The 72,089-nt window shown below is 39.8% G+C and overlaps 5 protein-coding genes across 7 annotated transcripts; 3 read left to right on the top strand and 2 right to left on the bottom strand.

Annotated features, from left to right (window-relative positions):
• Window positions 1–14,008: 14,008 nt before the first annotated feature.
• On the bottom strand, window positions 14,009–16,275 carry LOC125249466. The gene is made up of 3 exons (XM_048161770.1): window positions 15,394–16,275; window positions 15,127–15,203; window positions 14,009–14,699 (listed from the first exon to the last, which is right to left on the bottom strand). The coding sequence occupies exons 1-3, from the start codon at window positions 15,460–15,462 to the stop codon at window positions 14,009–14,011; spliced, it is 837 nt and encodes a 278-aa protein (XP_048017727.1). The 5' UTR covers window positions 15,463–16,275.
• A 23,587-nt stretch (window positions 16,276–39,862) lies between these two features.
• Window positions 39,863–47,714, bottom strand: LOC125248847 (patched domain-containing protein 3-like). 2 transcript variants are annotated; one of them, XM_048160981.1, is made up of 5 exons: window positions 47,636–47,714; window positions 43,430–44,199; window positions 42,208–42,335; window positions 41,982–42,127; window positions 39,863–41,912 (listed from the first exon to the last, which is right to left on the bottom strand). In XM_048160981.1, exons 2-5 carry the CDS (start codon window positions 44,123–44,125, stop codon window positions 40,258–40,260), a joined length of 2,625 nt encoding a protein of 874 aa, XP_048016938.1. In that variant the 5' UTR covers window positions 44,126–44,199; window positions 47,636–47,714; the 3' UTR covers window positions 39,863–40,257. The 2 variants fall into 2 exon arrangements, with proteins under 2 accessions (XP_048016938.1, XP_048016937.1); XM_048160980.1 differs by lacking the exon at window positions 47,636–47,714 and adding an exon at window positions 46,826–47,618.
• A 6,983-nt stretch (window positions 47,715–54,697) lies between these two features.
• LOC125249465 (E3 SUMO-protein ligase ZBED1-like) lies at window positions 54,698–56,729 on the top strand. Its single transcript, XM_048161768.1, has 3 exons — window positions 54,698–55,741; window positions 55,944–56,260; window positions 56,714–56,729. The coding sequence occupies exons 1-3, from the start codon at window positions 54,698–54,700 to the stop codon at window positions 56,727–56,729; spliced, it is 1,377 nt and encodes a 458-aa protein (XP_048017725.1).
• Window positions 56,357–59,237, top strand: LOC125249660. Of its 2 annotated transcripts, XM_048161990.1 has the most exons (4): window positions 56,357–56,937; window positions 57,565–57,645; window positions 57,867–57,947; window positions 58,691–59,237. In XM_048161990.1, exons 1-4 carry the CDS (start codon window positions 56,819–56,821, stop codon window positions 59,025–59,027), a joined length of 618 nt encoding a protein of 205 aa, XP_048017947.1. In that variant the 5' UTR covers window positions 56,357–56,818; the 3' UTR covers window positions 59,028–59,237. The 2 variants fall into 2 exon arrangements, with proteins under 2 accessions (XP_048017947.1, XP_048017948.1); XM_048161991.1 differs by lacking the exon at window positions 57,867–57,947.
• Window positions 59,238–59,821: 584 nt separating this feature from the next.
• LOC125248172 (E3 SUMO-protein ligase ZBED1-like) lies at window positions 59,822–60,819 on the top strand. Its single transcript, XM_048159862.1, has 2 exons — window positions 59,822–59,910; window positions 60,162–60,819. Exons 1-2 carry the CDS (start codon window positions 59,839–59,841, stop codon window positions 60,624–60,626), a joined length of 537 nt encoding a protein of 178 aa, XP_048015819.1. The 5' UTR covers window positions 59,822–59,838; the 3' UTR covers window positions 60,627–60,819.
• The last annotated feature ends 11,270 nt before the right edge of the window (window positions 60,820–72,089 follow it).

The following is a 72,089-nucleotide window of genomic DNA, read 5'->3' as shown; positions in this document are numbered from 1 at the left end:
GCTGTCAACCTTTGCTAGTGTTCTGGAAGAATGAGTTGATTTGAGACCTGAATAAAGTGTTTTGGTAGTTGTAGTGAATTTTGAATGTGAAATGAACTGCTTTGCCAAGCTGAAAGTTGGTTAGGAGAACTGTGTGAAGAGTTTTGCAAAAGTGAACTAAGTAATGAGAAATGTGTTCTAGCGTCTGTAAAAAACTGTAAATATAGGATAAAACCTCTAATTCTGCAACAACAGCAGCTCAAAAGTATTGAAAAAAATACATAAAACAAATACTGAAACAATTGATAAGCATTTTTCATTATCAGATCACTGAAATATTGAGAAATAGCAGATTCCAGTCTCAGTTGGAAGCATAGTCAGGGGTTGAACTTCTTTCCATTACATGGACACACAGTAAAATAGGACTCTTTGAACCAGTTTTGTTCATTGTGGATGAAGAACAACACAGAGGAGCAGAGAGAAAATAATATCTGGGTGAGGGAGAGGAATAGATGAAGGAGGAGAGGAGAAGTTGGATCAGGACAAGGGAGAAGAAGAGGTAGAGGAGAGGAGGAAGAATGTGTGCTGGACTGTGCATCTCTGTTTTTTTCACTTACATATGTAGAACCTATGAAAGCTTATTTCTGCCATGAATAGAAAATAAAAAAGGTAATTATGTCTTTTTATCTCACAATTCTGACTTTTTAAACTCAATTCCTATAGTTTATATATCACAGTTCTGAGGAAAAAAGTCAGAATTGTGAGATGTATATTCACAATTGCAAAATAAAAAATAAAAAATTTGAATTGTGAGATAAAAAGTCACAATTACCTTTTATACTTTTTTTATTCTGTGGTGGAAAAAAGCTTCAACAGTAACCAAAGGCCATGTATGTTGGATTTGTTGTTGATCAATGGCAGCAATTTCATGTTTTCATTTCAGTAAAAGCTTCATGTAAAGCTTTTACTACAACGATTCCTCTACCACTGTTCATATATGCAGAGTGTTCTGTGCATGTGCTCTGCGTAGGGCACTAACTACCAATGGGACACCATCCAACCCTTTATGGGGCACCATCAACACCACACACCCAACCCCAGAAAGAGATTTCAACCAAGGGGGACACTGAAGTTCAGCATAGGGGACTCATCTGACCAGTAGCTGCCCTGAGCAATTGTTACTTTCTTCTTCTTCTCTTTTTCTACCGCACATTCTATAAAATAATGACTCACTTCTTTTGCCAAGAATGCACACATTCAACACTCAACCAAACATGTAGAATGGCTTACATGCATTAATCTATTACTGCAATAAAAGGAATGTGACATTTAAAAACTATGAATTTCATATTTTCTGAAGGCAGAACTGAAACATGACAGTAATGAAGTTTTCATAATGCCATCAACTTAGTATTTTGACAGTCATTGCACTTTGACTATATGTTCATGTTGAATAGAAACTAGTGCTAGTGTTTGACAGAACGACTCGATTTTGAATCAGGTTTGCTGTGTTTTAATAGAGTTAGTATGTGTTGAAAAAGGTTTTTAGTGTTTTGAAATGTGGAGTTTGTGTTTATATAACAAAATATTTTTGGGCAGAAAATTCACTATTTGGCTAATTGTGTGATGTAGGTGCGTTGCTGTGTTAAGAGTTTAGAAAAAGTACTTTAAGTATTGCTAAACGCTTGTTAGCAATTGAAAAAACTGTAAATTAAATACAATATAAGAACATCACTAATGAAGAGACATATTCCATTAACAAATCCAATAGTTTTTATTTAAACTTAACATAAGATTCAGCAAAACTTACCATGTTTTTCATTTAATATATATATATATATATATATATATATATATATATATATATATATATATATATATATATATATATTGGACCATGGTGACCCTCTATACACAAATACAAATTACACATTATATTCCATGTTCTGATGATCTTCTCATTGTGTCTGATGGCACAATATGACCGCAGAGACTCGTGAAGAACAGCATCTGTTGACAGAATATACCAAAGATATAAGACAGCATGTTCAACTCTTTATTCACGTTTACAATAGTCTGTCTAAATCCTACATTGAACCAATACTATTTCTGAACAGTAAATGAGGATTAGCAGCAGGGAACTGTATCAGAATGGCATGTCGATATTGTTTTCGGTACATAGTCAAGCATAAAACACTTTATGAATTAATATCGTACAGAATACGGGCCGATTTGACCAATCATATGAATGTTTTGGTGCTGCATACAAACATGTGCCATAAACCACCACACAAAAACTCAAAAAGGAGATATCAAGCCGAAATATCGCTCTCCGTTTGTTAAAGGAACTAAAATAAAGTTTGTTAAAGGGGCTCTATGTAAGATTTTTACTTTAATAAAGCATAAAAATACCCCAATATGTTTGCAGATATTTAAGAAACATGCTAAGTTCACCTACTTGTTCCTCAGTAAAACACTGCTACAGCCAGACATTCTACTTTGAAAATGCATGTTCCGTGTCGGAATGTCTGTTTTTGTTTTGTTCTCTGTGAAACCTCGTGCTGCAGTTTATCCAATAGTATTTCGACATCACAGGTTGCCAGTTGGTGGAAAACACCGCGTATTGCAGCCATGGAAACCAGCAAACAAACTGGGCAGAGCATCAGGCAATAACGTCAGCTGCGCGTTCTCGCTCTCTTCTCTGTCACGGTGAAGTGACACACACCCGCGCAGGCGCCTCCTCTCTCTCTCTCGTCTCATTCGCTCTGGTTAAGTAGTGTTTGTATTGCGCATAAATTTTAGTAATTCCCGCAGGTTTCGCGGTCACACTGAAAGCGCGCGCACCACTGATCTTATAAGTGAAGCGAACAAGTCATGCTCCGTCTCAGAGACAGAAGCCAAACAGAGTCACAAGTACCAAAATTAGCGCCTTCCTGCGCTTAAACTGTCAAATACATACAAAAGTATGTCAAAACCAGCGGCACAGGCAATCTTGGCGAGTATACAGATAAACAGTCAGTTTTAAATCGTTTAATAGCTAAGTGAACCCATGTCGTGTGTAACAGTATTGGGTCCGTTGAACACCATTTATAAACTCTTAAAGGGACAGCAGTCCAATATTCCTGCTGCTGTCTGTCATGTTAATCAAAGAACAAAAGACAAAGAAAATCACTTTCTGCTCTTGACTGAATACGTTGTATAATTTTAATAGTAAGAATTATTTGCAATAAAAACTATAGAAATTACGGTAACCAATGCAAGATAACACAATGTGTTATTTTACATTTGATTACCTTAATTTCTGTAGTATTTCTTACCTGAATAAAAACCCAGTTAACCCGAAAAACTGAGTTTCATAGCTCTCTTTATTCTACTGCATTTATTTGAGCTGTTTGTATTTCATTACTGACTTTTACTTGTTTTTTTTATGAAAATAAAACTCTGCATTGAAGAAAAGTAGATTTTTGTTTGTATATGTTGTCATTTATAGTGCTTAGAAAGAAAATCGGAATCAGCAAAAAATAGGTATCGGCCGATCACACTAACAAAACAATCGGAAATCGGAATCGGCCAAGAAAATTGCAATTGGTGCATCTGTACTAAAAAGCCTCTGAATCCATCTAAATATCTCTATGAACAACAGCATATCAAAACAGATAAATCAGCTCATCAGCTTACAGTGTTTAACCCTCTGGAGTCTGAGGCTGATTTGGGGCCTGGAGAAGTTTTGACATGCTCTGACATTTGTGCTTTTTTCAGTTGTTCATAAACATATAAATGACAGAAGTGTCATTACACTGTATTCAGCACAAACTAGGCTACAATAATATGTGAGGAACATGTGTGTACATGTTTGTGTTTTTGAAGGAATAACATTTATGCGTGGTTACTGAAAAAACAAAAAACTTAAGTCACTGAAATAAGGCCAAAAAAAGTATAGTAAATCTGTGTTTACAATACTTTAGGGTATTGGAGGTTGTAGACTAGAGTTTTTGCTTCAGAATTATGTAAAAATTATGCTGCCTACTCCTTCATATAAAACAATATATTGATTTAGTTTTTGTAAGACACTTTTTGCCAAGAAACACAGTATGCGAGGAGGCGTGAATCTCCACTGAAAAATGGGCCATTCTCACCTGAGAAGACAAAAGAATTGGATAGTAATGACCTGAAAAGACTTGCATATTAATGAGGCATTTCAGTCAGGTAGGCTGTGAAAAAAACCTTCTGTGATGTCTCAAGCTCATCATGATATATGAAACATACAGAAAAATATTATTACAATATAAAATAATGGTTTTATATTATACTTTAAAATATAATGTATTTCTGTGATACAAAGAGTCTGAATATAGGCTTTTAGTTTAAAAGAAGCACATTTGGAGAAATATTGGATTCTCATATGCTTATGTCAATTTTCTATACAGAGGAGTTATATTTATTTAATATTCATTGTCATTACTATGAGCGCTGGTGTTTTCAATTCATCCTTGAAGTCGGAGGGCGCTCTCTGTGCATTTTTAGTCCACAAATTCATCTAAAAGAAGAAGAGGCTATTCCATGAATGGAGTTTCCAATTCATACTGCAGCCGGAGGGCGCTAAAGAAACAAAAACTCATCTAAAATTCATCTATAGAAGAAAAGAAAACAGGAACTAACTGCATGTCTTCTAGAGCTCCCTAACCATGACTTTTACATCCAGATAAACACTTTTCAAGACAATAAATACACGATTGAGACGATGAATGCATGTATTGCCTCTGAATTTGCGTCTGAATAGCGCTGGCTCCGTGGGCGTGGCCGCATTAGCGGATAATGAGCTGAATCACAGACTTCTGACATGGCTCTCTTTTCATACAGATTACATAAACACAGAAGGTTTGTTTTCGATTTGACTTACATGATTTAAAGCCTGACATCTTAACGTTTTTCTAGACATAAGTTTAACTTTTCTGTGATTAGTATTCACTAAGTTACAGTTCATTTTCTGAGAACTATCAGATTGGACTTCGTTCAGAGGGAGATGAGAAATCACGCATCATGTTAGTTTTCTTTATTTTACAAAAAGCACAACATTGTGTTTTTACTCTGAGTGTATACAAATAAAAGAAGATATTCTATAGTTTCAATTGATATATTACTTATGTCTCTATGACAAAAAATGACGGAGTATTTTAAGTCTGTTTTGCTGCAATGTGAAAAAAAACTGCAAAACGCGCCGGCGCGTTTTCAGACCTCAGAGTGTTAAGTCTCCTCAGCTTTCATTGTCAATTGCGATCCCTATTGTTGCTGGCAACCATATGCTGTACGAGGGGGCGGGCCAAACAATATTTTGAATTTGGACTGCAGTACCTAATTTGAACACTGGGTGTCATTCCTACAGAGAGCCCCTTTAACTGGTAGACTACAACTCACCTCCCAATAGCAGCACTTTTCTCCGGTTCTTTCAGGATCGCGTAGGCCATTAGATTAGCCGGTTGTCGTCGCCATCACGGTCAGGCTGCGATGATGTCACTTGATTGAACTGGTCAGAATCCCCAAGATTGAGCGATGTATTGCGCTTTCAGTGTTTTACAGTATTTCACAATTGCTAAAACACTAAACCCCATTCTCTGAACCCAATGCTCAGTGGCCTAAACCCATTTGTCGAATCAGTCACTTTGTAGGCAAAACCTTACACAAGTTCAGGTAGTTCAGACACTGTTTGCAAATCTCATCCACTCTTTTCGCAAAACTCTAAACACATTCTTACTCACTAAAACACATTTTGCACTGTGTTGCAAAATGGTAAATACATGTGGCAAAAGTTAAACACAACTACAACACAGCTGTCATCCTTTAACACAATGACTCAAAATTATTCACACTTATTTCTAATGATGTGATCAAATCAACTGTATAAAATACAGGTCAGTTCAGAGTGCACAGGTGACACAGGTGCTGAATGATGATACCAACAATAGATGGAGACAATCTGAAAAGTAGAGGAGGAAGAATATGTGTAAGAGGATGATGAGGAGAAAGAGCAAGAGGTGTGGAGACAAGGCTGTCAAGGCTGGATCCGGCACAGGTTTTTCCCTTTGCCTGGCAAGAGACGACATTGCCTGTGATGTGGAAAATGTCCTCAACAATATTCAACAATATTCAATAATATTCACCAATTTTATTGATCTGACAGTACTGACATTATAGGATGAGAACTGAACTAAGCTAGCCTAGATGATGACATCACTGTTTTCTGCAGAACTGCTTTATAGAGGAAAATAATTACAGTCATTTACATAATTTCTATCTTCTCACACTCCTCACAGAGACCACAGAACTGAGAGTGTGTGTTGATGCTTAATTCCTGTCCTGTCTTTAATAAACTGCAGACGCAGTCCCCCAAAGAGTCTGGTGTCGGTGGTTCATTTGTGGTGCTGGGCAAGATCCGCTACACTATTTCTCAATATTTCAGTGATCTGCTAATTAAAAATGCTTATCAATTGTTTCAGTATTTGTTTTATATATTTTTTCAATACTTTTGAGCTGCTGTTGTTGCAGAATTAGAGGTTTTATCCAATATTTAAAGAATTGAACATTGGGTCTTCATTTCTGACTTGCTGTGTTTAAGCATTTGCAAATAAGATGAGAAAGATCCATGATTTTGGTATGAGGTAAGCTTATATGAAAAGAAAATTTAAGCATTTAAGAAATGTTACAGTTTTTCTTGATTGTTTACACACATTTTCTGAAAGCATGCCTCATACTCTCAGAACTCTACACACAAATCAAAAAACACACACACAATGGGCAAAACCCTTCAATTCTCCTGCAAAATGAAACTTTACATTCAAAACAATGTTCTTTCTTCTCAAAATGGTATTTTATTTTCAAATGACACACACAAACCATCATATGAATAGACATTTATAAGAACCAGTTGAACACTGATGTGCTCTATGTAAAACACTTTTCCATTCATCATAATGACTTTGGTCTTTATTTGGTTCAGTGTTACACTTACTGCAGACAGTACATACATAAGTGTGTTGTAAAATATTTGTAGTATGTATATATATATATATATATATATATATATATATATATATATACAGTACAGTCCAAAAGTTTGGAACCACTAAGATTTTTAATGTTTTTAAAAGAAGTTTCGTCTGCTCACCAAGGCTACATTTATTTAATTAAAAATACAGTAAAAACAGTAATATTGTGAAATATTATTACAATTTTAAATGACTGTTTTCTATTTGAATATATTTCACAAAGTAATTTATTCCTGTGATCGAAGCTGAATTTTCAGCATCGTTACTCCAGTCTTCAGTGTCACATGATCCTTCAGAAATCATTCTAATATGCTGATTTGCTGCTCAAGAAACATTTAATGTGTACAATTGTACAAAATATTTGTGTACAATATTTTTTTTCAGGATTATTTGATGAATAGAAAGTTCAAAAGAACAGTGTTTATCTGAAATCTAATCTTTTGTAACATTATAAATGTCTTATCATTAAATATAGGATAAAACCTCTAATTCTGCAACAACAGCAGCTCAAAAGTATTGAAAAAATTATATAAAACAAATACTGAAACAATTGATAAGCATTTTTAATTATCAGATCACTGAAATATTGAGAAATAGCAGATTCCAGTCTCAGTTGGAGGCACAGACAGTGTTGAATTTATTTCCATTACATGGACACACAGTAAAATAGGACTCTTTGAATCGGATTCGTTCAGTGTGGATGAAGAACAACACAGAGGAGCAGAGAGAAAATAATATCTGGGTGAGGGAGTGGAATAGATGAAGGAGGAGAGGAGAAGTTGGATCAGGACAAGGGAGAAGAAGAGGTAGAGGAGAGGAGGAAGAATGTGTGCTGGACTGTGCATCTCTGTTTTTTTCACTTACATATGTAGAACCTATGAAAGCTTATTTCTGCCATGAATAGAAAATAAAAAAGGTAATTATGTCTTTTTATCTCACAATTCCGACTTTTTAAACTCAATTCCTATAGTTTACATATAACAATTCTGAGGGGAAAAAGTCAGAATTGTGAGATGTATATTCACAATTGCAAAATAAAAAAAATAAAAAAATAAAGAATTGTGAGATAAAAAGTCACAATTACCTTTTATACTTTTTTTATTCTGTGGTGGAAAAAAAGCTTCAACAGTAACCAAAGGCCATGTATGTTGGATTTGTTGTTGATCAATGGCAGCAATTTCATGTTTTCATTTCAGTAAATGCTTCATGTAAAGCTTTTACTACAACGATTCCTCTACCACTGTTCATATATGCAGAATATGTGGTCTGCGTAGGGCACTAACTACCAAGGGGACACCATCCCACCCTCTATGGGGCACCATCAACACCCCACACCCAACCCCAGAAAGAGATTTCAACCAAGGGGTCACTGAAGTCCTGCAGAGGGGACTCATCTGACCAGTGTCTGCCCTGAGCAATTGTTACTTTCTTCTTCTTCATTCTATAAAGTAATGTCTCACTTCTTTTGCCAAGAATGCACACATTCAACACTCAACCAAACATGTAGAATGGCTTACATGCATTAATCTATTACTGCAGTAAAAGGAAACTGAATTTTAAAAACTATGGATTTCATATTTTCTGCAGGCAGAACTGAAACATGACAGTAATGCAGTTTTCGTAATGCCATCATCTGTTAGTATTTTGACAGTCATTGATTGACTATATGTTCATGTTGAATAGAAAACTAGTGCTAGTGTTTTGACAGAACGACTCGGTTTTAAATCAGGTTTGCTCTGTTTTGATAGCGTTAGTATGTGTTGAAAAAGGTTTTTAGTGTTTTGAAATGTGGAGTTTGTGTTTATATAACAAAATATTTTTGGGCAGAAAATTCACTATTTGGCTAATTGTGTGATGTAGGTGCGTTGCTGTGTTAAGAGTTTAGAAAAAGTACTTTAAGTATTGCTAAACGCTTGTTAGCAATTGAAAAAAACTGTAATAGAAAGAAAAGAAATGAATGTTGGTCTGTGTTAAATAAGATGTGATCTACAGCTGGAATGTGTTGTTTTTTAAATCATAGCTCGTTGCCGCTGTTATCAGTTCTCTCTTGGCGTCTTCACACAGACGATCGAGCGCTTCGTAAGTGTGTCCTTTTTCTTAATATACAATCAGTGATGAACACCTTTGGGTTTTAATGAGATTTAAAATAAAACTGTACGAGGGCTGATTAGAACCCAGAACCTCACAAATGCTTGACAGAACTTCTACCACTAGACCACTGAAGCACATGTGCAGGTCATGCGAATTTATGTATTCACTGCTGTGAAGAATCTGTATTGCACTAATTATGTTGTATGATTAATACTTACATTTATATTTACATTCATTTTAATATAGTCACTTCGTCGCCAGGGTCGCCCCCATCCCCAGGCACTGTCTGTAGTTACGCCACTGGCGTCCACACAAGCAGCATGCGTATGATAGGCTGTGTGCAGTCTGCTGCCTAATCGACATAAATTACTACCGTTCTTGACAATGAGCCTTTGTAAAAGTGGAGATTTAGCACTTATTCGCATGAAGAATAAATATAGACACAGATTTGTGAATTGAGATCAATTTAAGACTCTCTTAAAACTTTCTTCGACACAAAAACATACCCTGTGTGAGTTCTTGTATTTAAGGTTGACAACGAGAAATAATGCAACTAAATATCCACATGATTACAAACGTGACATTATTATACAACAGGTCAAAAAACAAAACATACATTTTAAACACAGTACTGTCAGTATTTACTCTATTTTGCAATGAAACAATAGTTCCAACAAAAGCCACAGCAGCAGGATTTGGTAATACTTCAGTCATTACTAGTGGGTTACCATAACGTTTACTCTAGAATTAATTATACATTATGCATCATTCACATTAATTATGAACCTGTATATTGTAGTTCTTAGTAGTTCTTTGGGATGAATGAAAAAACAGTAGTTACTGATTAACTAATAGTGAACTACCACCTGAGCACTATTACTTAATAGTAGTTACTAGAGTGTTAAAATGCATTACTCATTTGTTCCTGTGTAGTTATTCATTAATGAAGGATCAGTACTCTAAAGTGTTACCGGTAATCTTATTACAGTGCGTCGGTTATGCGTGATGCACTATAAATTATTGCAGGGCAAATTAAAATATTAATTTAATTCTAAAAGTAGCCTAATCATCATCATCATCATCATCATCATCATCATCATTCAGAAGAGGCTTGAGATCGCCGGGCCTGGTATGTGCTATTTGCAGCGCATTTCTCTACTTGCATGTGTTGACAAACTGATGAAGATGTTTTCTTTATTTGCTGGTGTTAATGTTGATGGTACGCTATTATGACAAAAAGCTACGCAATGTATGTTCTTGCTAAATTCCTCCCAGTTGTTAAGATCATAATAGTAAAAAAGTAATTTTCCTGTTTTTACCTCTTATTTCCCAAACTTTACATATTGTTCCCTTATACCTACACGTACGTACTTTATAGGTACACTATAATGCGTTACTTGCACTGAGCCTCGTGACGTACTTCCGACTTGAATTCTTACGGCTCGCTCGTTTCAGGTTTGGCCGCCATTGTTGTGTTTGTTTTAAAATGTTCAAAAAAGTAGGTACTTTTCGATTTCAGAAGCAGCAAAAGAAATACCACGAACATTGCTGTGTTCCGCTGTGTACAGCTTCTTCAAAATTCAACGGAACTTTAAGTTTTCACAGCTTTCCTGCCGATGTCGAGCTTAGAAAGCGATGGCTAGTGAGCATACGCCGAGATGATTTTTCTGCTTCCAGTCGCTCTAAGGTTGTAGCAAACATTTTGCCAAAGATCAGATTATTGAACCGCAGACAGTAGGGACTCGGAAAAAGTTAGTAACCGGTGCAGTGCCAGTGCTCTTTGCTTGGAATGCCTACACAATTCAAGCATCGCGACCAAGTGTGTGGGAGAGAGAGAGAGACCTGTCGAGGTGGTACCTGCTGAACCCATTCCCGCTGATGTAACTATGGATCACGATTACTGTAACGTTCTCGAGGCATCGTCATTAGACATGGCATGTGCTAAAATAGAAGAACTGTCCCAAGAAGTGGAGGAGCTGAATAAACAGCTACATGAGCTACGTGTTCAATGTGATTTCGGATTGGAACGATTTGCCAGCTCAGATGAGGACATTAGATTTTACACAAGGTAAGCCTGAAGTTTGGTTAAACTCCTTATGGTTATAAAATGAGCTCAATATACGTTGTTTGTATATACTCACGCATGCTTAACATGTTAATGTACGTACAATAAATATACGTAAGTGTATACAGTGATGCTTATGATTAAAAACACTGCTTCTGGTGGTTTAACAGGTTCCCCAGCTACCGTCACCTGATGGCCTTTTGGTGGCTGATTGAGCCATCTGTCCACAAAATCATTCGTGTTTCTAGGTCCAAAGCTGCTGCTAGGAAACATGAAGAGATTACACATGCACGACCATCAGTGGTATGTTATTCACTTAAACACAAGCACACACAATAAGAGTGACTGTACATTTACATTTTGTCAAAACGCCTACAATGCAGTATGAATTTTACTGTGCTGCCTGGGTGAATACAAAACTTACCTTTCATGCATGTTTACCTTTCCAGAGACAGCTGCTGCAGCCAATCGATTAGTTTTTTCTTTTCCTCATCTACCTGTCAGTTGGTTTGAAGGAGAGAGACCTAGCACACCGTTTCCATGTGCACCCATCCACAGTGAGCAGAATCATTTCAACATGGACAAACTACCTCTATCCACTGTTGGGATCAGTGTGTGTGTGGCTTTCAGCAGCTGAAGTTAAATCTAACCTCCCTGAAGACTTCATTGATTTCCCAGACACACAGGTTATCATTGACTGCACTGAACTCAGGTGTCAAACACCATCCTCGCCACTACTCCAGAGTGAAATGTACTCAAGCTACAAATCTCACTGCACAATGAAAGGCCTCATTGGCATAGCTCCTCATGGTGCAGTGACATTCGTCTCTCAGCTTTATGTGGGTCAATAAGTGACAAGGAGATCTTTAAACAGTCGGAATAGCCAAAAGACTGACAGAGACATGGCAATTATGGTAGACAAGGGCTTCCTGATTAGTGACTGTGTCAAGTGCAAAGTGTACTGTCCACCATTCCTGTCTAAGGTAAAGCAGATGCCAGCACATCAGGTGAAAGAAACACGAGCCATAGCATGACTGCGAGTTCATGTGGAACGTGTCATCAGGAGGATCAAACAAAACAAGCTGTTTGATGGTGTCATCACACTTTCCCACACTGTTAACTTTAAGCCGAGTTCAGACTGCACGATTTTCAAAGTAGTCGGGTCACTGTTCTTTTCACACTGCATGACTATCTTGGCCAGCATTCAGTCGCTGCTGTGTTCAAACTGCATGATGGATCGGCGATGGAAGGTTTCAAACTGCATGACTTTACAATAGGAAGAATCACAGGCAACTCTGTCTGGCACGCAAACTACGTTTCACAACCAAACACACGGGAGATGTGACAAGGAAACAACACGATATCACGCGTTCAAGACCAGAGTTCTCACGTGAGACTGGCCCTGCGTTTCAATCAGCTCCCTAGCTCCCTAGGTCGTGAATCAGTATATAATGAAAGTGAATGTGGCTGATACCCTGATCAGTGCCCTGACTGCTGAACTAGGGAGCTGATTGAGACACACGGTGGGATTATTATTAAAAATAGTAGTCCGCAAGAAGCTTGAAATACAAATTGCCTGTGCGCTGATTTGCAGCGAAAACAACATAAATAAAAGAAGAATATGGAGAAGGATATGTTTGGGGAGACTGTGGATTGTGTGTTCTGCAACGAGAGTGTGTTCAATGTGCTGCTGTTGCGGATGGTCAAGCAAATGTTTGTGCTTTGTTTTTGTTTTATATAATTGTAATGTTTATCTGAAACGAAGCCATGCTTGCTGATATTTTGGTCTATAACTCCTCCCCGAACTCCCCGCATCTCTGTATCTTGCTCTCTCATTGGCTGTCGGTCATCGCCGATGTAGTTTTCAGTCAGAACACTTTTCACACAGCAGGATATTGAATCGCCGCCAGGTCCAGATATTTAGCATGCCAAATATCTCACGGGCGTCGGCGACTCGTCGGCGATTCTCTCAGATCGCGTCTTTGCTCATTCACACTGCGTGATTGTCACTCGCGTGAACGAGCACCGATTTGCCTGTGATTTCGGGCATTTGTCTGCGATTTCTCAAAACCTGTCGGCGAGCCAAAATCGGGGCTAAAATCGTGCAGTCTGAACTCGGCTTTAGTCAACTTTTTACAGTTGCATGCCTTTTGTCCAATTATCAAAACAAGGCATTAGTTAAGACATGGGTCAAATAAGTCTAAATATTTCTATAGGGTTAGGGTTAGAATCTATAGTTTAAAATCTGTAGTCTACCCTGTTTTCATTTTGTGTACTAGGTGTGTTGTTCCAAATTCTTATTGTTTTCTTTCATTGTTTTTTGTCAATTTTCTGTAAATGCCAACTATTAATGTATATCTAAAAAAAGGAAATAATATGTCATGATACAAGCAAGGTAAATTAAGCTTTGTACATTTATTTTTCAGGAAACATTGTGTCATTGTACATATGAAAAAAGAACACATTAAGATATGTTAATAAATATGTTTTTGGTCAGTGCTGTTTTACTGATTTTTCATTTCACTGACTTTCAAATTTAAATTATAACTATTTCATAGACAAGTATTTGTGCATATATGTGTAAAAGTAAAAATAATCAACCTTCTCTCGAATAACTTTGTGCATGTGGGTGTCACTGTGTATACGCTGGACAAAATAATCCTCCTGGGCCCACACCACAAAGTCACACCACTGCATTCCTGAGACCAGTAGTTGTCCCTGCACCTGCCAATAGTATGCATGGCTCTTTTTTAGAGTGAGCAACCCTTTCGTCCATTTGCAAATATTTGCAGTCAACAATGTTTTTGGACATTAGGGCATTTAATTTCAATCAAGCCCAAATTGAGGATAATTCAGTGGGATCAAACACAACACCATCAGGTGACGCACCAAGCCAGGGAGCATCAGGATGGATGATTAGACCACAGGGTGAGTAGTTAACTTTTGTCAACTTGCTGTATTCCACTGTTACCTCTGACTCCATTTCAGCACCTCTTCTCATTTCTGCTGCCTGCCGGCATCCCCTGATCATGCGCTCTGAGAGGGACTCAGCAGAGCTTAGGCCTCTGACGTGGCACACCTCCCGAAACCTGGAGGCTGTAACTCTTGGTTTGCGAAGCTGATGCCAGTCAGGGCAAGAGCTTTGGTCACGTGTTGCCTCTTCAATTTTCTGAGCCATATCTAATGGTGTGTTTAAACTTTGAAGGTGTAAAAGCTGCTCCTCAGTGCAAACAAACATACATTTAGATGGAGAAAGACTATATCCTTCCAGAGGCAAAGGTGGACTGGGTGGAGCGTCGTGTAATTTGATGTACCGTGATGTTAAGACAGGCTGCTGGAACGACAAGATACTTCCTTCCTGAACCATCCCAAATGCGCTTTCTACAAGTGGCTTTTCAGGTGACATGTTCATAGTGGTAACAAGTGGCTTGTCCTCAAGGGTGAACTCTGCATAGGCCTCCACAACTCTGAACATGCATGGATCTGGTAAAACACCCACCATCCCTCTGTAGAGTCCACTTCTGTAAATAGATGTTAAGCATGAAAATTATTTTTACTAAAGTTTCACTGTTTTGTAATTCCCCAAAAAATAATATTTCTATATTTTGGTAACACTTTTCAATACTAACCATGAGCAATTCATTTGTTACTGTATTTTTGTTAAAGTTAGTTAAAAAAAAATAGAGCTGTTCATGGTTTGTTCATGTTAGTTTACACAGTACATTAACTAATGTTAACATGATTTTAATAATGCATTAGTAAACTAATGTTAACTAATGAACCTTATTGTAAAGTGTTACCTATATTTTTATACTCTGGATTATTTTAAATGCTTATGAACACTTTAAATGCATATTAGTCTTCGCAAAAAAATGTCCAACATATTATTATTATAATTGTTGTTAACATCCTTGTACACATGAAATTAAATTTGATAGCTTAACTTACCTTACTCCACCTTGTGCTGTACGATTTGGTACAGGTTTTGTGATGACCATGGCATTGATGGGTCCTGGTTTCACTCCCTGACAGACAAATTATTATTAGAAGGAATAAAGCTGAAACTCTTACCATACTATATACTTTTACAATTCAGATGTTTGTCAGAGCAGTGCTGTTATCTCTCCCTTAAAGGACATTTGCGGTGTATTTTGCAAGTACACCACTATACTGTTTTATACATAAAAGGCCAAAGAAACTATGATGTTCACTTACCATTGTTCGTGGTTTATGCCAGGACTGCTCAGTTTCAGTACAGCTAAGCACAGGGGGTACAACGGACATATTGAGTTGGGAATAATGAGCTGTCTGGTAAAGTAAGGCAACAGTATGGTTGCACAAAGCAGTGCCTGCCACACATGAGCACTTGCTTTGTGTTAGCACCACAGGGGAAGCATCCCTTAGTCCAACCTAAAAAATACAAATACAATCATTAACCAACACCAATTATACTTCCTGACAATAGAGTCAAAGTTAGTACCATGTTAATGTTAGTAGAACAGTAAACAAGATGGCTTTGCAGATGCAGATCACATTGTAATACTTGGGTTTATGGAATAATGTTTAAACTCAAATTATACGGATAATCTTAAGAATTACAGATTCAGACTGACAATATTCAGATCCATCTGCAAAACCTCCTTGTTATATGTAATAGTTTAACAACAGGAAACATTTGAACACATTTGAATGCATATGAACACATTATGAACAGATCTGAACACCTGAACTTGGTTAACCCTAAGTCTCTAGCATACTATTAAACTGTGTGGGGCCTCGTTCTTCTTCATTGACCTGTAAAACAAGGCTCTAATGCTGACTTCCCCTGACAGCTTGTCTTTATTTGATACTACTGGATAACATTAACAAAAACACATAACGTTAGCTGAAAAATTAACGTATTTCTGTTTGTTAAGTTAGCTAACAGTAATAGCATTGCAAGTTGTGTAATATTAGATATATTCTTACCTTCGTAGCTGTGTATATATGAGGCTGCATACAATTTGAAACCTTTCTCCAGCTTACTTGATGGGGCTGTGGTTGATTTCCTGCAAATACGACGCACATCGTTAACGTTGATCTTCGGGAGATCCTGGAGACAGCGAGTGTAAAATGTAGCCATTGCTAAACCGGAAATGACTGAGCCGTAATAAGAAGAATGCGGAAGAAGTTATGCAAGTAGCACATTACAAAAAGTTACGCTGTAAATTTGTTGTACTTACACAGTACTTTGCGGGCTGTAATTTAAAGCGTTACCGCATCTCACTTCTCTTTAAATTTTCACCTAACACAAGAGCCTAACATTATGATTATTTACACCAACATTAGCTAGCTTGCTCCTGAGGGCAGTGGTGTAGTTGGTGAAGCATGCTGAACCGATAACGATGTACAAACACTGCTGCTGGGAAGGGACTTGGGCTGGGGAGTATCTGTAAAAATCCAAAGGAATCTAATTTTGGGAGCTTTGCAGTCTTCTTCTCCTGTTCTTTTCTCTCCAGCTCTTCTTACAACCACTTTTATGTTTGAATGGCATGGCTACTCGCTTAGGTCTGCTCAGATAATCCATTTATCAGATTTTGCGTTTAACCTAGCCGCCAGAATATTGTCGTCTTGTCACATGATCAAATAGACACTTAAGATTGGGCAATGAATGGACCCTTGTGTTTTATTACCTTGGCAGTAAATGACAAAAAAAGAATTAGCGCTGCTGCGAGGGTGTTTCCAATACAACTGAGGGAATGACGGCAAATTTGACATATTTCAATCTCTCAATATTTTCCTTTCTTTTGGAAAGTCGTGGAAATGACAAAATAAAACAAAACTCTTTATTCTGTGGAATATTTTAATACTTTCCTCAAAGTACAATTGTATAGGCGTAATTTGCGGGTGGGACCTGTCCCCACGACCCCACCACTTTTTGCAACATCTGGCGGCATGCACAGATTTTCTTACAGTTTTTTTCAATTGCTAACATACTTTTGTCCATTCTGTAGTCACATTTTCAAAACTCTAAACACATTTAGCAGAACATCCGTCTGTTGTGACCATACCATTAACACAATTCATGTCGTTTTCACACAAAATGCAGTCAATTAACACGTTTCTTAAATGCTTAAATTTTCTTTTCATATAAGCTTACCTCATACCAAAATCATGGATCTTTCTCATCTGATTTGCAAATGCTTAAACACAGCAAGTCAGAAATTAAGACCTAATGTTCCAATCACTAAATATAGGATAAAACCTCTAATTCTGCAACAACAGCAGCTCAAAAGTATTGAAAAAAATATATAAAACAAATACTGAAACAATTGATAAGCATTTTTAATTAGCAGATCACTGAAATATTGAGAAATAGCAGATTCCAGTCTCAGTTGGAGGCACAGTCAGGTGTTGAACTTCTTTCCATTACATGGACACACAGTAAAATAGACTCTTTGAATCGGATTTATTCAGTGTGGATGAAGAACAACACAGAGGAGCAGAGAGAAAATAATATCTGGGTAAGGGAGAAGAATAGATGAAGGAGAGGAGAAGTTGGATCAGGATAAGGAGAAGAAGAGGAAGAGGAGAGGAGGAAGAATGTGTGCTGGACTGTGCATCTCTATGGTTTCCCCCCTTACACATGTGGAACCTGTGAAAGCTTATTTCTGCCATGCATAGAAAATAAAAAAGGTAATTATGTCTTTTTATCTCACATTTCTGACTTTTTAAACTCAATTCCTATAGTTTATATATCACAGTTCTGAGGGGAAAAAGTCAGAATTGTGAGATGAATATTCACGATTTTTTTATTCTGTGGTGGAAAAAAAGCTTCAACAGTAACCAAAGGCCATGTATGTTGGATTTGTTGTTGATCAATGTTTTCATTTCAATAAAAGCTTCATGTAAATCTTTCACTACAACGATTCCTCTAGCACTGTTCATATATGCAGAATATGTGGTCTGCGTAGGGCACTAGCTACCAAGTGGACACCATCCCACCCTCTATGAGGGCACCATCAACACCACACACCCACCCCAGAGAGAGATTTCAACAGAGGGATCAGCTGAAGTCCTGCACAGGGGACTCATCTGACCAGTGTCTGCCCTGAGCAATTCTGTTACTTTCTTCTTCTTCATTCTATAAAGTAATGACTCACTTCTGTTGGCAAGAATGCACACATTCAACACTCAACCAAACATGTAGAATGGCTTGCATGCCTTATACTATTACTGCAGTAAAAGGAAACTGAATTTTAAAAACTATGGATTTCATATTTTCTGCAGGCAGAACTGAAACATGACAGTAATGCAGTTTTCATAATGCCATCAACTGTTAGTATTTTGACAGTCATTGATTGACTATATGTTCATGTTGGACAGAAAACTAGTGCTATGTTTTGACAGAACGACTCTGTTTTGAATCAGGTTTGCAGTGTTTTGATAGAGTTAGTATGTGTTGAAAAAGGTTTTTAGCGTTTTGAAATGTGGAGTTTGTGTTTATTTAACAAAATATGGTTTTGGGCAGAAAATTAACTATTTGGCTAATTGTGTGATGTAGGTGTGTTGCTGTGTTAAGAGTTTAGAAAAAGTACTTTAAGTATTGCTAAACGCTTGTTAGCAACTGAAAAAAACTGTAATAGAAAGAAAAGAAATGAATGTTGGAAATGAATGTGTTAAATAAGATGTGATCTATGGCTGGAATGTGTTGTTTTTTAAATCATAGCTCGTTGCTGCTGTTATCAGTTCTCTCTTGGCGTCTTCACACAGACGATCGAGCGCTTCGTCCCGGTAAAAGCACAAAACAAAATGCACACAAATGTGTCCTTTTTCTTAATATACAATCACTGATGAACACCTTTGGTTTTAATGAGATTTAAAATAAAACTGTACAAGGGCTGATTAGAACCCAGAACCTCAGACATGCTTGACAAAACTTCTACCACTAGACCACTGAAGCACATGTGCAGTTCATGCGAATTTATGTATTCACTGCTGTGAAGAATCTGTATTGCACTAATTATATTGTATGATTAATACTTATATTTATATTAATATTCATATTAATATAGTCACTTCGTCGGCAGGGTCGCCCCCATCCCCAGGCACTGTCTGTAGTTACGCCACTGGCGTCCACACAAGCAGCATGCGTATGATAGGCTGTGTGCAGTCTGCTGCCTAATCAACATAAATTACTACCGTTCTTGACAATGAGCCTTTGTAAAAGTGGAGATTTAGCACTTACTCGCATGAAGAATAAATATAGACACAGATTGTCAATTGAGATCAATTTAAGACTCAAACTTTCTTCGTCACAAAAACATACCCTGTGTGAGATTTTGTATTTAAGGTTGACAACGAGAAATAATGCAACTGTTCCCAAATATCCACATGATTACAAACGTGACATTATTATACAACAGGTCAAAAAACAAAACATGCATTTTAAACACAGTACTGTCAGTATTTACTCTATTTTGCAATGAAACAATAGTTCCAACAAAAGCCACAGCAGAACTACAACACACGTCTTTTGTGAACAATTCTGCGGCTTTGAAGCAAATAGAGAAGAGCGCTGCAGATAGCTGCTCATAATGCACATACGATCAGGATGTTAAGATAAACAACACTCACCTTTCTGATGCACACCACTGAAGAGTGAACACTGAACAATAAGCGTCCCAGACAGGTTCGTCATTTGTTGGTGTTCCCTTATAACATTTTCGTTGTAGTCTGTGCCAGTTCCGGAGCCAGGACGAACGATTTGGGGGGTATTATTTTGCATTATTTTGTTTTTTAAAATGAGGAGTTAGCTAATCTGGTAACACTTTAGAATACTGATCCTTCATTAATGAATAACTACACAGGAACAAATGAATAATGCATTATTAACACTCTAGTAACTACTATTAACTAACAAGTAACTCTGATTAATGAATTAGTAAGTAATAGTGCTCAGTTAAAGGTGGTAGTTCACTATTAACTAATCAGTAACTAATGTTTTTTCATTCCTCCCAAAGAACTACTAAGAACTACTATATACAGGTTCATAATTAACATGAATGATGCATAATGTATAATTAATTCTAGAGTAAAGGCCTTGGTAACCCACTAGTAATGACTGAAGTATTACTAAATACTTAAGAAGGAATTACTAATTATTTGGATCAGTATTCTAAAGTGAAAAGCATGATAACTCTCTAGTAACTACTGAAGTCATTGTAAACTTTTGATGTTTTTGTAAAGTATTGGATAGTAATAACTCAAGTGTTACTACATCCTTCTAAAGGAACTACTAATTATTTGGATCAGTATTCTAAAGTGAAGATCATAGTAACCCACTAGTAATTACTCAAGTGTTACCAAATATATCAGAAGGAATTACTGTACAAAAACATACAAAAACATCAAAAGTTTACAATGACTTCAGTAGTTACTAGAGAGTTATCATGTTTTTCACTTTAGAATACTGATCCAAATAATTAGTAACTCTTTCTTAAGTATTTAGTAATACTTCAGTCATTACTAGTGGGTTACCAAGGCCTTTACTCTAGAATTAATTATACATTATGCATCATTCATGTTAATTATGAACCTGTATGTAGTAGTTCTTAGTAGTTCTCTGGGAGGAATGAAAAAACATTAGTTACTGATTAGTTAATAGTGAACTACCACCTACAACTGAGCACTATTACTTACTAATTCATTAATCAGAGTTTATTGTTAGTTAATAGTAGTTACTAGAGTGTTAATAATGCATTACTCATTTGTTCCTGTGTAGTTATTCATTAATGAAGGATCGGTATTCTAAAGTGTTACCGGTAATCTTATTACAGTGCGTCGGTTATGCGTGATGCACTATAAATTATTGCAGGGCAAATTCAAATATTAATTCAATTCTAAAAGTAACCTAATCATCATCATCATCATCATCATCATTCAGAAGAGGCTTGAGATCGCCGGGCCTGGTATGTGCTATTTGCAGCGCATTTCTCTACTTGCATGTGTTGACAAACTGATGAAGATGTTTTCTTTATTTGCTGGTGTTTTTTCTATTTGCATGTGTTTTCTTCATTTGAGCTCTCTCAGCCACCGTAGTTTGTTAATACTGTGCATATTACAGACTTTAAGATGATGACGACAGGAAAATATATGAGTGAATGAGATGAAATATGACAGAAGGTGTTTATGATAGATGTGTCCAGAAACATCCAGGGTGTGAGTGGTTCTGCTTCTCATTATGAACGATCGGATCAGGTCTGTGTGATGATAAGGGAGCTGTCAGCCAATGATTTCCCCAGCACATCAGGAAAAACTATGAAAAACTTTTTACAGGCATTGGAGTAATGCACTGACGTGGAGACTTACATAACCAATTTAAGCCCCATCACTTTTAATTAGTTCTTAAATTGATCTCTTAATTAGAGCTCTTGACAAAAAGCACCGTGGAGAAACTCAACAGCAGTGCAAAATATGAAGGGACAATGCAGAAAAGCTGAGCGCATGTGGCGAAAGACAAAACTTGAAATCCATTATAACATCTATAAAGATATTCTTCATGCTTTCAATGTGGAACTAGGCAAAACTAGACAGACCTTCTTCTCAAATATTATAAACAGAAACTTAAACAACACCCGCACTCTTTTTGCTACTGTAGAGAGACTAAGAAACCCCCCAAGTCAGATTCCCAGTGAAATGCTCTCAGACAGCAAATGCTGTGAGTTTGCTTCCTTCTTCTCTGAGAAAATTAATAATATCAGAAAGGCGATCAGCACATCCTTGAGCTGCACTGGGGTAAAACAGATCAGATCACAACCTCAGAAAGTAGCTATTATGTCTGTTTTCGAAGCAACTGATGGTAAAATTTTGGAAGAAACAGTACAGCACCTTAAAACATCAACCTGCGCCCTTGACACACTTCCCACATCTTTTTTCAAAAGTGTGTTTAACTGTTTAGAAGCAGATCTCCTAGAAGTGGTAAACGCCTCACTTCTCTCTGGGACTTTTCCAAAATCCCTGAAAACTGCAGTTGTTAAGCCCCTCCGGAAAAGGAGCAATCTGGATAACACCATATTGAGCAACTACAGGCCAATCTCAAATCTTCCTTTCATAGGCAAGTTCATTGAAAAAGTTGTTTTCAATCAGCTGAACAAGTTCTTAAGCTTGAATGGATATTTTGACAACTTTCAATCTGGTTTCCGACCGCATCACAGCACAGAGACAGCACTCATAAAGATAATAAATTATATTCGCCTAAACACAGATTCAGGTAAATTATCAGTGCTGGTTCTACTCAACCTCAGTGCTGCATTTGACACTGTCGATCACAACATCCTTCTTGACAGGCTGGAACACTGGGTTGGGCTTTCTGGGATGGTCCTTAAATGGTTCAGGAAGAGGTTACTATGTGAGTATCGGTGACCATAAGTCTGAGTGGACATCCATGACATGCGGAGTCCCTCAAGGTTCAATACAGGTGAAAAAATAGTACATTTCTGTAATGTACTTAAAGTGCTCTATTTTCGTACACTAATTTTGTACTTAATATACTAAAAATTCCTCTTTAATACTACTTAAGATCATCTTAAGAACATCTAAGTGTACTCAACTGTGCTATTTTGAGACACCATGAAATATGAACTTAAATGTGCTTTTAATATACTATCTCTGTATTTAAAAAATATATTTAGATACTACTTGTAGTAGTATCCATCTATCCATCCATCTATCTATCGTCTGTCTATCTATCTAACTAAATCTGTCTGTCTGTCTATCTAAAACTTTTTCAATGTAAGTGTTTTTGTTGTCTAGAAGAAATGCTGAATTCTATAATGAGAGTTGTCTATTGAATATCTGGTACAATATAGTCATATTTGGTGGCATTGATGGATTTTCCAGAAAGGTAATAATAATAATAATAATAATATCTTATAAAACATAAGTCAACACAAAGTCAGCTTGAACAAGCTTTCTTCACTTCTATTATCCTGTTTATTTTTTCTAAAGATCATGTAACTAAGTGCAGCAAACAACAATCTGTCATTGGCCTTGGCTTCTTCCAGCAGTCCACTGAACATTAGCGATTTCCACTGAGGAAGTTTAATAAACAACTAAAACAATATTTGCAGCAGCAGCTGAATATGAAACATACACATTTGGAGTGAATGTTTAAATGCAGAGGAATACATGTGTGCACTATATGAGTGTGTGTGTCTAGTTCTTCAGTTAACCTGCTCATTCTAGCGTTAAACTGAATTAAGCTGAAATTGCACGTTTTCAGAGTTTTAGTTGGGTGTCTAAATAAAATCTCTGCATGATGTAAAAGGGTTAGTTCCCCCACAAATGATCACTTGGTCATCATTTACTCATCCTCGTGTGTTTCTAAACCAATATAACTTCCTTTAAACAATATTTTGGTAACGAAACGGTTTCAGTTCCCATTGACTTCCAATCTATTGACCAGGAGGAACTGTTTTCTTACCGACATCTTCCAAAATATTTTTAGTTTGCCACAGGAGAAAGACTGCCATCATTGACTCACCCTCATGCCAATACAAAGTTTCATTTTGGGTAAACTATCCTGACTATTCTTATTTGAAGAAACAAAACTGAAGGCTTTGACAGGAAAATGTTGTAAATGCTGCATTTATTCAGTTATAATTATTTTTAGCATGATCACGGTTGATTAATTAGAGTAAGAGGTGATCATGGCATAGAGAATCTCGACATACCTGATGTTCACCGTACGGGGCACAGAAAGGTGCTGAGAGTCAATTATTTGACTTTATTAACCACTATCAGTCCAAAAATAAATAAATCTATGTATATCTATATAAACACACAGCATAAATGAGTAGGGGAGAACAGGGCACAACCAAACGCTTTTGACTTTCTCAGTTTGTGTAAATCTGCTTAGGGTTCAGGGAATTTCTTTTGTTCCACATTAATTTCACACATGTCTGGTACAAATATGTGGCTTTGTTTCATTAATACGGTGTATACTTTATTTACTTAGTAAATAAATAAATATTTATTTTGTCTTTATTTACCCTGAAAGAAGGGAAGTGAAATGTGACACGTTGTAACATGAACATATGCCAGCTAAAAATGTTATCTGATTTTTTTTTTTTTTTTTTTTAAATACGACAAACTAAAACATTTTGTCAATAAAAGATGATTTTTTTTTTTTTTCATATAAAGTAGCATTTGTATTTTTTTTTTAGATATTCAAATTATAATAATTGTGTAGTTTGGCAAAGAACACAGCTATACAGCACTGGTCAAAACAATACAGACAGAGAGATGAAGAGACATATTCAGACGTTCAGAAACACAGAGCTGATCAAACACTCTCATCTCTCACTCACAGCTCTCACAGAACAACAGAGAAACAGACGAGCCAGAACAAATGCTCTAAAGTTCATGAAATAATCTTCTCTAAATGTTCAGGTTCTTCCTCTCTGTGTTTCTTCACCTTTTCCCTCCATGGTTTCTCAACAGAAATTCATACACATTAATTATGCCCATTACAACAGCAGCAGCGGGGCACATTGTAACACAGTGTTACAACAAATTACTTTTGCTATTGTTAAATAAATGTTCAGCGATATCTCCCAGAGATTTCTGAATATTTGCAGAAATATTTTCCTCTATATATTGTCGATATGGCAACTAGTAAATGCACGGAGATTCATCATGCTAGCATATGTGGAAGTGTTGAAACCATGTGTATTAACACCAACCCGGCGTTAGGCTGTGCCCCGCACTCCCTACACAAGTCTGAAACTTAGAGTCAGAAATCACTCTTTACTTAGAAACAATGTTAGGCTTCTATAGAAATAAAGAAAGTCTGCCTGATCAATTATCAAAGTGTCACAGACACGTCAGGTTCCAACCTCCAATCACAACGCACGCCATCACCAGAGTACTGATCACCGCCACCTGCACCTCATCACTTCACTCATCAACTGCACTATATAACCCACACGCACACAGCACTCCACGTCCGGTCTCGTTCGCATATACCCCAATGTTATGCTTACCTCAAGGACTCCTCTTCGTATACTCACCTGTCTCCAGCGTGTCTCCTTCCCTCTGTGTGCCTCGTCTGCTGTGTGGGTGTGTTCCAGTCAGCTCCTCAGTTCTCCAGCGATCTCCTCAGTGCTCCATCGATCCCCAAGCTCCGACATACATCTACCTGCAAAGAGAAAGGACAGTAACTATTCCTCATACTACCTGCTCAAACGTCTATTCAACCAGTTCACTCACCTGTGTGTGTTCACCTGCTCTACTGTGGTCAAATAAACATCCATTACCTGTTACATCTGTGTCTGTCTCCTGTATACCGTAACACAAAGAAGCATGTCAAAATTATTCAGGAAAAAAGATTTTCTTATCAAAGTGATCAAATGTTGTGTTGCAAAAAATGAGTACACCCATTTACTAAATAGAGCTAAAAAATGATGTAAGTTTAAGGCAATTTTTGATTAAAAGGTAAGTATGATGAACCAAAACATTTAAAGAGAAGTCATTTCTTGACAGTTAAAAGTGTTATATAGCCCACTGAATCATTCTCAGACAGCAATGGAAACACTTGAGAGAGAACTGTCAGGAGATTTATTTCTTAGCACAGAAGAGGACAAGAGGATTACCAAAGCATTGTTTGAAGTGTGAAAATATACCAAAAGTAACACAGAAATTAAAAGTCAATAGACCTGTGACAATAATCAGGCCTTCATTTTAAGCTTTTATTTAGTGAGGAGGGATTTTTTTTGCTAGACAAAGAGCAGGAGAAATACCAAGCAAGTGTTTCAGAGCCAGAAAAAGCTGTGAAAAGAGTGGCAGAGTAAAACACAGCCTGCAGAAGCGACATGGTTGTTTTCCACACTGGAACTACCTACTGTAGTCAAAGCACAATAAAGTCAGCTAGCCTTTTCCAAGACCCATATTTACTAAAATATAGACCTCTGGGAATCCATACTCTAGTCTCTCTCTCTCTCTCTCTCTCTCTTAGATATATATATATATATATATATATACACTACCGTTCAAAAGTTTGGGATCAGTAAGATTTTTAATGTTTTTAAAAGAAGTTTCGTCTGCTCACCAAGACTGCATTTATTTAATTAAAAATACAGTAAAAACAGTAATAATGTGAAATATTATTACAATTTAAAATAACTTTCTATTTGAAAATATTTTACAAAGTAATTTATTCCTGTGATGGCAAAGCTGAAACATTTCTGATTATTATCAATGTTGAAAACAGCTGTGTATTTTTTTATTTATTTTTTTTCAGGATTCCTTGATTAATAAAAAGTTCAAAATAACAGCATTTATCTGAAATACAAAGCTTCTGTAGCATTATACACTACCGTTCAAAAGTTTGGGGTCAGTAAGAATTTTTTTTTTTTTTTTTTTTTGATACTTTTATTCAACAGGGATGCATTAAATCATTCAAAAGTGACAGTAAAGACTTATATTTATAATGTTACAAAAATAATGTTACTTTTGAACTTTTTATTAATCAAGGAATCCTGAAAAAAAATATGGTACTCAAATATTTTGTACAATTGTAAACAATAAATGTTTCTTGAGCATCAAATCATCATATCAGAATGATTTCTGAAGGATCATGTGACACTGAAGACTGGAGTAATGATGCTGAAAATTCAGCTTTGATCACTGGATATAAATTACATTTTAAAATATTTTCAAATAGAAAACAGTTATTTTTAATTGTAATAATATTTCACAATATTCCTGTTTTTACTGTATTTTTTAATTAAATATATGCAGCCTTGGTGAGCAGATGAAACTTCTTTTAAAAACATTAAAAATCTTACCGATCCCAAACTTTTGAACGGTAGTGTATATATGTGTGTGTTTGTGTGTGTGTGTGTGTGTGTGTGTAACCTACAGGTCTTCTTTTCTTACTGGCTAAATGTTTTGTGCCCAAGATTTAATTTGATTGCTTTAAAATATATGAATACATTTCTCTCTGGTTTTGTTTGGCAGCTGTAGTACCTTTTATGGTTAAGAACATTAGAACATTACAATCTAAAAAATGCTTTTTAAAGCAGAAGTTAAAGTCACAAAATTAAACATTAAAATAAATACTAAATGTAGCCCTCTCACCAATAAATATGGCTTAAATGTGAGAATTATGTCTAGGGAATGACGGGTGAGAGACACATTTCTAAATTCACTTCATTTCTATTAATCACAAAACCCAGATCTCAGATATTCACTTGACAGTGTCAGATTTATGTTTTCTATTTAGAAAGAAAATAAAAATAAAAAACACGACTGTGTTTACCTTTACATCTGAAATTACAAATCCCTCACAGGGAAAAACTTATCGGTTACTAACGTAACCTCGGTTCCCTGAGATACGGAACGAGTACTGCGTATGGGGAAAAGTCTCCCTTTTCCCCCGCTACTGAAGCCTTTTCAATAACGCAGTGCAGCTGCATCGTCATTGGTTCACTCATTGCAAGTCGTTGAACCAATGACGGCGCGGCTTTGCTGCGCAGCCTATGGCGACAAAGCGCGCGAACTTTCCCGCCGAAATGGGCGGGGAAAGGCCCTATATAAGTGAGCATTTCGCCATAGGCAACTCAGGCCATATCGACTGAAGCGACGACACTGAGCCGCAGCCTAGTGGCACGGCAAGTAACGCAGTACTCGTTCCGTATCTCAGGGAACCGAGGTTACGTTAGTAACCGATAAGTTCCCTTTCGATACTTCACTCGTACTGCGTATGGGGAACGAATTCAACCACGCCGTGCCACTGCTGGGGAACGACTGGACTTGACCGGACACCACGAGGGGGCCGAGTGTCAAGTGAGAAGGCCGAAGCCGCCGTAACTCTTGCACTACGAGGGAGAGACTCCCGGGTTTTGCGTAAAACGCAGAACTATGATGGCTGCGTAATTACGCCGAGAGGACCCGAGCCTGTAAGGTCGGAATGTCCAACTGATAAAATCTGGCAAAAGTGGACGGCGAGGACCAGCCGGCCGCCTCACAAATGTCTTTAATGGAAATTCCACTGGACCAGGCCCAAGATGAGGCCATACCCCTAGTGGAGTGGGCTCTTACTCCTATGGGGCAAGGGGTCCCCACCGAGGAATAACAGAGCGTGATAGCGTCGACAATCCAACGCGAAAGACGTTGCTTTGAGACCGGAAACCCTTTGGTGCGGCCGCCAAAGCAAACAAAGAGCTGATCAGACTGCCGGAAGGGTTGTGATCGCTCAATGTAGATGCGCAGTGCCCTGACAGGGCAAAGTAATTCTTGCTCCTGATCGCCCGGCATAGGGGGAAACGCAGAGAGCGAAATGACCTGCGATCTGAAAGGTGTAGAGAGCACCTTGGGAACGTAGCCCACCTTAGGTTTCAGCACGACTTTAGAGTCGTCTGGCCCGAACTCGAGGCATGCAGGGCTAACAGAAAGGGCCTGCAAATCGCCAACACGCTTGATCGACGCCAGTGCAAGAAGCTGGGCGGTTTTAAGCGTCAGGGGCCTAAGGTCTGCTTGGCGCAGTGGCTCAAAGGGCGGGCCCTTTAGAGCTCTGAGGACCAAATGGAGATCCCAGGAAGGAACCATAGGGGTCCGTGGTGGATGCAACCGCCTGTTCCGACCTACAGACTGGCCAGCAATAGGAGCGTGAAACCCTGCGATGGCTGCTACGTATACTTTGAGCGTGGAGGGGGCTCGCCCCGCGTCCAGGCGCTCCTGGAGGAAGGACAGTATATCGGCTACGTCGCATTCCTCAGGGTCTATGCTGCGTGTAGAACACCAGCTAACAAAGACCGCCCATTTCTGAGCATAGAGGCGTCTAGTGGACGGGGCTCTAGCATGTGAAATGGTATTTAGCACATTCTCGGGGAGGCCAGAAGGCTCCCGTCGAGAGACCACAGGTGCAGAGCCCACAGCTCCGGCCGTGGGTGCCAGATTGTTCCGTTCGCCTGAGAGAGGAGGTCCCGTCTCAGAGGAATTGGCCAGGGGGCTTTCGTGGAAAGCCTGAATAGCTCCGAGGTCCAAATTTGGCGCCTCCAGAGCGGGGCCACTAACAGAACTCTGTGTCTGTCTTTCCTGACACGCCTGATCACCTGGGGGATCAGAGCGACCGGGGGAAAAGCGTAGAGAAGGGTGTTGGGCCAAGAGTGGGCCAGCGCATCTTCCTTCTTCGAAAAATAAATTGGGCAATGAGAGCTGTCTTGAGAGGCGAAGAGGTCTACCTCTGCCTTCCCGAATAACCCCCAAATGGTGCGAACTATCTGGGGATGGAGCGTCCACCCGTCTGAGGGGACGTTGCTCCGGGACAGCATGTCTGCTCCCAGGTTGTTCTTTCCGGGAATGTGGGTCGCTCTGAGCGACTGAACCCGTGAAGAAGCCCATTCTAGCAGTCGTTTCGCCAGGGCGCATAGGCGGCTGGATGAAAGACCTCCTTTCACAGACACCACTGTCATGCTGTCCGATTGGACTAAGATGTGGCGATCCGTCAAATGAGCCTGAAAGGCCTGTAGGGCTCAAATCACTGCCAGCATCTCGAGGCAGTTGATGTGCAGATGGCTTTCCTCGTGGGACCACGAGCCGAAGGCCGGACTGCCCTCGCACAGAGCGCCCCAACCCAGGTTGGACGCATCTGTGGAAAGCACCGTCCTCCGTGACATCGCCTGTAGGGGTACTCCAAGACTGAACCAAGAGGGGTTCGTCCAGGGCCTTAGGGCTGCTACGCAGGCCTGATTGACCTTGAGGCGCAAGCGGCCGTGCCGCCATGCGTGAGGAGGGACCCGAAATTTCAGCCAGTACTGAAGAGGCCGCATTCGTAGCAGGCCTAGCTGCAGCACCGGGGAGGCGGACAGAGGTGAGCGGCCACTGCTTCGTCCAGGGGCGGCAGGTGTGCGTAACCCTTTTCCTCCGAACCATCAACTGAGGAGAGGACTGAGCGGTGAGAAGTGTGCAGGCGGGCCGAATAAGGGGCGCGCCATGACTTCGCCAGCTCCTGATGAACCTCAGGAAAGAACGGGGCCGAATGTTGCTGAGGAGCTTGACGGCGGCCTGGGAGGAACCACTCATCCAGGCAGCTTCGTGACGGCTCCTCTGGTGGAGCCCAGTCGAGGTCCAATTCCTCCACGGCGTCCATTCCCTGCGCCGCGATCAATGGGCTCCAGGGGAAGCAGGGGGGCAGGGTCTTCAGACTCGCCCAGCCAGTGCTCCGGTTCAGAGGCTGCTAGAGACACGGAGTCATCGAGCTGCTCTTCGTCGGATCCGCCGAAGGAAACAAGGTCGCTTGCATCAGCCGAGGGACGTTGTTCAGGGCGGGAGAACAGCACGCTGAGCCGGTCTTCCCCGCTGTCTCTTCCTAGCCGGCTCGCGGGAGGAAGGAGAGAGGAGGGCGCGATCGGCAGGGTGACTTCCCATGAAGAAAGAAGCCCGTGAGCGCAGCGATGCCAGGCTCATAGACTCGCAGTGCGAGCATGAGCCTCCAGCAAGTGCGTCATCTGCGTGGGACTTGCCCAGACATCCGGCGCACTCGCCGTGGCCATCTGCATCAAGCAGAGGGGCTCTGCACGTAGTGCAGTGGTGAGGCATTGAAAAATGCCGGGGCGCCGTGAAAACGGCGATTGTGGTGCTCTTAAACGGCGAGGGCCGTAAGCGGTGAAAACCGCTGTGGAAAGTGCTCTTAATGCGGTGTGAGAACCGCGGAAAAATGCTCTATTAGATGCGCCGGATGGCGGCAGGAGACGCGCTGAGTCCGGGCCAGAAGCAGGAAGCGGGAGGCGGTGGCTCGTCGACGGCGCTCAGGCGGCAGTCGGCGAGGGCGAAGGCGCTGGCGAATCCGGCGACTCAGCTGGGTCCGCTGCAGGGCCTCTTCGACGGCGGCAGAGCTTCTTCCAAGGCGGCGAGCTTCTTTCCAGGCGAGCAGGCTTCTGCGAGGATCAGCGAGGAGAAGACGAGTCGTCGCTGAAGGAGAAAGGACTGAGTTGCCTATGGCAAAATGCTCACTTATATAGGGCCTTTCCCTGCCCATTTTGGCGGGAAAGTTCGCGCGCTTTGTCGCCATAGGCTGCGCAGCAAAGCCGCGCCGTCATTGGTTCAACGACTTGCAATGAGTGAACCAATGACGATGCAGCTGCACTGCGTTATTGAAAAGGCTTCAGTAGCGGGCAAAAAGGGAGACTTTTCCCCATACGCAGTACGAGTGAAGTATCGAAAGGGAACTAATTAACAATAAACTATTTTTCTCACAGGAAATCACACAAAACTGTGGCAGATCAATAAATGTATTTATTCTTCTCAGAAGTCTTTTGGCTTTGTGTATTTTTCCTTTGTGTGTTCCTTTAAATGATCAAATAATTACATTCACAAAGTCACAAACAACAACAGTAAATCACAATAATAAACATAACCAAAAATAAATGAAAAAATGAGGTTCCAATTGCAGAACAATAATCTCTAATCCTAAGTATTTTCCCCCGTGCTGCAAGCTGATGCGTGGCACGTTTACACAAAACAACGCACGGCAAACTTCCTCACCCGAGCTGAATGTAGAGTGTTGACTAATGCAGGGTGTTGCTAGGCAGTTGCTAAGGTACTTGGGGTGGTTGCTAAGGTGTTACTATGTGGTTGATATGGTAACCTGTGCGGTTGCTAGGGTGTTGCTAGACAGTTAGTAGGCTTAAACTAATAGACTGCATGTGTGCCCAAATCAAAAGAGCCAAACTCCCATGTCTCTATGATGTTCTGATTCATTTATATCCATCTCAATCTATTTTTCAATGGAAGTCTATGGGGTGGTTGCTAGGGTTATGTAACTGGTTGCTAGGGTGTGACTATGAAGTTTTTTCTCATTAGTTATAGGTTGTTTGCACATGACGTCATTGCTGCAGGTGAAATGCGGCTGGAGGGCAAGCAGTGATTTTTCTGTACAGGAATCCTATCAAACTCAAAATTCCTGTGTTTTGTGTCGTTTATGGCTGATCAAATCGAGAAACCACAATGAGCTTTCATCGTTTATGTCAGTGAATCTCATCCTCTTTTGAGTGATGAACCCCGTCATATTTAGACCCGTCCTCAAGGACCCCAGAATAATATTGGTATCATTAATGTCTTTGTGACGACCAAATGCAATCAAATATAATTTACTAAGTTAGTTGACTCATCCAATTATCGTCAGTTATATTATACATATATTATCTTCTTTTATGGGAACATGTCAAATGTCAAAATATACCAATATTCATATTCAATATTTTATAAGGACTCCCTGGCATTACGTCAAGGACCACTAGAGGTCCACGGACCCCTGGTTGAGAAACGTCTCGGGTTACGAGTGTAACCCTTGTTCCCTGAGTAAGGGAACGAGACGCTACGTCGGATGACGTGATGGGAACCCTCTGTATTTTGTGTTCGTGAAGCACCTCTGTATCCAACCAATGAAAAGACGTGACGTCAGAGGCGGGTGACGTCACGCATCAGGAAGCTATAAAGCACACCTGAACACAAAGCACGCCAGCTTCTATAAAATGTCTGAAGCAAGCGCACCAGGTATGCAGGAGATACGGCCACGTGACGTAGCGTCTCGTTCCCTTACTCAGGGAACAAGGGTTACACTCGTAACCCGAGACGTTCCCTTTCGTGGGAACTATCGACGCTACGTCGGATGACGTGATGGGAACGCAATCCCAACTACGCCGTCTCTCCGAGTGCCTGGCTGCTATCTTGTAGCACCCTGGCCCCCGGAGTGATGTTAAGGTGAAGATTGTAAAATCTGATAAAGGTGTGCTGGGATGACCATCCAGCCGCACCACAAATGTCGTCCATAGAGACACCAGATAGGAGAGCTCTGGACGCGGCCATACCTCTCGTGGAGTGAGCCCGCACCATCAAAGGACACGGGTGCCCCACCGTCTCATACGCAAGTGAGATGGCCTCGACCACCCACTTGCTCATCCGCTGTTTAGATGCTGGGCCCCCCTTCTTAGGGGACCCATAACATACAAACAATTGTTCTGTTTTTCTCCACAGGGCAGCTCTGTGAACATACGCATCTAATGCTCTTACAGGGCAAAGCAGATTCTTCCTTTCCTGATCCAAATTTGCGAAAGGAGGCGGGCAGAAAGCCTCAAGTACAATGGGGCCTGGGACCCTCGTTGGAACCTTTGGAACATAGCCCGGCCTGGTATGCAGAAAGGCTTTCACCATACCAGGCGCAAACTCAAGACAAGATGAAGCGACTGACAGCGCTTGTAAATCACCAATTCTCTTCAAAGAAGAGACGGCCAAGAGAAAGATAGTTTTAAGTGTCAAGAACTTGTCTGACACCTCCTCTATTGGCTCGAAGGGAGCCTCAGCCAGCCCTTGGAGCACAATAGCGAGGTCCCAGGTCGGGGTCTTTGTGCGCACCACAGGTCTCAACCTGAGTGCACCACGGAGGAAGCGTACTACTATGGGGTCTCGACCCAGCGAGGAGCCCCCTACAGGGATATGATGAGCCGAAATAGCGGCCACATATACTTTCAGCGTGGAAGGGGTTAAACCTTCCGAGAACTTTTCCTGAAGGAACTGAAGCACGTCAAAGACAGAAGAATGGACCGGGTCCAAATTATGCTGTTCACACCACACAGAGAACAATTTCCATTTATATAAGTACAACTTCCTCGTGGAGGGAGCTCTGGAGTGAAGGATGGTCTCCACAACCTCGGTTGAGAGACCAGTTCCTATGAGCCTTGCCCCCTCAGGGGCCAGGCCCACAGTTTCCACATTTCTGGGCGGGGATGGAGAATCGTGCCGCCCGCTTGAGACAGGAGATCCTGCCTGAGAGGAAGCTCTAAGGGAGAGCCGTGAAGTAGAGACATTATTGTCCGAAAACCATACTCTGGTCGGCCAGTAAGGGGCACCAATATTAGGTCGACCTTCTCCTGGCGAACCTTCTCCGGAACTCCCGGGAGCATTGAGACTGGGGGGAATGCATACAGACGCAGCCTCGGCCACGTCTGTAGCATGGCATCCAGCCCTAGAGGTGCTGGGTGCTGAAGTGAGTACCACAGAGGGCACTGAGCTGACTCCTCTGTGGCAAATAGATCGACTTGAGCTCGACCAAAAGTTTTCCATATCAACTCCATCACCTCGGTGTGGAGTTTCCATTCCCCCGGTCTCGCGCCCTGCCTCGACAGGGCGTCCGCTCCCACATTCAACCGCCCGGGAATGTAAGCTGCTCTCAGCGAGAGGAGCTTTCCCTGGGACCAGAGGAGGATGCGACTGGCCAGCTTGGATAATAGGCGAGACCGCAAACCCCCCTGATGGTTGATGTACGAGACCACCGCAGTGTTGTCCGTACGGACCAGCACATGATGGTCTCTCAGGGCGGGGAGGAAGTGTTTTAGTGCAAGGAACACCGCCATCATCTCCAGCCGATTTTTGTGCCAGGAGCGCTGATGGTCCTCCCACAGACCCCGAGCTGAGCGGCCACTCATGACCGCTCCCCAGCCCGTGAGGGAAGCATCTGTCGTAAGCATTACACGACGACCAGAAGTCCCCAGCACGGGTCCCTGGGTTAGGAACCAAGGCTTTCTCCACGTGACCAGAGCACGAAGGCATCGCCGCGTGACTTTGATCATGCGAAAAGGATTTCCCCTCGGGGAAAACCCCTTGGTCCTGAGCCACCACTGTAAGGGTCTCATGTGCAGGAGGCCAAAAGTAATAACGTTGGACGCAGCTGCCATCAGACCCAACAGTCTCTGAAACTGTTTTACAGTGAGTGACTGGCCTAACTTCACCCCATTCACGGCCCCGAGAATGGAACTCACACGAGCAGGGGACAACTGCACCTGCATCGTGGTGGAATCCCAGATTACACCTAAGTAGTTTGCAACCTGACTCGGGACCAGCACACTCTTTTTGGCGTTGAGCCTCAGCCCAAGCCTCTTCATGTGCGACAGAACAACATCTCGATGTTGAACTGCCAATCGTTCTGTTTGAGCTAGTATCAACCAATCGTCGATATAGTTCAGCACGCGGATGCCCTGGAGTCTCAGCTGAGCCAGAGCTGCATCCACGCACTTCGTGAACGTGCGGGATAAGAGGGATAGGCCGAACGGAAGAACCCTGTATTGGTAAGCTTCGCCCCCGAAAGCAAACCTGAGGAACTTCCTGTGTGAAGGATGGATGGATACATGAAAGTATGCGTCTTTCAGATCTATCGCTACAAACCAGTCCTCGGACTTGATCTGAGGGATGATCTGTCTGAGTGTAAGCATTTTGAACTTCAATTTCCTTACAGATCGATTTAACACACGTAAATCTATGATCGGACGCATCCCTCCATCCTTCTTTGGAACAATGAAGTAGCGGCTGTAAAAGCCCGACATTTTGCTGGGAGGGGAAACCCTTTCTATAGCCCCTTTTTGCAAAAGCGTCGTTACTTCTTGCTCCATCACCAGAGACTGCTCTGGGGTTACCACCGTAGGAAGCACCCCATTGAACTTGGGCGGTCGTGAACCAAACTGAATTCTGTAGCCCTGTTCTATCATGAGCAGCACCCACTTCGAAACATTCGGGAGATTTTTCCACTCTTCCAAATATTCTACTAAGGGAACCAGTCTCTTGAGACTGGTCTCTGGTGTTTTTTGAGCACTTGGCTCATCCATCTGACGCAGCGCACCGGCAGACAGGCGAATCACGTGCTGGCCGACCCTCCTCGGAGGATCGGTGGAAACCGCTGCGCCCTGACTCACACTTGGTGGCAGGGTTGACAGAACGGTCCCCTGAGGCCACCGAGAAGGACCCGATATCCGAATCCCCCCGGAGGGGGCTGCCCTCGAGAGATCCTGCACTATAAATGTCAGGACCTCTTCTTTGAAGCCTTCCGAGAGATAATGATGGTCCACAGATACGTCCTATCCTCCGGACTTTTAAATTCCTCAGAATTTAATGTATTCAATATTTCATTTAATCCTCAAATTAAATGCAGCCAGTTCTTATATAAATATATATTTTTTGAACAGACTGAATATATTTAGAATACACAAAAAAGAATTATAGCTCGTAATAATTCGCAAGGTATTTTAGGGAAAGAGAGAAAGGGAACTCCCGTCTACTCAGATCCCTTAATATATAATATATATATATACATATATATACACACACATGCATAATTACGGACACGTGATATATGCGCAGCCTCGGCAAACGCAAGACCCGAGCCGTATATTCATTCTTGCAGACATAATCTACGCGCTGCCTCGGCAACGCGAGATCCGAGCCATATATTCTTTAATGAAAACCCAATCCACGCGCTGCCTCGGCAACGCGAGATCCGAGCCATATATTCTTTAATGAAAACCCAATCCACACGCTGCCTCGGCAAGCGCGAGATTTGAGCTTTGCGTTAGACTTTTATTCCCTCGAGAATAAAGCCAACAGAAGTGGAGCTACAAAACTCCCGTGTGAGGTGGCGATCCTCAGATCGATATCACAGTATCCACCTCCTCAGAGCTGGACATGTGAGTATCGGTGCCTCAACCCAGGGGAAGAAACCGCAGAGCGTGCTTCCACCTGGGAGACGGCGCTGAACCTGGCTGGTGAGGGCAGAGAAAAGGTGCGCCCGTCTCTAATCCCTCTGTCAGATCCATTTGTGAACCCCACGAACGGAGCCTCCGCCCTGCCTCAGCAGAAGCGGGACCCGATCCGCGGGGAACACTGGAGCAGTGTCCTGAGAGCGAGTTTTTACAGTGCACACAGACGCTCCCTCGAGAGCTGCCTGGGCTCACTCCCATTTCACTGCTGTTTCTCGCCATAATACGTGTCTTTTTTATATATAAATATATGGATTGGTGTGAGATACTCTTTTCCTCAGACGAAGAGATCTTGACTTGTTTATAATAAGACAAACAACACCAAATAAGACACACAAGATACAGAGAGCGCTTGCTGAAGACAACAGAAGCTGGTGTGCTTTGTGTTCAGGTGTGCTTTATAGCTTCCTAATCCGTGACGTCACCCGCCTCTGACATCACGTCTTTTCATTGGTTGGATACAGAGGTGCTTCACGAACACAAAATACAGAGGGTTCCCATCACGTCATCCGACGTAGCGTCGATAGTTCCCACGAAAGGGAACTCTGGTACGTATCTAGTTTTTTTACTTTCAACGTTGTCTCCTTTTATAGTGTTTTGTGTCTGCTGATGCTGAAATGAATATGGACACTGCTTACCCTTATTGTTTCTGATGTGGTTAAATGTTCTCATTCTTCATGGTCTCGTTTGCAGGGAAGAGAAGCTATTTTATCATGATCATTTGGTGTTTTCACTTCAGTTTTGTAGAATTCCGTTCACAATGTTGATCTGTTACCATGGAAACAGTGTCACGCGCTGCTGCTTCAGCATCATATGGCAGAAAATGTCCAAATAAATTAAAGTTTAACAAGCTCGATCCATGTCTCTGTTGGAAGGGTGTAAATGTAAGTGTAGTTTTAATGTTGTCTTTGTAAATATTCACTTTCCCATATGACCACGGAGGAGAATCGGAGGGCATTCAGTGGACAGACACCCTTTACAGTCTATGACAGACACGACACACTGTGTTTTTATTTATTTCAACAAATGACAACCAAAATCAAACCCGTAGAAGCTCGTGAACAGTTTTGAAGTGGCTGCGTATGAGTTAAGGGTCATGATCACTATAAAGTGCCTTTGAGACGTCACAATTTCCAAAATAAAAAGCTGAGATTTTCCATTTAACTTCATATTTGTGGTGTTAAGGAGACCTTGGGCTGTTGGAAATGCATGTTGGTCAAGCTCCAGCACTTTTTATAAATTAACTGCGATCAGACGACATACGAGCAAACCATAAAATATGTCCACCCTGTCATGGACAAAATCAAAGTAGTTTAAATATATTTTCATTACATTGTGATCATATAATGTAGATTTTCAGTAAGATTCTTGGTCCTTTTCTCAACGATACATTTTAATTAAAGTCTTTTGATATTAATGAACTACTGAAAATATTTGTTTCCCTATAAAATATGCAATAGTTGCAGTTTCTTTTCTAAATAACGTCTACCAACAAAGAGATCTGGTCAAACTTTCCAGCAATATTAACTGGCCCTCTTCACTTTATAAAGAAATCACACAAAAGGTTTGCCAAATGTTGACATGCCAAAACTGCACACATCCAATCAAAGAAAATGGTATAAAATGAGAAAAACACATTTCAAGAGACTTATCAATGTGTGTAAATGTTTCTAATTAACCCATTGGCTAATTATTGGCCATTTCTAATTAAACCTCAGAACTGAATTTTTTTGCATCACATTCATGATGACCGAGCGATTCTGATGAGGACTAAAAGGCACTTTATAGTGATATTGACCCTTCTGCTCATTCTCAAGCCGACTGAGAGTCATACTAGCAAACATAATGTTAATTATTGAACCAAACGAAACTCAACACTTTCAAAAACACTATAGGCAGTGGGTTCAATCAGTGACATTATTAGATTTGCATACGGCGTCTCCCCGTCACCTCCTCAGCCGGCTTCCCTTAGTGTGTTTACACGTAGAAAAGATGAAAATTGTATTACAGAGTCCAGTTTTTCCCTGAACGATGATGTGAGCTTCTGCTGCAATTCTCCATTCAGCATAAATTATCTACAATGGCGACATTTTTCACAACCACGACAGAAAATCAAAATACTGCCCTTAACGTCACTAGAAAGGCAGCGCATCTCTCACTTAGATAAAGAAAGAAAGAAAGAAAGAAAACAAGTGTTGTTAATAGAGTTTTGATGGATGATGATTGTAATGAAGGTAAAGTCGATTACAGTGACATACAGGAGTCTGCACACTGAGAGAAATAAACAGCAGGTGCTGCTATTTCAGGAGTATCCTCAAAGACTTTAACTGATCCCTAACTTCCTTAACTTAAGCAAACACTGGTAATACACATTTAGTTAACAAAATTAAACCATAAACATTTTACTGTTATAAAAGTGTGCACACTCACACTGAGAGAAAAGAACAGCAGATGCTGCTATTTCAGATAGTTCACGTTAGCGAGTAGACTATGGCTAATAATAAATCACGAGCTCACACTTGACTGAAACACAGAACAAAAGGAGCGTTGTAAATGAATGAGTAGGTGTGGCCATGGAAAATGTTGCAGAGATAAAATAGGATAATTGATTTTTGCAATTAATTATATCTTTATTTTTGCACTACTTTATTTTTCTTTTGCAATTCTTTATTTTTTTGCTTTTTTTTTTTTTTTTTGCTCAATATTTTCCTATACTTTATTCTTTTGCAACGATATATGGCTTTAAATGTACTCCATAACCTTGTTGTCAAAGTTAGTATTGTGGCTTTATGTATGGTCAGACACTTGTGTTATATTATGAACATTTCACCAAAATCAAGCTCTAATGGAGTTAGGAGGTGTTTCACCAGTGAATGTTTTAGATTTCTAGAGGTATGAGGCAGTAAGTGCAAGTTATCAACTTACAGGTCACAAAGGTTATTATAGGCACTTTGTTTTTACTGTCGTTTAATATATTTGACCAAAAGCTTGTTATAAAAGACAAAGTGTTACGCACAGGCTGTATTGGCAATGACTGACAGCAAATACCAGACAAAGACACTCTTCTCCTCAAACACACCTTTACACACATTGTGTTTTAAATAAAGAAAACACTGTCCTAATATGAAGCACCAGTTTTTTATTTACTCTTACACTGCAAACAAGCAGAGACAGCAGAGAATATCAGCGGCAGAGGTGTTTATGCATTCATGCAAATACTGTCATAAATTACTCACTCGTTCACTTCAGTGACAGTTACGCTGTTCTTTTAATTCCAAACATAAAATTCCCAATGTTTAGTAATGTGGTTTAATCAATGTACTTGAGCGTAACTGGATTACAAATGTGAAGTTGTGTTAGTATTCATGAGTTAAAACGAATAGATGTGCAAATTCAACAGAACTGCATTGAAAATAATACTGACAAGGATGAAAATAAAAAGATAAACTTGATTAAATACACAAAATACTAGAGCATAACAGTATATTGAGAAATTCAGCTTGAATAATAAATTCTACAGGTGAATTTTTTCAGAAAAGTAACAGTCAGGATCAGCAGACTCGTTCTGACTCACAAGTGAATGTTGAGGAAAAGCAGTCATGTGGTTTTGCATCGGAAGATTTGTCTTGTTTTTTTCTTGACTGCTACTACAAGTGCTGAGGAAGGTCAGGAACACCGGTATGAACACAAGGCCATGGACGGCCCCGAACAGAATGACTAAGAACATGATTTTGAAGAAGGTCCTGAAGAGGTAGCTTTTGGCAGTCGAGAGCACCACCACTCCTGCGATAGTGGACACGGCCCCCTGAATGATGGGATAGCCCAGTTTAGTGAGGGCATCCGTGGCTTTCTCATTCACTGAGGACTGTTCACTCGACACAAAAGCATAGCATATGTGAGCAGAGAAGTCGACAGAAAACCCGATACAAATCACAAGATTAATCATAGAAACGGAGTCTAAACTAACATCCCACAATGCCATGAATCCGGCCACTCCCACAATGACAGATGCGATAGAAATAGTAACCCAGAGAGAGCAGAGAGGGTTTGGGATCAACAGGAGTGAAATGACTAACATCACACATGTAGCGACCACTAAGTTTTGGATTGTATTGCTGATGATGACGGCATATTGGTCGAAATAGATGAAAGCAGCGTGGTACACTATCAGATCAACGGGCGTCTGCAACTTCCCACATTTTTCTGCGGTTTCTCTAAATGCATTCAGCATGTTCTTCTCATCGACCGCTGTGCGGATGTTCACAGTCGGAATGAACATTCGTGATGCATGAATTTGACTGTTAGTGAAATTAACGTCTTGACTAAATCCAGACTGATTAAGAAATGCAGTTAAATAGCTTTTGAATTGCATTTCATCGTCTAAATTGACACCCGCTCTCTGTCCAAACTGCATGTATGAATTCAGCCAAGAAACAGGCGGAATGCCTGAACGAGCCATTGTCAGATTCTGAAAATTCTCCAAACACAAGTCGAGACTTTTGCGAGCAGTTGGGTTCCAGTACTGAAAGTTTTCATCCTTTATAACTAACATGACATTGGGACCATAGGAAGAGAAGAATTCATCTTCTTTGTCATAGTAACTGCCAACATATGAGCCGTCTGCTGCTAAATGTTTCAGATCTAGACCTTCCTGCATTTGGAAGCATCCATAGATACTCACTGCCAAATACCCGGCATAGATCACACACACGAGCGTCTTAACCCACGCTCTTGTCAGAAAAGGGCCGTAATAGTTTTTAAAGAATGAATCCACTGGCATTTCGAATTCCTTCTGTGTGATTTTATCATACGCCCCACCGACACAACAACCTCCACCATCACCAGTGGCTTCTGGGACTTTCATGCAGGTCAGCCAGTGTCTGTTGCCTTTCTCTCTCCGTCCGTTGAGTGCGAGACACGCGCCGAAGAAGGTGATGTTGAAGATGTAGCAGAAGAGAAGAGCTGTGCTGGTGTACATGCAGAAAGACTGGACTGAGCGGAAGGGCGTCATGAGACCGATGTAGAAAGCCATCACATCTGTCAGCGTGGTGATAGTGATGGACACGCCGGCCTCTTTATACGTTTCTGCTAAACGAACCTCAACAGCTTTATTAACTTCAGTCTTCTGCCAGCAGGAGATCATAATGAACATGTCATCTACACCAACACCTGGAGGAAAACAGAGACAGTGAGCATCAGCTGTGAGACACCTCCTACTGATGAAATGAATGAACTTACCAAGGATCAGAAAGGGGGCTGAGCCCACGGTCATGGCAAACGGCATCCCGCAGAACAGCAGCAGTCCAAAGCTGGCCAACACGGCCAAACCAGCGGAGACGACGCCGAACGTGGCCACCCACACCTTCGTCCTGACACTGTCTAACCTGTGGAAGGAGATGAGGGATAAATGACATAGCTAGTGCTAGAGACATGTGATGATGTGATTATTTTTAATTCTTTATACCTTGAACAAGACATAATTGAAATGGTAATGGCCAGGGAATACGTAACAGAGAAGAGGGGGATGATGGAGTCTGAATTGGTCTCGAGCTCATTCTGTCTTGATACTGATGTAAAGTAAGACACATGGACCTGTAGAAATGAAGAAGAAAAAAATACAATAATAAAACACTGTTCAGTATAATTACTGTATACATAAATGTGTTTCATTGAGTGGATTCACAATGCAGAACTAATTATTATAAATTATGACAGGACATTACAAGGCAGAAAAATCCAACAAATATAGTTCATTATCTTGGTATATTTCAATTGCTGTACAAATTACTTTTGGTGCCTGACTTATTGGAGATGATTAGATTAATGTCATATGAGGTACATTTGCACATACATTGGTCATTAACAGGGCTTGACATTCAACTTTTAGTGGTTTTCCAAAGTTACAAGCCACTCAGCAATTTCACTGGCCACAACTTTGACATCGATACCATGGGGAAAATCTGCCATATAGATATTTTTAATATTATCTCATAATTTGGCAGCAGGTATATTAGGCTGCTGTCACTTTAAGACCTGATGCACGGATCCATTATACTGATACACATGCATTTTCTTTCCCAACTGTTTACATTCACTTAAAGCATAGCTGACTGTGTTTACGTGAATACTCACCAAGATCAGCATTTTGACATTATTTTGTGTGTATTTGACTGTTTAAGCAGCAAAAAGAGCTCAATTGAGTGCTACGAGGCGGTTTATGCACACGAACTTATGGTGTGAGAACAAAATCTGCGGGAATGAGTAAAATTATGCGAAATAGGCGCAATTCAACACTGAAATTCAAGCCCTGTAACACCAACAATATTTATCCAGAGCAAATGAAATGAGTGAGTGAGAGGAGGGTTTGTGTGTCGTCTCGCTGTCGGAGAGATGAGAGAGAGCGAGAGCAGCTGGTATCGTGTGTCTGTTCTGTGGGAAATGAGGATTGGAAGCATTTCAGATATTTTAGTATAGACATGTATTGAAAAATCTTTGACAACACTATGTTGGATTAGTTTTTTATTTCAAATGCCTTTTTAAAAGACTACAATATAATTCAACCTGCCGAAGTGGCTAGAAGGAGTTACACGAAGCCCTGCTGAAATCCACACACACTGTCAGTGTCAAACCCTGGTCATTAGGCATCTGTATGTTTAGATATAACTCACAAAATGTATTTTACTTACCGTTTTCTGCTCTGTAGCATTTGAGAGGAGTTTTAGAAAGCCATCAAGCCAGTCAGAGTTTTCTTTTGTCTTCTTCTCATCTAAGAAATAAAAAAGCCTGACCGCTTTGGCACTGATGATCTCTGAGCTATTTGGCTTTAGCTCCACACCGCCGATGGTTGTTCCCAAAAACATGCCATTATTCATTGGATATTTTATGTTTGAAGAAACGATTTCAGTAGCATTGTAATTTATAATGTCTAAAACCGCATTTGACATGCACCTTCCCTTTGTTTTGGCACAGAGCTTGTCAAAAGCGTTCAGTCCTGTCGATATACTTTTCACTCGTCTGTCTAGCTCTATAATGTCATTAAAAGCAGCTTCAGTTAATATATTTTCACCATGCAAGCCTGTGATGATCAAAGAGGCAAAAGTGCCTTCAGACACAAGCCGAAACTGAGAAAACTCTTCAGATTGTGGGAAATTTTCCACCACGATCGCCCTTTCCAACTTGGCAGGTCCATTGACAGGTATAAACTGTTCTTCAATATCATTGGCCTTCCTCTCCTGAAGAAACTTGAAACCACCTCCGAGGGAAGCAGCTACACATACAGCTGATAAAAGAAACACAAACGGATATCTACCAACAACACGACCAAGCTTTTCAAATGCCAGAGACAGAGGCCTCTCGATGCAGTCTGTTTTACACTTCGTCATCCTCTAGATTCACTTCAGCAGTCTCGTCCTGCACAGCCCCAGCAACACCAGATCGTCCTTGAAAACTGGTGAAGCTACAAAAAAAAAAACTTTAATAAGTTGGCCACAAAAGTACAGGTCACGCAGACATCCCAAGTCTCCCGGAAGTTCCGGGAGTCTCCCGCATATTGATAGCGGCTCCCTGATGCCCGCAAATTAGTTAAAATCTCCCGGAATCTAGAGCGAGCTAGCGAGCAAGAGCGCGCATGCGAGACAGTTTCAAACCGTGCAGTGGTCTCAAACTACCGGCCCGCAACTGATCTCAAAAATAAAACATAATCTGGCCCGCTAAATTATTATTCTCTTGTTGTCTCATACCATATTCCACATGCAAAGAAAAAGTCGCCGTTCTAAGGGGACATTCACAGATATCGCGTCACATGAGCGGCCGCACCGCTTTCTCCTTCTTTTCAAAGCGCTTGCGCTCCCGTGGCGTCTGTCGTTGCTATGGAACCATGAACTACGCTCTCCACGGTTTCAGCAAAAGAAAAATGGATTTCTAGTCCTTGCAATAGCTCTACTACTATATTTATGGAGATAGAGCTATGATCAGTTCGGCTGAGCTTTCAATGTTGTTAAGGACATGTTGTTAAGGCCGAAGCTCATCGGTTGGTCCTTGTCACATGAAAAGTTGAGATGTTTTCATCTTGCCGTGGCATAAGCGCGCCTGGAAAAACGAGCGCGCCGCACCACATGCGCGTCCCGACTGCGTCGCTTCTATTATGAGCGCGCTTGCCTAAATTAAAGTAAAAGCACTCACGCAAGTCGCGACCGTCGATTTAAACCACCGAAACGCGTCCGATGCGCGTCAAGCGGCATCTTGGACAAATGTGGCTCAGCGCTGCATTGCATTTGTTCAGTACAGTGTTGTTCAGTGCAAGATTTTGATGTTATTTAAGCAAAAATAAAGTAAGGGAAAATATTTACACTAAAATGATAGAGACACTGCTGTTTAATTTTTTTTGTTACGAAAATATTTTAGAAATGAAATTTGAAGTAAATGAGAACTAATGCAAAGGAAAGTAAATTTTCAGAAATTCTGCATTTTCTTGTGCTTGAATATTAAAATGGCCCTCCTATGAGGTGTCAATCACAGCAACGGCCCCCGGCCAATGGTGTAGCGCGCGCACGGCAAAGAGGGAGATGGAGCGAGAGACCTTGCGTGTGTGTGCTAGTGTGCATGTGTGCGAAGCGCATGTAAGAGGGTTGAGGTTTCTGGAAAGTTGCTCAAATCTGTGAAGCAAGCAGCAACAAAAGTAAAAGGCATAGGAAGCGAGAGGAAGAGGAGGAGGGGGGGGGGGGGGTCTACCTCCCTGAAATGACTTTTTGCAGGTTGGGATGTCTGGGTCACGTCTGTGAGCAATTGCATAGCATAAATATAAACAGGGAAAAGGGTGTTGGTGTGTGTGTGTGGTCTGAAACAAATTAGATGTAAAGAATATTACAATCCTTCTGTGAAACTGCTACAGACACGGGCATTTCTAGGATTTAAACACATCAGGGCCGAAACATTAAGGGCTGGGGCGGGTGATAAGATGACATGATTTGCAAGAGCAGTTTTGTTGCAGTATATTGTTTATTGTTAAACACAAAGTAACACAAATTAATCATATGTAACTTTATTTACAACTCTCAACTGTCTCCATTCAGTTTCGCCTCATGTTTCTTACCCCTCTATCATTTCAGTCTTGGAGGTAAAAATAATAAAATAATAATAAAATAAATCTCTCTTGCATATGCAATCAGTTACTCCACGTAACACTATATATCTTTACTGCCATCTGCAGAGTTAAGCTTCAAAACTTGAAACAATACTTTTCCTATTACTAATTAAAACTGCTGAGGTCTATACACTGATTATATGTTTGTTATGACTGTTACAGCTAGAGATTAAACATTTTACATTTTATTTCCACCAAACAGCACTAATATTCCTCCTGTTTTTGAGATTTTGAACATAAATGCTGCTTTTTATAAAACAGAAAGTCATTTGCTTCTTATGCTTTAGTGCTTTATCTTCTTTTAGAGCTGGCCGATATCTTACGGATCTAGATCTAGCTAGATTGTATTTAGGGCTTGCATGGCCTGATGCTTACTTTTTTCCCAAGGAGCACATGTGCTCGTAAGTTGAAAAATTTAAGAAGGCTTTAGGGGCACAATGCAAATTTTTCAAATGTGTTTTAGCTTAACGACAGTTAAAAGTACACAAGGTTTTTAAATATTTCTGCTTCAAACTGTTTTTAATAATTATGTAATTATTTATAGTCCTACTTTAAACTATATATAGGCATGTAACGGTATCAAATTTTCATTTAACGATAATTGCTGACACTTTTATCATGGAAGCCTATATGGTATCATGTATTAAATTAGGTTAGAATAAAATATTGTCTTCCAAACAGGTTTGATAACTTTTTTCTTACAATAAAAAAAACTCTGAACATTTAAGTATACAATAAAACAACACACACGCACAAAACATTATAAAGAAATCTAATCTAGAGTAATTGTTTAATTTATAACAGTAACGTGTTTGTCTATTAACAGAACTTAGTGTACTCACATATTATTTTTATAAAGAAATATAGCCTTCATATAGCCTACTATAAACATAGAAACGATAAATGGAAAACACATCACCAAAGAATAAAACATACTTACAGGTTGTGGTAACGAGGCAACACGCCGGATAAAAGTTTTTCCGGTGACAGATAGTCGAGCCTCAGAACCAGTTCGGGAATCAAAGTCTTTTTACGAATTAAATGTCATGAAAATGATTGAACGGTCTTGGCGACAATATCATGTATCTCTCACGACTTTATATCCCGCACTGAAGCATATATTGAGAGTTCAAATTTTTTTTTATGAATAAATGATATAAATAATGTTAGTCATACGGTGATACGAGCAGCTGTACAGCCTATAGATACTGTATGACAGCTCGGGATTAAAAACACCCGCCGGTGAATTATACGAGCAACAGTCTGAGTGAATGCAGGCTAACAAGCAGAAATTAATTTCTTTATAGATTATACGACAGTAATTAGGAAAACAGACAAAGCAGAAAAGGTAAGAAGCGACATTTGAGAAAAGAGCACATTAATCTAATAGCCGCAGTGGAACTAACCCCGCGTCACGTGGTTTCCGATCTGTTGCGGATCTGCTTTAGATATTCCAGGGCAGGCTGAAATCACTCAGGCGTGTGTGTGTGTGTGTGTGTGTGTGTGAGTGTGAGTCATAGCATCACTCCTACTGTGTGTGCTCTAACCAGATGGGTTAAGCGCAGAGCACACATTCAGAGTGTGGGTTACGCCTTCACATCTCACTTTCACTTTCAGTTTCCCAACATAGAATAATATCATATTGTACAAATAAAAACATGCAAGATTTTCATCATAACATCACATCATCATAATAACATCAAAACCATTAACGTACACGTTTCTACTTGAACATGAGAAATAAACTTACTTTTCTTCACGCAGCTCTGAAGTTCAGACGCTCATCGTGACACCGCCTGTGCGCATCTGACAGGGAAAGCTGTGTAGGAAATACATGTGCCCTCTAGTGGTTAAGTATCGAAGTGCAATTAAAGGGATAGACTTTCCTACACCCTTTTTGATTTTTTTAAAGACAGAACAAGTAGCAAACATAGCATAGCATAAAATAGTGCAATACAAAATGTGACATTAATTGGTAACAGGGGGTCCAAATATTATATCATAATATTTTAAACGTTAATGACTTTTTTTTTTTTTTTTTAAATTTCAAAGAAGACAAAACAATCAAATTCCACTATAAACACCTTAAACATTGGGGATGAATTTAAGCATTTTTATGTATGTAAAATTTTGCCAGTAATATAAATTAACAATTAATAAATGTATTCAAGACCTTCGTTGACATTATTTTCATAATACAAAATAATATCCTTTAATGTAAAATTGTATTTAACTTTGGATAATTTTACAATAAAAAAAAACAAACGAGTCAACAACTCTTTCTCACTTTTAGAGAAAGACCATAAATCATCAGTATCAGAGGATCTTGAAATGAATGATTTAACAGGGTAGATGGCTATTTCTTTAGTTGTATTATTAATACAATGTTTAAGGGGGATTAAACAAGCAGTCTTCCAATTAACATTATCAATAACAGAGTTCAAAAAAAAAAAAAGGAGTGGAGTGCAGTGGGAGGGCGCGGAGTCGCGATCCAGTAGTTGTGCCACGCTGGGCTGGAGGATGCTGAACTTCGGTTGCGCCAAGAGGGTCCTTTATGATGGACTGGGCAGCTGGGTCAGATGAATCTTCACAGGTTCCTTTGCAGGCTGGCTGCATCGCTGAGGAGCCGTGTGGTACAGGCAATGTCTGCCGATGCAGAGGTCCTTTGCGGACTGGGCTGCGCTGCTGTAGGAGCCGTAAGCGTCAGATGAAGTCCTGTAAAAAGCCTGAAGCAATGTAAAAGGTTTTGCTCGCGAAAGCTTCACCTTAACCGTCTTGTAGTCTCTTTCCTCGTCAGGTCAGAAACTCAGGATGTGGAGTGTCTGTTAATGTCTCCTTCCCCGTCGAGCTGGAAATGCAGAACAAGGGTGTGTCTACCCGGGGGACATATTTATCCCTTTCTGATGAGGAGGAGATTGAAATGTGGCACCTTGCCGATCCTGGAGTGTGATTGGCTACTGTTATCTGAAGCAGCCCCGGTGTTGCCCACCCTAGTGTAGAACTCATTTGCATAGCATAAAGTACAGTGTTAAAATAGTGTCTTCAACATTTTACCCATGCATTATTTCTTTACCAAACCTCTTACAAATTATTAAAGGCATCGTAGGGAACAGATAGACACCAAACACGATATGAAATGGTTAAATCATTGTCCATGCATTTGTTTATCTTTTAACAGGTCTGTCCCATGACCTGTTGGTTTAGCAGTCAGTAACCATTAACATAAACTGTGCTTTGCATGAAGGTGGAGTGGATGTGATGCAGTTTAGATCAAATTAAGGCCTCCAAACATAGGTATGAATGGATTTAGATAGATCTCTGTGGCCTCTCTTTATTTCAGTCTCTGCTGCTCCATCCAGGAGGTCTTGAAGGAATTTTTATGGCAATCCTTGCCTAAACCTTAGGAATGAGTTTGGTGGTTAGAGTCAATGTGTCGTCCAATGAGAAGTCCTCTCCTTGGTTTTGGTGCAGAAGGTCCCCCTTCCTGCTCTGGAAGAGGTGTCTGGTAGTTATCCCAACATCTTATCTGATGTTGCTGAACATTTGTTTATATTCATTCACCAAAGATCCAATCATGGTGTGGCACATCTTCTTACACACCAGCAGTTAGAGAGGGGCCCTGTCGTAAACTGGCCCCTGGAATGCCATCTTGACTGTTGTTAACAACACCTGCTATACCTTCAGGACATCGAAGAGCCAGATCTAGACTGGGATGCAGCAGCTCCTTACCATGGCTGTGAAGATCTCGGAGTGAGTAAACTCTATAATAGGAATTAATTTCATGAATCCAAACTCTCTGCTGTTGCTCTCAGCCTGCCTCATAATGCTGAGGAACTCTGTGCTTGTCTCTAGGTGTGTGTAGGAAAGGTCACAGCACAGGAACATGCATTTACTAGAGGGACACATAAACTGTGCTGACCATATGGAAGCTGACAGTCATGATCAAATTCAAAATGTATTTTAGGTTTTTCTCTTTGTGCAGAAGTAATGGGGACATCCCCCTGACCAGTAATCCACTGCATGACCTGCTAACGGTCATCTTGTCTTGTTCTGCGTCTCCTTGTTTTATCCTCCTGTTCGCTGTCATCTTCAACCCTCCTCTCCTTACTGCTGCTCCCTTCTTCTGCAAAACACCCACACATACACACATTTCTGTCTGCAACCTTACTTGTATTAACAACACCTGAACTTGAACTGACAATACCTGACATTTTAAAGTGCCTGATTCTACTATTTTAAACTTGTTTGGAGGTCTCCTACAACACGTTTATATTCCACTAGTGTGAAGAGATCCAAATCTTCAGTCTCACTAAATCCCACCTTTCCACAAGCCCTCTCTGCTCTGGCTGGTCACATGGCCCAGTCGGTTGTTACTGGTCTATTGTTCACAGCGTGTCAGAAACGAAACAGCCATTACGTCAATCGACTCCGGAGGCTTTACAACTCCAGCAACTGTACACAGTGTAAGGACAGGAACAACATTGTCGATTTTACCATATCTGATGATGAAACACTGGAAAAACTAGTTATTCAACGCAAACCTCTGTCACAAGGATGATTTGCACAGGACATTTCACAGTGTTTTTCAGTTAGTTGTACATGATGAGAGAACAATCATTTGTCAACCTCAGTACGTGAATGACTGATATAACATTACAGTTTGTAAAACAAATATTGCTCCAACCTCTCTCTTTACTAATAAGAAGTAAGAATGACAAACATTAGCTGGCACAGCTGTGTTGATGGTCGATCGTGGGTGGATAACATTTAGGCAAAGGCGATTCTGAGTCGATTCTTTCTTTTGAGAGACAACTTTATTTATCATGCACTTATGGATTCCCCACAGCTCCATTCCACACTGCATGTATGATCATATTTGAAAAAATATAATAAGTTTGACTGAATGCACCATACCAGAACTGATGATGTAATTTAAGTATTGAGAGTAAGAGCAATGATGTCACCTTCATCTTCAAGGCTTTGAATCAAGATCTGCATGTAGTTCAGATTTCTTGATTCCCTCTGCCGCCTCACTTGAAATGGGTGACGGGGCCATCATGAGAAAATCTGCATCAGGCTGCAAATCAGAATAAAAGAAACATCTCAAAAGCCACCATGAAAACAATGCAAGCAACAGCACTTACTTTTGTAAAGTGACCAGGAAGAAATAACGGCTGATTTTGTTTGACCATTTGATGGACAACAACACTATAAAAGCATAAATCCAGGGAAAAACTAATTATATTAGGTTAAATGGTAACACTTTATAATAATGTTCAGTTATAAGTAATTTATGAATTATTAGTTAATGATTAACAAATCATTTATGAAACATGAATATACATTTATAAATGATTGATAAGTGATATACTAATACTTTATGAATGTTTTATTAATTCAAAGTCATTCATAAATTATTTTTTTACCCTCTGGAGTCTGAGGCTGATTTGGGGCCTGGAGAAGTTTTGACATGCCCTGACATTTGTGCTTTTTTCAGTTGTTCATAAACATATTATTGGAAAAAAGTGTCATTACACTGTATTCAGCACAAGCTAGGCTACAATAATATGTGAGAAACATGAATGTACATGTTTGTGTTTTTGAAGGAATAACGTTTATGCGTGGTTATTGAAAAAAGTCACTGAATAAAGCCAAAAATAAAGTTTAAAGTTTTTTTTAGAGTTTTTGCTTCAAAATGATGTAAACATTATCCTGCATACTCCTTCATATAAAACAATAGAAAGATTTAAATTTTGCACAGTATGCGTGGAGGTGTGAATCATCATGAATAATGGGTCATTTACACCTGAGAAGACAAAAGAATCGCATAATGAGTTGTAATGACCTGCATAAATAATGAGCTCTTTCAGTCAGGTAGGCTGTGAAAAAAACCTCTGTCATCATGTCTCAAGCTCATCATGGTGTATATCAAACATACAGCAATACTGTGAAATATTTTTACAAGTTAAAATAATGGTATTATATTATATACTTTAAAATATAATGTATTTCTGTGATGCAAAGTGTCTGAACAATTATGTTACCTCTATGGCATTTCATATAGCCTTTTAGCTTAAAAGCATGCACATTTGGAGAAATATTGATGGATTCTCATATGTTTGTACATTTTATATACAGAGGAGTAATATTTATCACTATGAGCGCTGGATACTGTGTTTTCAATTCATACTTGCAGCCAGAGGGCGCTGTTAGATTTTGCTGTATTTGGCTGTGCAGTCGTTTGGGTGGCTCGCCAATGTATTAGATTTCTCTAATACATAAAATAAGTAAGCTTGCCGGCGATACTTCAGACTCCAGAGTGTTAATTATATACGAATCATTTAAAAAACATGGTTATACATTCATAAATGATTAGTCAAGTCAAGTCATCTTTATTTATATAGCACTTTTTACAATGCAGATTGTGTCAAAGCAGCTTTACATTAATAACTGGTACATTATTTTGGCTGGACAGCAGCTCTTAAAGAATAGTGTCAATGCAGGCAGATCAAAGCACTGTTGAATAAATGTCAAGAATACTGTTGAATATCAAATGTCAAGTCAAATGTCAAGTGTCCCCAACTAAGCAAGCCAAAGGCGACAGCGGCAAGGAACCCAAACTCGAACAGGTGACATCAGGTGACATCAGGTGGCAAATAGGTGTTAAAATGGAGAAAAAAAAACCTTGGGAGAAACCAGACTTAGTCGGGGAGCCAGTTCTCCTCTGGCAAACAGTGCTTTGTTACGACTCAGGTTGCTATCATAAGTCTGATAGGATCGCAACATTCAAAGTATTTATTGCAGTTCAATCCAGCTGAGGATCGTATTCATCACGCCGGTATGGATGATTGTTGAGGAACTGTGGCACTGGCTGTCGTGTCGATGAGGCCTTCACAATGGATGATCTAGTTGACTCGATCTCTGCTGATACTTCAGGGCTGCATTGTGGTCGTGTCAGGACACCGGTCCTCGGTCTCACCTGGATACGGCCTGGATCAGGTTGACTACGGTAAACCTCGGGATAAACAGAAAGACTAATATTAGCGTAGATGCCATTTTTCTTCTGATGTAACGAGTACATCTGGTGTTATAGGAAGAGTTCCCTAATTTATGCAGCCTAACAATCCTTTAACAGATTTGAAAATATAAATATATAATGTGTTATGTGTATGCCAGGTTAAAAAATGCATTTTTAGTCTAGATTTAAACTGACAGAGTGTGTCTGCTTCCCGAACAATGCTAGGAAGATTGTTCCAGAGTTTAGGTACCAAATAGGAGAAGGATCTATTACCTGCGGTTGATTTTGATATTCTAGGTATTATCAGCTGGCCTGAATTCTGAGATTGCAATAAACGTGAAGGCAGGGGTGGATCTAGAAAATGATTTATAGGGTGGCAGAGGGGTGGCATGAGGTCTATGAGGGGTGGCAACACCAAAGCAAGCGCCCATGCATAGTTTTTGGAAATTTATGGCCTGACATACACAATTGTGTTCACAAACATTGCATTACCAAAATAAATAACAAGATTTCAATATCCATCATGGCACCAAGTAAAGGCACTATATGAAAAACATCAACAGATTTAAAATGAGTCTGACCTTGTATCACTAAAGGAGATGAGCAGTTTTATTAATATTACATGGGTTACTTTGATGGCATAAATCACGTTTTAGCGCAAGTTAAAGAACAACAAAAACTTGTTTTTTGCAAACAATTTTTGAGTTTCTGTTATTAACAGAGGTGGGAATGTCTGTGTGTGTTCACCCAGAACAACCTATCAACCACATACTCTAGCAACACCCCAGCAATTGCAGCAAGAGCCTAGCTACCACCCAGAATCTCCTAGCAACCACCTAGCAACACTTTAGCAATCACCCAGAACATCTAAATTCTGGCCTAACTGACCAAACTATTTATGTTTTTTAAACAAGACTTTAAGTTGGCTTTATGACAAGCCAGCATAAATTTGTCTTTCAAACTTTTAATCTAGTTGAAATGAAACAATTCAACATTTTCTTACAACTATAAACACAATCTCAAAACTATGCACCAACTTGTACAAACCTCAAACTTCCAGGTCAAAATAAAATGTTTTAGTCAAAAACTTATTCTTGTCTGACAAAATCAAACTTTGGCCTCAGATGACACACAAAACTTAACAAATACACACTACTGCACTGCCCAGTGAACACTAGTGAGATGAATTCTCTTTCTTTTTTTTCATTTTACTATTGTAAATTGATCTGGCAGTAGATATGTATGAACTTGGTATGCACCACAATACAGTATACTGTCAATTACAGTAAAACTAAATTCTGCATCCTCTGCACATTTGGCCAAATTTTATTACAGTATATAAGGTACTATAGCAGTGTATTGGTCTTCTGACACAAGACGGTCATTTCTCAGTTCTGCAAAATATAACAAATGGCTACAGAGAAAGTTGACAATCACAAGTTTGAGGGTGTACAGCGTGCTACAGTTTACTGTACATAGTGAAATTTCCCTCATCTAAAGTACTGGTACTGTGTAAGTAGGGGTGGGAAAAAAAATCGATATTGCAATATATTGTTGTGCTCTCTGTCGCAATAAATAATCGATACACTAACGCCCAATATCGATATTTTATTACAACACAAAATGATTAATTTACCCGTTGTCAGTGTCACTTTCACTACCCAATATCTACCATTCTGTTTGCGGGGGGCGCTGTTCGAGTAAATAGGGGTAAAGTGGCACAAACAGCGGCCGGTGAAGAACACAAGTTAACTAAACAACAGAGAATTGCAGAAAAAAAGAGAAGCGAGAAGAATGGCGGAAAACAATAAAAAACTAATCAAAGACCCACCCGCTAGTTTCCACTCTAAAGTGTGGAGACACTTCGGGTTTTACGAGACAGTCGACGGAAAGGCACTGGATAAAAACTATGCAATCTGCAAGAACTGCTTTGCAAAGATAAAATATAACTGCAACACTACGAATCTGCAAATGCACCTCGTTCGCTATCACGGTGAACTACTCTCAGGTGATAATGAGGGTAAACCAAGTCAGCCGACAATCACTACTGCGTTCAAAGCAAAGCTCCCCTTTGGGTCGCCGAGGGCACAGAGTATCACTAAGTCCATCGCCGAATTTATTTGCAAGGACCTTCGCCCTTACAGCGTGGTCGAGAATGATGGATTTTGCAGAATGTTGACAACACTGGAACCGAGATACGAGATACCGAGTCGTCGGCACTTTACAGACAAAGTCATCCCTGCATTGTATGCAGATACCAGAGCCAAAGTGGAGGGTGCGCTCCGGTCTGCTAAACGAGTTGCACTAACCTGTGATGGTTGGACGTCAAGGGCCACCGAGTCCTTCGTAACTATTACTGCCCACTTCATAGACGACAACTGGGATGCCCAAAGCTACGTCCTTCAGACTCGGGCTATGAATGACAGTCATACTGGCGCTCACATGGCAGAGGTGCTTAAGACGGCTGTAGACGAGTGGAAGCTCACCGAGAAAGAGCCAGCAGTGGTGACTGACAACGCAGCGAATATGTCCGTAGCTGTTGAGATTGCTGGATATCCACACGTTCGCTGTTTCGCTCATGTTTTGAATCTCGCGGTGCAGCGTGCCCTCAAACTGCCAAATGTCGCTCGACTGCTCGGGAGAATTAGGAGAATTTGCACATTCTTCCACAGGAGCACCTCAGCAGCTGAGGCACTGAAGAGGAACCAGAAGATGTTAGGCCTTCCGCACCACAAGCTGATAACTGATGTTGTTGTCCGCTGGAACAGTGCCTATGAGATGATCAGCCAGTTTCTTGAGCAACAGCCAGCTGTTACTGCTGCCCTCTTATCTCCAGAGGTAAGGCGTTTATTGTTTTGTTACTTAATTGCATATGATAACTGTAATGTGTTATAAAATATTATTGTTAACATGATATATATTTTGTTCCTTAGTGTAAAGTGCTTTTTCCTGACTTCTTGGTCTGGCTTAATAAGGAATATGTGCATTATAAAGTTTAAACTTTTGACTTAATTCTGTTCTTTTCCTTCCTTCTTTAAAGGTCAGAAAGAATACCACTGACATCTCTACCCTGACTGATGGAGACATCAAGAATGCAGAAGAGGTTGTGAAAGCCCTCCATCCAATGCTGGTAGCAACAAAGAGCATGTGTGAGGAGAAAAGTCCAACTGTTTCCATCATTGCTCCTCTTCACGCCCAACTTCTGAGCGACACACTCAGCACAATTGAGGATGCCCCTCTCGTCAAGGACATAAAGTGTGCCATCCATGGAGACCTATCAAAGCGCTACATGTCTGCAGAGGAGAAAAACTTCCTCTACGTTGCCTCCGCCTTAGACCCCAGGTTTAACACTCTGAGGTCTAAAAACGCGCCGGCGCGTTTTGCAGTTTTTTTTTCACATTGCAGCAAAACAGACTTAAAATACTCCGTCAATTTTTATCATAGAGACATAAGTAATATATCAAATGAAACTATAGAATGTCTTCTTTTTTTTGTGTACACTCACAATCAAAATAAAACTTTGTGCTTTTTAAAAATAAATAAAATATACAGGGTGTGCTGTCCTGCCATCTCCGGCTCTGCAAACATCATTCTAAAACGTCACTAAAAGTAACTAAAATAGACGGCTTATACATGCTACATGGACATGAGAGATATGTCTTTGCAAAGCTTTAAGTGTCTACTTTTAAACGAAACAAATAAATTAAAAAAAAAATATTCTCCCTTTATGTAATCAGTATAAAAGTAAAGAGAGGTACTGTTTCTCCTGTCTTACCTAATTATCTTTAATGTGTGCCCGCCCACGCGCAGAGCGCTCTATTCATAAGATAATGTGCTGAGGCGATCTATGCAAACTGTAAACGCCCCTAACAGCGTCTTAAAAAGCATCACTACTCAGGTGAGCAGGCTCTTCAGATGGTCCTGGACAGTGAGGAAGAGTTCACTTTTTCCTCGGAAGAAGAACACGACTCTGACGATGAACGTCTGCATTTTGAAGAGCGACTTGATCCAGCTGAAGATACAGTTTCTGATGAGTAAGTGATTTAGTTTTACTTAAATTATTTGACGTGTTTTTTCTATATAAGCGTACATATATATTTGCCTTATATTTACATCTAGGCCTATCTATATAACTCTATATAACTTTATCTCATAAAAATGCTTATAAATAGAATGCTTTTCTGTTGATATACTTAAATTATTTGACGTGTTTTTTTATATAAGCGTACATAGCCTATATATTTGCCTTATATTTACATCTAGGCCTATCTATATAACTCTATATAACTTTATCTCAAAAAATGCTTATAAATAGAATGCTTTTCTGTTGATATTCGACTTGTTATTAATATGCATAGATACGTTGGATACACGCGTTAGATCGATTAACTGCATGCAGTTGAATAGCATATTATGATGAATGTGCTAAAATATGCTTGGTTGTGAAATGCGCGAACGTGTTGCTATTCACTAAATGTGCTAACTGATATAGCAGACTGTAACGTTTACACATTCGCACACTTTGTCCGGTAATGGCCATTGACATACATATACAGCATGCTTGTATACCTGTTAATTTCCTGTCAGTTATGCATAGCTAATGGTATGAGAGTAGTATCTTATATGCTAATAATAACAACAGTTTTTTTGTTTTGTTTTAGAAATGTGGATCCATCACTCTCGCATTCACCTGCAATTCTCACTAAGAGGGCACGCAGCAACACAGGCGATAATGAGAAAGAGTAAGTACACGTTTACCCACTATATGTGCAAACTGATATAGCAGACTGTAACGTTTACACATTCGCACACTTTGTCCGGTAATGGCCAGTTGACAGACATATACAGCATGCTTGTATACCTGTTACTTTCCTGTCCGTTATGCATAGGTAATGGTATGAGAGTAGTATCTTATATGCTAATAATAACAGGTTTTTTTTTTTTTACAATTTGTTTTTTTTAGGAATGTGGATCCATCACTCTCACATTCACCTGCAATTCCCACTAAGAGGGCACCCAGCAACACAGACGGAAATGAGAAAGAGTAAGTACACGTTCACCCACTATATGGTAGGCCTATGTACACTACCGTTCAATAGTTTGAAATCGGTATGATTTTTCATGTTTTTAAAATAAGTTTCGTCTGCTCACCAAGGCTACATTTATTCAATTAAAAATACAGTAAAAACAGTAATATTGTGAAATATTATTCCAATTTAAAATAACTGTGTACTATTTAGTCTACAGTGTCACATGATCCTTCAGAAATCATTCTAATATGAGGATTTGCTACTCAAGAGACATTTATTGTTTACAATTGTTCAGAAATGTTTCTTGAGCTGCAAATCATCATATTAGAATGATTTCTGAAGGATCATGTGACACTGAAGACTGGAGTAATGATGGTGAATATTCAGCTTTGACATCACAAGAATAAATGACTTTGTGAAATATATTTAAATAGTACACAGTTATTTTAAATTGGAATAATATTTCACAATATTCCTGTTTTTACTGTATTTTTAATTAAATAAATGTAGCCTTGGTGAGCAGACAAAACGTATTTTAAAAACATTAAAAATCTTAGTGATCCCAAACTTTTGAACAGTAGTGTATGTATATATGTGTCTGTATGGCTTTCTTTCTTATGCGTGCACAATATATTAGCATTAGTGCTTGGTAATGTTAATATATACAATAATAAACATTATATTAGTATTAGTTATTGATGATGCAAATAGTATAGCTCCTTGTGTAATAACCATCTCACTGTTTTTTTTTCTCCAGCTATAGCCCTAATGAGAGTGCTCCAAAACCCCTTGCAAAAAAGGCCAAGAAAAACATTCAGACAAGCAACAGGCATTCAGCTCTGTCATGGAAAACAGATAATGACACTGACATGGTTCCACAGACTCTGAGATTCCTACCTGCACGGGAACCTGGACCACAGCTGCGTCCTGCTGATGAACACACTCCTAAGAGTCTCTTCAAAATGTTCAAAATGCAAGGAATAATGCCACCGCTGGTCGTCGGAACTGCATGCTTTGCAAAGTACAGCTTGGTAAAAGGCAAGACACACCTTGGAAATGCCAGGCATGTGACATTTACTTGTGTCTTCAGTTGAAAAGGAACTGTTTTCAAAAATGGCACACAGATGTGTGACTGTTCAGATTCTCTGTTCACCACCTCTCACTGACCATTGGGCTGCAAAGATTATCTATATGTGATCAAGCAGGTTATGTATAGGGTGTAAAAGTGGGCTTTTTTTAATAAACCTTACCTTTATTTGCCTGTATACACAAAATGTGCCTTTGACCCTAGTTTATATGTGGATTATATTGTTAACTTTATTTTAAATAAAAAAGAAAAAAAACAATGATATGTCTTGTCTTTGCATTTTCTTAGTTGACTCAGTCACATTCCTGACTGAATGGCTCATTATGCGGCTCATTAGGGGCAGGGTCTTAATCTCCCCAGGTGTAAATCACTTCATTATTCATGAAGAGTCACACCTCTTCGCATATGGCCTAGCTAAACAAAAAGTGTCTTAGAAATTTAAAATCAATACAATGTTTTATGTGTCAGAGTAGGGAGGATCATTTCCACATCATTTTGAAGCAAAAACTCTACACTAAAATATACAATTCTCAAAAGTCTTGTGAAAAAACATTTAGTATGCATTTTGAGGTATTGTTTCAGTTACTTTTTTTTTTTGTTTTTTCAATAACCACGCATAAACATTATTCCTTTAAAAACACAAACATGTACATACATGTTCCTCACATATTATGGTAGCCTAGTTTGTGCTGAATACAGTGTAATGACACTTTTGTCATTAATATGTTTATAATCAACTGATAAAAGCACAAATGTCAGAGCATGTCAAAACTTCTCCAGGGCCCAAAATCAGCCTCAGACTCCAGAGGGTTAAGTCGATGCTCTTCTTGTCGCCTTCAGAAGTGCAGGAGACGTATGCCATGGTTGTGTCCAAGGCTGCTGCCCTGATGGTAATTACAACTTGTAAAAACTGAACAGCAGTTACTTGGGTCATTGAAATTCTCATTGTATTTGTACCTTTTAAACTTTCAACTCTTGCACTGCTGGTAGAAAAATGTCATCCACACATCTAACCATGTGCAAAGATGTGTTAAATTTTAAAATGATTAGGGGCTGAGGATTTCTTGTTGTGATGAACATGTTATTTCATTAATAACAAAAATAACAATGAAGATGTGCCAAATGCTTTTTTGTCTTATAGGGGAATGCAGATGTGGGAATGCAGTCTGATGGTAATGTAGAGGAGGGAGGAAGCACTGAAGAGAGTGGTCCTGCTGATGACACCAGTGATGAGGACCGACCACCACACACACCAAAAAAAAGGAGATCCGCACTTGCAAACCTCCTTGGACAAACATTCCAGCATGCCAGATCTTACCTGACCCCATCATCATCACCTAACTCCAAGGCTAAAAAGGAGGTTCAGCAATATCAAGAATCCTCACCTCTACCACTGTCAGATGAGCCGTTGGGTTGGTGGAAATCTGAGGCATGCAAGTACCCACACCTTGCCAAGCTGGCCCAGAGGTACCTGTGTGTGCCAGGGACTAGCGTGCCATCAGAGAGAATCTTTTCTACCACCGGTGACATAATCTCTGCTCAGAGGTGTGCTCTTACATCTGAGCATGCTGATCAGTTAGTTTTCCTCAAGAAGAATATGCCTTGATGTGTCCACCGTTTACAGTAACTTACTACTGACGTTTCAGTATTATGGTTTACACATGTTAATGTTCATGTTGTTTTGTAATGTTCATGCACTTTTATCTGTCTAGATGTACAGTGTTTACATTTAAGACCAGGAGGCAGTGAGTTATTATGCAAATGCATATTTCTTTGCACAATGTTGGAAATGTTGGCATTAATAAATGCATAAAATTTCCTTATTTCCTTATTCCTTCTTTTTCTTTTCAGTCACATATATCGTGATATATCGTTGATGAAATTTTTTCCAATATATTCAATATCGTAGATATCGTGAATCGTGATATTATCATATCGTGGACCACATATCGCCACAGAATTGAATCGTGAGGTACCTGTATCGTCCCACCCCTATGTGTAAGTTTAAAACCCCTGTAAATTATTAATTCAGCTCTCTCTCAGATTTTGACTGGAGTGTCATCAGTTTTGCTACCTCATTGTTCAACGTTTTGAGAAATGTGTCTTTGTTTTGAGAACTGAGCGAATGGTTTGGGAAACTGGGCCAACTGAATCACTTATTATGTGTTAGCAATCGAGAAAAGCTAAAATACATTTACATTCTTACCTAACTAGTTTCTGTGATCGGGATCTTCTTGTTGATTTCATGTTACCGTTTCGTCGGATGGCAAAAAGACCTTTATCCATGATGAAAGTGGAGCGGGCGGTCGGTGAATCAGCTTGCAAAAAATTACGAAAATTCGAGGACTTCTGAGTTAGCCGAGAAGCAGTAATTTTCCGATTCACAAACAAATGGAAAACAATTCGTAAGTGAACTTGGCTGCGCTGTGTTTTTGACTCCCAAAGAACCGGTTCATAAGAGTCATTTGTTAATGAAGCTGACTACACTGGGCACGGTGCGTGCGTGTGCAACCGTCATGCAGCTTATTATTTTGCAATACGCTGTCTTTTTTATGTCATCACATTGAAGCGCCGCTGCTGAAAAGCAGTAGTACTTGAAACACTGCTAACATTATATTTTATTCTCTGATAATTTTGGGGTGGCAGGTGGGGTGGCAAAGCTTTTTCTTAGGGTGGCAGTTGCCACCCCGTGCCACCCCGGTAGATCCGCCCCTGCGTGAAGGACTATAATGCATTAAGAGCTCGCTCAGGTACTGGGGAGCTAAACCATTTAGTGCTTTGTAAGTAATTAGCAAGATTTTAAAATCTATACAATGTTTAACAGGAAGCCAATGCAGTGATGACAGAACTGGGCTAATATGGTCATACTTCCTAGTTCTAGTAAGAACTCTAGCTGCTGCATTTTGTACGAGCTGTAGTTTATTTATCAGGCGAGCAGAACAACCACCCAGTAGAGCGTTACAGTAGTCTAGCCTTGAGGTCATGAAAGCATGAACTAACTTTAAGATGGAAGAATGCGGTTTTACAGATGCTAGTAACATGGCCTTTAAATGAAAGATTGGTATCAAAGAGCACACCCAGGTTCCTAGCTGACAACGAAGACTTAACAGAGCAGCCAGTAGTATTAGACAGTATTCTAGGTTATTATGTGAAGAAGTTTTTGGTCCAAAGATTAGAATCTCTGTTTTTTCTGAATTTAGTAGTAAGAAATTACCGGTCATCCAGTTTTTTATATCAGCTATACATTCTGTTAATTTTGTGAATTGGTAAGTTTTGTCAGGGCGCGAAGAAATATAGAGCTGAGTATCATCAGCGTAACAATGAAAACTAATGCCATGCATCCTAATGATATCTCCCAAGGGTAGCATGTACAGAGTGAAAAGCAACGGTCCTAGTACTGAGCCTTGCGGTACTCCATATTTAACTTGTGATCGATATGATATCTCATTGTTTACTACTACAAACTGATAACGGTCAGATAAGTATGATTTGAACCATGCCAATGCAATTCCACTAATGCCAACATAGTTTTCGAGTCTGTTTAGAAGAATATTGTGATCAATAGTGTCAAATGCAGCACTAAGATCCAGTAACACTAATAGAGAGATACAACCACAATCTGATGATAAGAGCAAATCATTAGTAACTCTAATGAGAGCAGTCTCAGTACTATGTTACGGTCTAAATCCTGACTGGAAATCTTCACAGATACTATTTCTTTCTAAAAAGGAACATAGTTGTGATGAAACTGCCTTTTCTAGTATTTTTGACAGAAAAGTGAGATTTGAGATCGGCCTGTAATTGACTAATTCTCTAGGATCAAGTTGTGTTTTTTTAATAAGAGGTTTAATAATAGCCAGCTTAAAGGTTTTTGGTATATATCTTAGTGATAAAGATGAATTGGCGATATTAAGAAGAGGATCTATGACCTCTGGAAGCAATTAATAGCTTTAAATAGCTTAGTCAGTATAGGGTCTAATATACATGTTGTTGATTTTGATGATTTAACAATTTTAGACAATTCTTATTTTCCTAAAGCAGTAAATGAAATGAATTTTTCCTCAGGGACACTACAATGCACTGTCTGACACGATACTGTAGTAGACGGTTGCATGGTTATAATTTTTTCTCTAATATTTTCAATCTTGCAAGTAAAGAAGTTCATAAAGTCATTACTGCTGTACTCTTTGGAAACATCAGAAGTTGAAGTTTTATTTCTTGTTAATTTAGCCACTGTATCAAATAAATACCTAGGGTTGTGTTTATTTTCTTCTAAAAGTTTTGAAAAATAGGCAGATCTAGCAGTTTTTAAGGCCTTTTTTGTACTCAATCATTCTCTCTCTCCACGAAATGCGAAATACTTCTAGTTTTGTTTTCTTCCAGCTGCGCTCCATTTTTCTAGCTGCTGTTTTTAGGCCCGAGTGTGCTCATTGTACCATGGCATTAGATTAATTTCCTTAATCTTTTTTTAAATGCAAAGGAGCAGCTGAGTCTAATGTGCTGGAAAAGACAGAGTCAATAGTTTCTGTTGCAACATCGAGGTCTTCTAAGCTGTTTGGTATGCTAAGGTGATGAAACTGATCAGGAAGATTATTTATAAAGCAATCTTTAGTGGTAGAAGTGATGGTTCTACCATATTTATGGCAGGGTGGCAGTTTAGCCGCTTTGACTAAATGTAGTATACACGAGACTAGATCATCAATATCGATTCCATGTGACAATATTAGATCTAAAGTATGATTACGACAATGAGTGGGTCTTGACACGTGTTGTCTAACACCAATAGAGTTTAGAATGTCTGTAAATGCCAATCCTAATGAGTCTTTTTTATTATCTACATGGATATTAAAATCACCAACAACAAGGACTTTATCTGCAGCTAGTACTAATTCTGATATAAAATTGGCAATCTCTTTGATAAAGTCTGTATTGTGCCCTGGTGGCCTGTATACAGTAGCCAGCACAAATGTCAACTTACATAATGTTACGTAAAGTACCATCACTTTGAAGGAATTATATTTGAAAGACTTTTGACTAATACTGTAAATATTACTATAAATTATAGCAAGTAATGCTGTCTGAACTTTTAACGGTCTACACCCCTAGACGAAATCTCCACTCTTCTGATTCAGGCTTTTTTTTATTGTTCCTTCGACGCATTTACGTTCTGTGGGTGATCAGGCTTTTTCTTCTGTGGCTCCAAAACTCAAAAACTTATTCTCTTCCCACTGACATGCAGACTCTCTAAGTGTTTTTAAATCTTCACTTATTTTTTCAGGCTAGCATTCAGTTTTGTTTTGTTTTTTTAATACATCTTTGTCTCTTAAATTTGTTTTGATGTTTCTATTTTATGTCAACATTTTATTTGTATGTTCGTTTTGAGATGCAACTTTTAAAGGCGCAATATAAAATAAAGTTTATTATTAACACTTTCTCCAAAAAGCAGATGCGATGAGACATGTTCTCTGGTTATTCACTTAAAGCCTTGACAATTTTCATTTCTGCATGAACTATACCTTTTAATACTTTTGATAGAATAAACTTACATCTCCTAAAACCAACCCTCAGTTTCTTGGATTTCTTCTTGTGTTTTCACTTTTTATCCTTTTTCTTCCTCTTTGCTCTTGGTTCAGATTCTGAGGAATCTGAAGATTCATCACTGGACTCATTCTCCTGTGATGCAGCAGTAGTGGATGAAGATGCAGTCAGTGCCTGTCTAGACAAGATAACTGCTTCATGCCTCAGAAGTGCTATGACAAAGAACAATTAAAATGTGGAGAACAAAACTACAGGTAAAGAATTTACATACTTTTCACCACAGTTAATTTAGAAAAAGATTTTTAATGTCTCAAATGCAAAAAAAAAAGAGGGGTGGCCTTATTTATCAATAACCTTCTTAAAACATATGCAAAATTCTTCAACAACCAGTCTTTGATAGGGCATGTAAAACTGTGTTACTATAATGTCTCACTGATTACAGTTTAGCATAGGGGAATAGGGGCTTTCGCACTAGAAGAACCTTTTATAGTTCCTATGACTATTGGCAGGAGTACCCGCTTTTTGGCGTGTTCGCACTGCAGGAACTGGGAATGATCCTACTTAAGAGTAGGGTCTATCCCAGAACAATGGGAACTACCAGTGACATAAGTGTAAGCTGATTGGCTAAGCTAACTATGAACATGGAAAACAGTGATATATGGACTTCTCAACCTTGCACTAAGGATAAAATCCAAAGCAAGTTTGAGGTGACTGAACATGATTATCTATATGATTATGATTATCTATATCTGCTCAGCTAGTAACACTGAACATCAAGCACACGGCAAACACATACTTTTTCATATACTGATTACTTTCTTTGTATAAGAGTTCCATCTAATAACATAATTAGACTGGACTGTTAAACGTATTGTAAACTAATGAAGAGAATGGGAGCGCTGTGTGCTCAGGCTCTGGCTTTCGTAGCGCTGTCAAAATAAGTCACAACAAGTACGGCTTGTGTCACTTTGGAGTTCCTACTGGCGGTGTGAATGCAACTAGGAAAATGGCCCTAGGGCAGTGGTTCTCAAACCTGTCCTGGAGTACCCCCAGCCCTGCACATTTTGTATGTCTCTCTCATCTATCATACCTGATTCAACTCATCAGCTCATTAGTGGAGACTGCAAGACCTGAAGTGGATATGTCAGATATAGGGAGAGATACAAAATGTGCAGTGCTAGGGGTACTTCATGGAGAGGTTTGAGAACTACTGCCCTAGAGGAACATTTAGTTCTAAATAATGAACTGATAGTCTGATGAATGACAGTCCTCCCTGGTGGCTAGTTCCTAAAACCAAATTCCTATAACTACCCACTGCAAAAGGGGCTAATGTCACCCTAAGGGTCCACAGCCTTTCTTGTCTGATGAAAGTATTTCTAATCAAACATTGCAACATACTGACTGGCAGAATTGTTTTTAAAGTTCATGACCCTATTACGTACCATCCTCCAATCTTGATCTGAGAAAATTTTTGTCATCTGTCAGAGAGTCAACTTTTTCCTGAAGATGAAGAATCTTCTGCTTTTGTATCTCTATTGTCTGTTTTGCTTTGTCGAGAGAAATCTGTAAAGTGGGTGCACCTTATAAAAGAGAAATCAAAAATATGTAACTTGGCTGAAAGCAAAATAAGAAAAATGTGGGTTACTTGAATTTGAATGACCTGCCACGCTCTATCTGAGCAGCTGAATCTTTAGCCACTTTCAAAAACATGCTAAAGACATATCTTTTTCATCAGCACTTGACCCAGTAATAGTAGCACTTACCTTGATTTCATTCCATATTTTTGTGTAATAATATATGTAATGTATAAAATATCACAGTATGGTGAGGGGCGTAACATTTCCATCACACGCTTGAGGCATTCGGCCAATCACAACGCACTGGATAGCTGGCCAATCAGATCACACCTTGCTTTTTAGACCGATGAGCTTTGTAAAAATCGACATGTTTCAGAAAGGCAGTGCATAGAGAAGAAACAATAATGTACAGTATGTGGAAAATAATGTGTTTATAACCTTAAACTGCATAAATGCATTGCATTACACCAAATACACAAAATAATGTTGTTGTTTTTAAGCAGCATCATATGACCCCTCTAAACAGTTTTAACGCTGGCATGAAACAGACATTTCGATCAACTTCATTTCCATATTGTGAAGAATGGTTTATGTCAAATCTATTTTCAATCCTCATAACCAGTCATTTCATTTGTGAACCCATCCCAGGAGTACTTGGATGGATGCTATGAGCTAAAAAAAATAGATGGGTTTTATGTAGTGTATAATATAATAGGTAGTTGGATGGGTAAACTTCAGTGAGCAAGCCCATTATATTTTTATTAAAGCCACATTATTATTTTGTATTTTGCATAAATATAAATGTATTTTTTCCATGTAAAGTTAAAAGCCCTTAAATTTTACTTTGTCTTTAAGCAAATTGACCCGGATATTTACATATGTATATTTTTCATGTTGATATTTGTAATGGAAAATAGCTACACATACCACAGTTATTAGGATAAATCTACTTGTTATTTTAGTTTTACAAAAAAACAACAACAAATAATTAACCATAATTTTATTTATTTTGAAAATGTGCAAACACTGTATGCATACTTTCACTTGAGTATACTTTTTATACCAAAATACTGTTTGATATATCAGGATTTAACTGGACTACAGGTGTTCAGAATGACCTATAAATGAATGAATCATGGTGTACAAAAGACGTTGAGACGAAAAGTAAATTATACCTAAATAACTTGTAATATTTGGTGGTTTTATTGGCTACACGTGTTTGTACCTAGTGATGGGTTGATTAAGTTGTGTCTTTGTTACATTGATGACTCCATCAGGTGCAGTTCTAGTAACTGGGCATGACAATTTAACTGTTTGCCACATTTTTGTGGTGTAATAAAAAATGATGAGGACATTGAAAATCTTAATAAAGAAGTACACGTAGTAACTTGGGTTCATCAGAGTCGGAATGAACCCAGAACATCCAAATCTTAAACCTGTTATCCTGTTACAGTTTACCACTCTTCATGTAAATGTAGTTGCTCATGTATTAAGTAGTCTGAGATGTTTTTTTTTTTTGTCCCACACCCATTCCCATTCTACAAATGATAACCATTTGCTCAGGATTTGATCAACCCAAATGGTATAAACAAGATACCAGTTGACTTTCTTCTTCTTTATGATAATTAAGTCATTTTGGGGATGAGCTTATTCTAAAATATACTTTGGAGTGGAATCTGGGTCGAGGCAGACCACAATTTCTTACAGTCCCCTCTTTGATGCTCTTGGCCCAAAAGAAGCATCACAACCACTCCATTTTCACAGATTACACCCTTCCGTTCACTATTGTGCAAGTGTCCAGTGGCAGTGAAGCCCTGCCTTAGGTTGTCCTCCGCTGGCCAAAGGAGAATCTTACCCGTCACTGGGTCATAACCTCATGCACACTGGTTACAGCTCCATCCAATTGTGCAGAATTGTCAAAAAAGACTATTCTAAAATTTGGCAAAATGAAATACAAATATCTTGGGTTTGCGTGAGAAGACATTCAAGGACCATCACAGCCAGTGGGAGTGTCCAAAAGTAATCATTGCACTTTGACGTTACACATAATAATAAGATACATACACATACAACTGTTTTAAAGGTTACATCCCAAATTAAACCAGAATAGACAATAGCTAAGTCTCCAACATGCATTTGTTTTGCCAAAATCTTTTCTTTTTTTTTCTTTAAAACCTTGTTGGGCTTTCATAATTGTTCCTTTGCATCAGTAATAATGGCAAATTGTTTAGTTTTGATAAACTCTAATCAAAAATCAATAGACAAATGAATGTGTGTGTGTGTGTGTGCACGTGCTTTTTCATTTTGTTGTGTATCGTGTCCATTTTCTCAGTGTGGACATCCTTTATCCACTTTGTGTGCAGCCAATAGACAATAATATATCTAATGCAAATGTATATATTTATCTATCCATTTGAAGTGAGTCTGTGTATTTGTGCATTTCTAAGGGTGGGTATGTCCTTTTGCCCACTTGTTTTCCATCTAGGTGGAAAGACGTCTGCCCGTAGTCTCTGAAGCTGTTTGATCTCCTCTTGTTTCTCTTCTCATTGTCCATTCTTTTCCACCTGGACCATAAGTCCTTCTAGTAGAAGCAGTCACTGTTGTTGTTCGAGGTTGTGTCATTACATCAGTTCCATTTATCCCATGGTGGTTCTAAGGGTTTCTAGAACTTTTAGGCTTGGGGTTCTGGATCTTGCAGGTCTGGAAATCTCTGGGTGTGTGGATCATGGATCATTGTTTTTTTCTTGAGAATGTCCCATGGTTCCACTGGTTCAACTGGCCTTCTCATTCCTCAACCAACCAGATCATCAGGATGTTACCTATTCCAGACAAACATTTCAATGCATATATCTGAAACAAGAATCAAAATGAAGAGGTTCATTCAAAATATGTTTTCTTGAGAAAATCCCCTATATCCACTGGTTCCACAGGCATTCTCATCCTTCAAACTACCAGGGGTGCGTTTCCCAAAGCAAATTATGGTCGCAAGTTCCATCGTTACCAATAGAGTTCAATGGGACTTACAACCATAGTTGACTAACGACTCTTTCGGTCAACACAGCCCAGATCATCTTTCTTCAGAAGTTTACACACTTCAGACAAACATCTCGATGCTTACATCTGAAACAATAATCAGAAAAGGATGCTTTCAATACATTCCTGTTGTCTCTCAGCAACGCTCCACTAACCCACGTAAAAGGCAGCGCAATGCTTCTAACCTGCGGCCTATTTACTCCTCTTCTAACACTAATACTCCTTTCTCTGTCTCTATGGTTCTATGTAATTGTCAGTCAGCAGTTAACAAAGCAGAATTCATTCCAGCCTTTGCTACTAATTCTTTTAATATCTTGGGCTTGACTGAGACCTGGATTCGTCCAGAGGACTCAGCAACCCCTACTGCTCTCTCTAACAACTTCGCTTTCTCTCATACCCCGCGCCAGTCTGGGAGGGATGGGGGCACAGGTCTTCTCATTTCTGACAATTGGAAATATTCCACTCATTCCTCTCTTTGCAACAACAATTCAGCAGCAACAGACACTTTATGTTCCACCTTAACTTCATCTCTAGATAGTATCTGCCCTCTGTCTTCCAGGCCCTCTAATCCCTGGTTATCTGATGTTCTTCGTGAACATCGGACCAAACTTAGTCCTGCAGAGAGGAAGTGGCACAAATCAAAAGACCAATCTGACCTAGGTAGCTATCAATCTCTGCTCTCACCATTCTCTACTAAAATTCACACTACTAAATCTTCCTATTTCCACAAAAAAAATCAACAGCGCCTCAAAAACACGCACACTTTTCAAAACATTCAACTCTCTCCTCTGCCCCCTCCACCTCCACCCACCTCCACCCACCTCATCCCTTACTGCTTATAATTTTGCTAAGTTTTTCACTGACAAAACATCTACCATCAGCAGCCAGTTCTCCGCTCAACACACACAGGAACTCACACCACCCACACACACAGGAACTCACACCTCCTTTCTTCATTCTCCCCCCCTCACTGAGACAGAAGTATCCAAACTTCTCCTCTCCAGTCATCCCACCACCTGCCCTCTAGATCCCATCCCCTCACACCTTCTACAAGCCATCGCTCCTACACTTTTACCAGCACTTACACACATTATCAACACATCTCTCTACACTGGCACTTTCCCTAACACATTCAAGCAGGCTCGGGTAACCCCACTGCTTAAAAAACCCACATTAAACACATCTCTTGTAGACAGCTACAGACCTGTTTCTCTCCTACCATTCATAGCAAAAACACTTGAACAAGTTGTTTTCAACCAGGTGTCATCTTTCCTCTCACAGAGCAACCAATTGGATGTCAATCAATCTGGTTTCAAGAGTGGCCACTCGACTGAGACTGCACTGCTCTCTGTCACTGAATCCCTGCGGATTGCTAAGGGTAATTCCAAATCATCAGTTCTCATTCTGCTTGATCTATCTGCTGCCTTTGACACAGTGAATCATCAGATCCTCCTTCTCCTCACTGGGCATCACAGGTACTCCACTTCTCTGGTTTGAATCCTATCTCACTGGAAGAACTTTCAGGCTTGCCTGGAGAGGGGAGGTATCCAAAGCTCATCAACTGACCACAGGTGTTCCTCAGGGTTCAGTTCTTGGACCCCTCCTCTTCTCCATTTACACTACATCATTTGGTCCCATCATACAGGCACATGGTTTCTCCTACCATTGCTATACTGATGACACACAACTCTTCCTTTCATTCCAACCAGGTGATCCCACAGTAGCTGCACGAATCTCAAGCTGTCTGACAGACATCTCGGCATGGATGAAGGAACATCATCTAAACTCAACCTGGCAAAGACTGAGCTTCTTGTCTTCCCTGCAAATCCGACTCTAAAACATGATTTTAGCATTCCAGCTAGGCACATCCTCAATTTCCCCATCAAATTCGGCCAGAAATCTTGGAGTACTCCTTGATGGCCAACTGACTTTCAAAGACCACATTGCAAAGACAGCTCTATCATGCAGATTTGCACTATACAGCATCAGGAAAATGAGGCCCTTTCTAACAGAACATGCAACACAAATTCTGGTCCAGGCCCTGGTCATTTCTAGGCTCGATTACTGCAATGCTCTTCTGGCTGGGCTGCCATCATGCACAATCAAGCCTCTACAAATGATTCAGAACGCTGCAGCACGTCTCGTCTTCAACAAGCCCAAAAGAGCCCACGTCATGCCTCTCTTCATCTCTCTGCACTGGCTACCACTTGCTGCTTGCATCAAATTCAATGCGTTGACTTTCGCTTACAGATCTACCACAGGCTCAGCACCCTCCTACCTCCACTCACTTTTACGAGTCTATACTCCTACCAGAAACCTACGCTCTTTAAAGGAGCAAAGGCTCGTGGTACCATCACAGAGAGGTACAAAATCACTCTCCAGGACATTCTCTTTCACTGTTCCTTGATGGTGGAACGATCTTCCTGCCTTCATCCGGAATGCAGAGTCCCTGGAAATATTCAAAAGACAGCTGAAAACTCATCTCTTTCGTGAGCACTTAACCTCATCATTAAAAAAAAAATAAATAAAAAAAATAAAAACTTCTTATACTTATTCTTGCACTTTCTCTAATCCCTCTCTATTGTAGCTTATGATACAAAATCTTGTATTGTGAGCACTTCTTGTCTAATTGCCTTGTCATGACGACTCGCTTGTTGTATTCCTCACTTGTAAGTCGCTTTGGATAAAAGCATCTGCCAAATGACTAAATGTAAATGTAAATGTTATTAACTTGTTAAAATAATTTGTTTATTTTAAGAAAAGTTGAAGATGACAGGGTGACAGAGTAGACAAATGCTTTAATGGTTGAACTAGAATAGAACAGGAACATCCGAGAAACAACAGGAAAAACAAGAAACCCTTAAGCAATATAAAGATGTCACACTCGTGTTCAGGCAGGAAGACTAGATAAACGTATCCAG

The sequence above is a fragment of the Megalobrama amblycephala genome, linkage group LG16 (assembly GCF_018812025.1).
Source record: "Megalobrama amblycephala isolate DHTTF-2021 linkage group LG16, ASM1881202v1, whole genome shotgun sequence".
In the NCBI taxonomy this organism is placed as follows: domain Eukaryota; kingdom Metazoa; phylum Chordata; class Actinopteri; order Cypriniformes; family Xenocyprididae; genus Megalobrama; species Megalobrama amblycephala.
This window is presented reverse-complemented; position numbering and strand designations above follow the sequence as displayed.

Bases quoted from the DNA above. Each gene is read 5' to 3' on its own strand.
- LOC125249465 (XM_048161768.1), top strand. From the start codon at position 54,698: ATGGCGGAAAACAATAAAAAACTAATCAAAGACCCACCCGCTAGTTTC. The intron at 55,742-55,943 runs GTAAGGCGTTTA...CCTTCTTTAAAG, and splicing joins CTGCCCTCTTATCTCCAGAG to GTCAGAAAGAATACCACTGA.
- LOC125249466 (XM_048161770.1), bottom strand. From the start codon at position 15,462: ATGTCCGTTGTACCCCCTGTGCTTAGCTGTACTGAAACTGAGCAGTCC. The intron at 15,204-15,393 runs GTAAGTGAACAT...TTTGTCTGTCAG, and splicing joins GGCATAAACCACGAACAATG to GGAGTGAAACCAGGACCCAT. The intron at 14,700-15,126 runs GTAAGTTAAGCT...ATCTATTTACAG, and splicing joins ACAGCACAAGGTGGAGTAAG to AAGTGGACTCTACAGAGGGA.
- LOC125249660 (XM_048161990.1), top strand. From the start codon at position 56,819: ATGGTCCTGGACAGTGAGGAAGAGTTCACTTTTTCCTCGGAAGAAGAA. The intron at 57,646-57,866 runs GTAAGTACACGT...TGTTTTTTTTAG, and splicing joins ACAGGCGATAATGAGAAAGA to GAATGTGGATCCATCACTCT. The intron at 57,948-58,690 runs GTAAGTACACGT...TTTTTTCTCCAG, and splicing joins ACAGACGGAAATGAGAAAGA to CTATAGCCCTAATGAGAGTG.
- LOC125248847 (XM_048160981.1), bottom strand. From the start codon at position 44,125: ATGACGAAGTGTAAAACAGACTGCATCGAGAGGCCTCTGTCTCTGGCA. The intron at 42,336-43,429 runs GTAAGTAAAATA...TCATTTCTACAG, and splicing joins ATGCTACAGAGCAGAAAACG to GTCCATGTGTCTTACTTTAC. The intron at 42,128-42,207 runs GTATAAAGAATT...CTCCTTCCACAG, and splicing joins TCAATTATGTCTTGTTCAAG to GTTAGACAGTGTCAGGACGA.
- LOC125248172 (XM_048159862.1), top strand. From the start codon at position 59,839: ATGCTCTTCTTGTCGCCTTCAGAAGTGCAGGAGACGTATGCCATGGTT. The intron at 59,911-60,161 runs GTAATTACAACT...TTTGTCTTATAG, and splicing joins CCAAGGCTGCTGCCCTGATG to GGGAATGCAGATGTGGGAAT.